Genomic DNA, 72,089 nt, shown 5'->3' with positions numbered 1-72,089 from the left:
AGAGATCCCTCCAACATTATATGTCACTGTGGAGCTTAAAACAGAAGGTAGATAGGTATAACTGATTACTTAATTGAGAGATTCCTAAGCAGTGCCTGGAAATTCTCTAGGAGGAAGCCTCAGCTTTCAAATCTAAAATTCTGTCACTCATTTTTATCCTAAGGTAAAAGACCAACCAGATGAAATGACTGTGTGGAATGGGCACAATGGTGCTGATTTAAGTAACTGCAATGTCCCAGAAAGAAGCAACTAACAGTATCTTTGAAATATTATGAGACATGAGACATTATAGCACACTTAATACTGAAAATCCTTTCATACACACTTGCTCAGAAAAGGGCATTCAAAGGTAAATGAAGGTTATCTTATCTTAGACAAGTGTATTGTTGGAGATCTAGTGTCATTAATATCCTCTAAGTAAATAAAATGAGAAATTGTTAAACCTTCAATTAAACACTGTCAGATATATTATAATTATGTGGAAGAAATACCATGCAAGATGAATTATTAAACTGCTAATAGAAACAGTGGGTAAAGAAAAATTATTTAATAGAGAGTATTATGAAATTACAGATGGTTCAGTCAATAATAATATGTAATGTATGAGAAAGCAGAGTTGGTCAGATGCTTCCTAAAAGGACAAACTGCTCTTGTCCTCCCCAATAAAGGAAAGAGATCGGGCGTAGGGCACAGATGTCTACAGGCATTCTGAATTGTTATTTTCCAAGACCTGTCTGTGTGGCATATTTAAATCATTGTACAAAAATTTTAGAAGTTCTATAAAAACAAGACTCTGATATATATCCCAAACTGTATACTCTGAAGTCAAACTGCTGTGACTTGGAGCTCTAGTGATATGATTTTGCCAATATTTCTTTCTCAGTGAGATATAGACAGATGTGCATTTAGCAAACAGTTGTGTTAGTGGCATGTAAGACTGCTCAGGATCTTTCCTCCAGCTGTTCACAACCCTTCTCCTGCTGCATCACATCTGGCAGCAGAGCTGCTCCCAGCTCATTCCACTGGATTTAACAAAGGTTTATAATTTTGTTATTTGTGCATCAGACTCTTTTGGCATATCCATGACAACAATTCTGCTGCCACATATAAGGTAGCAACAGGACAGGGATGAGTTGAGAGGCAAATGAGAGACGTCAGTAGACACAACTGCAACATAAGGAGATTAGCTGTCCAGCATGCCTTACTTGCCCTTTGTTGCCAAGCCCTGAGCTTCATCCTTGTAGAAGTGTGACAGCCCTTTGCCTGAGAGCAAGGAAAGACAATGAAATGGGTCCCTTTATTGAGAACTGAGACAAATAATCAGGGTAGTTAACAAGCCTTCTCTTCTCCATGAAAATAACCCGCTTAATAGAGACAGCCATCAGCTAGAATTTCTGTTCTGCAGAATACCCTGGGAATTTAGATGAGGCTCTTAAAGAAAAGTCACATAACTGAAATTTTTAACTATCCCCAAGAAACACACACCCTGAAATATTTAAGTTCTGTTGGTGTTTCTAATTTTTCAAAATATTTCATAGGCCCCCAGTCAACCTTCCAGGTAGCAGATGGGCAGTCCAAAGAAGACCAGAAGCAGCTTCAGCAGGGAGGGGGAAGATGGGTCCCAGTCCTTCATGTTGCCGAGGAATTGGGGCAACTAGAAGCCCTCAGGTTTCTCATCTCCATGGAGCTCAGACAGATTTGCTGCCTCCAGGCCCTGGGCATCATAAGCCGTCTTGACAAAAGCGGAGGGACATCCTCAGCAACCTCCTCAGCATAATTCAGCACGGTTCACACCCTGGGGAAAGTTCTCTGACCTAGTGCTGATGTTTAATTTGTAGATGACTGCCTCAAAAAAACTTCCTTCTTCTTAATTAGAGAGAAACAGAATTCCTGTGGTGTGATTCATCTCACTGGAGTGTATGCAGACACATTGTAAGGTGTACAGTGCCTTAAAAGTGCCTATTTCTCTCCATTGACTGAGTGGAGAACCTAGAGTGTTCAGACATGTTAATCATGTGAGATGACTCACCCTGCAATCTAGCAGGAGGTAAAATGTAGACAGGACAAATCTAATGCGGTATTAACACTTGATGAAGTAAAGATTTTTTTTTTTTTAAATGAGGCAAAAAGCCCACCTCACCTCTCTCTCCAACCACCAGGCTCCAGAACAACATCTTCTTGCTTTCTCTGTGGCCCATACAGCTGATATCCCTTTCTGGTGTGTGACACAACTTCTGGGAGGTGAATACAGAGGCTGGGAACACAGGTTTTCCTGTCACTGCTAAGAGCTCTTTCTACTTTGGCATTCCATATATGAGGAACACAGCAATGCCCATAGACCACAGGAGGCCTTTAAAATGACCACAGGTCCCTTTGCAAGGGAGTTGGTAGTGACCTCCATAGGAGAGGGTAACACATCCCATTCTAGCTAGACTCTTGTTGCTTTCTAAAGCTGCTTTAATTCATCCCTCCAGTTTGCAGAAAAAACTTCAAAATTCAGAAGGGAGAAATCCCTCAGGCTAAAGAAATACTTTGTTCCATCAAATTCCATTTAGCTTTGGTTGAGTTATATAAACTGCTAAAAAACACAAACTCCACACTAAAGCTTGAAAGCCTCAAGAAAAAATATTGCCAGCAAAGTGCCAAAACAAGTTAAAAAAGAGGGAACAGGATTTATGCATTGGTTTATTGCACTGCCAAGGAGCACCAGTGAGTTCTGGAAGATCCTAGAGAATGGGAGACTGAGCCAGGTCTGTTTGATCTGGCCATACTTCTCACACCTAAACATAGTCGCATCATATCCTGGCACATAAAGCAAAATCTGCTCAGTCCGACAGGGTCAGGCACCTTTAACCAGCCTCTAAAGATATGGCTTCAGACACCAGCCGTCCATCTCCTGTCTGGGGTGACAGTCTTCTCCGGCCAACAACGAATACAGCAACCGGAGCACTGAGCCACTGGCACAGAAAAGCTCTAAGTTCCACATAATATCCTGCTCCTGAGGAGGAGATTATTACCGTTATAGAGACAAGATTTCTTTCAAGCTTTTTCTTTAAAAGAAAAAAGTTAAATTTATAACCGCCTGAATAATCTTGGTTCTCTGATTAATTCTCCATATCCATCATGATACAGTCTACTTCTGTTCCTCTGTGCTATTTTTTCCCCCGTTGTGATCCGATTCATCCCACACAGTGTAATGATATTCCTTGCAGAGGGGAGAGAATAGTGATTGCACACGCAACCATAATATGATTTTTCCTTCATTTTTGTGGCCTTGTAATGCTGATCACATTTTTTCCCACATACAACATATGTGAAATATTGGTAAACTGATGTGGATTTGATAAATATTCCTTTTACTTTCTGACCTTTTTTTTCTAACTTCCTGTTTGTGATAGTGCCACAGAGTTATTTTGCTTAATTTAATTTTGTCAACAAACTTCATTACAGTCAGAAAACCTATTGTGTCATTTAATCAATGCCTCTATCACCACAAAAATATTATTATTATTACTACATTTTTATCTCCTCTAGCAGATGTAAATTGTTGCAGCTATCTTAAGTGATGAGCTAACAGAATTTATACTGTGAGATTACTCCCCTCTCTCAGATTTTACTGACGGAAATTTTTGCCTGAGAAAAATAGTTTCTTTAAAAAAAAAAAAATTCACCCATCACATTTCTGGTTTATAATTCCATGCCTTTGTTACTAGGTACGTCTTTTTTAAACAACTTCAGCAGCTTCACTGCTTATAATATTCAAATATTTGCAAGCAGTAAAGTTTTCAGTCAGTTAGCACATACACAAGTTAAAAACATTTAGCTCCCCTAATATTTTCTCCCAAGTATCAAGCATTCTGACAGTGATGCTGCAGGGTCTCAGACACTGCTGAGTTCTAATGACCAGTTAATCTGAGCTGTATAATTTAGCTTCAGCGCATACAAAAATCTGAATTCTTCTACAGCTGAGTACCACAGCAACCTTCTACAACTGTTAAAAACGTAAAGGCAGATAGATGATTATTACAGGTAATTGTAAGATGGCTAGTGAGCCCTCATTTTAAGAGATTTTTTTCCCCCTTTCCTTTCTTGTATGAGTGAAGGGAAGATTGAATCAATCATCAGTGATACCTGGTCAGACCAACACAGAGTCATGTAACTGTTGATTAAATATTGGTTTCAGAATCATAAAATGTAGCTTTGTAATGAAAATAACCACAGAGCCTCCAAAATGGAAATGTGTGTAGTTCTCATACTGCTCTGAAACGCATACTTGAAATTTAAAAAATCATAGATGAATCTTCATGTTTGAGAACCTTTAAAGCATTGTATGATACTTATTTATATAACATCCCTTCACTTACAGATCAGGTAGATGGCACACAAGAGAGACACTTCTAGAAAGGTCAGTGAATGCTTATATAAAGAGCAACAGTTTCCCTACACTGATTCTAGTGTATTTTATTGCAAAGATTTAGTATGTAGTGTGTGCAAGGTAGACTTTTGAACCTGGGAATAAGCCCTCTCACTTGCAGAAGCTAGAGGTCCTTGGCAGATGTCTTACCAGAAATCTCCAGATATTTTCATCCAACTTCTTCAGCTTAGGAAGAGAGAAGGACTCCAGCCCAGTTGGGCTTTGTATGCTGAGTGTCAGCCTGTTCTTGGCTGATGAAGAACCTGGAGCTAGGAAAAGAGATGGGTTCCCTTCACATTCAACTTCAAAGCAAAGCATTTCAGAGAGAACTGGAGTGGAAGATGCCATGAAGGAGAAGAGTTGGAAACTGCCTCAGAATCTTGCTGGCAAATCAAGAAACCCATCAAAGAGTTTGAAAGAGCTGAGGGAAGTATTGCACCACAGGGACTTTGTATAGCTGGAGTGGAACTATTTTTTCCTGAAGATGTCTCTCATTCCCCCAAATCACACTGGTGTCTGAGGAGAGGGCCTGTGGACAGGATCTCGGGCATCAGTTTACATCTACAGAGCACACTTAAAACCAAAGGATGTAAAATTTCCTTATAAATTGTTTACAGAAATTATTCCACCTGCCATAGCAATGTAAAAAGCAAAGAACTGCAGCTGGGATTATACTATACATGGAACATTTTCATATCTGAAGAGCACTTTATCCAAAATATTTATAAAAAGCAGAGCTAACTACTGGCTGTATCACAAAACGTGTTTATTAGCCGAACACTTCATGGGATGGAGTGAGTGATTATATCCAAGCCCATTACTGATTTAGAAGTAGTTGATGACAGTACTTCTTCATGTGGCTGATCATACAGTAGAGATCGTGATAATAGCATTTTATCAACAAATCAAGACACAGTCCTTAAGATGAAACAGAGGAAAGAGCATTCCTGGAATCAGTACAGAAATGAGTTTTCATGCTTCCGTAGAGAAAGCAATAGTTCCTATAAGACTTGCTGTACTTTACAGAGACACATTTTCTCAATTGCTTGTAAGCATGTAAATGATCATAATAAGTCCTAACATAAGACAAAGGAAAACCTTTGAAACATTTCTTCCTAAGAAAATAAAATGGTCACTACAGCACTCTACTATATATTACACACAATTTTAAAATGCAGATCACTCTAATTTGACAGAAAAATGAATAGTGTTATTACAAGATTTCCAATAGCTAAAAAGTTTTACCTTCTTAAGACAACAGCTTCAGGCATCATTGACAAAATATTACCTTGTCTTTCAATTGAGAAAGACTTTAAAGCCAATGTAGAAAATGACAAATGTTTTTCTGTGGCCACTGGTGATGCAAACCATGGAGATACAAAAATGTTTTTGATAAACTGTTTGTTACTGCGTAGTCAAAAGGGGAATAATCCATTATTTTCAAGACACTGATAAAACTGTAAGAAATGCTTGCAAGTGTAAAATACGTACTGCAGCAACCAGCTTGAATTTGGCAATGCATCATTTGTGACAACATATCACTGTAATGCTAGTGATGACTTTGGGATACACCTCTCTGCCCACAGATAAATGGAGAAGGATAATGAATAGCTGCTTCTTGCTAATTGTCTTTGTCTATGCAATACAGCAAAGCATTCAAAAGATAAGTCAACAGGTAAACACTGAGGCTGTGTACCAATAATTGTGACAATTTTTCTATATCTTCCAGGTTTCAAAACTGCTGAAGATCCTAAATTCTGTCAATCTGAAGCAGTGGGGTAGGGTAGCCTGCACCATGGCTCTTTCCATGTCTTGTGATTGAAAGAATCTTAAAACGGTTTTCTGTTATGAGAAGTTCCTACAGAATGGTTGAGAATTCCCCACCGAAACTTTAAAGTTCTTGAAAAATTATAAATTTTAGGAACATGGAGACATACTTTTGTTGACTTTTATTTCTCTCAAAAGCTGAAGACTTTTTACAACTCTTTCAAAATTTGAATACTCAGTATGTACTGAAGTTTGTGACCTCACTGAAAAGTAAAATACATAGAAACAACAACAGGTTTGTTGGTCAAGAATGTAATTCTTATTGACATGACATGACAAAGCAGGTAAAAGTGGAAGTGGGACATTATTCAGAGACATAAAATTCATATGAATTTCTGTTTGACTTGAGGAAAACCAGTATCTTATCTTGATCTAGCTCCCCTTTAAAAAAATACATCGACTTTTTTTAGGAAATCATAAGCATTACTGAATGGTTGAAACCTGACAAAAGGCTAGATCATAAAAAAAAAGTTATGAAAATCTTGTGTACTGAGCAATTCAATAAGCTATTTGTACACATTTCAGGAATTTTATATTAGGAAATAGGTAATATTCTACCTTAAAGTCTTGGTTGTTTCAGTTTATTAAGCCATATCGATTAAGAATCACCTTATTATGTCCAGTCTTAACTCACACACAACACTGGGAATAGTATTTTCTTTATGCAAAAAGACTGGGCAGATTGCACAATCCTGCTAAATATTTATAATCTTCTGACAGATCTTCAGTTAAAGTTAATTTCTATTGTTCATATGAAGACCTTAATAAGCTTATGTCAGAAAGCAAAGAAATATTGAAACATATTAAACCTGTTAATAAGCACCATTTTAATAATAAAGTAAGTATTTAACAATTTATTTGGATATTTAAAAATAGTAGAAATGTGCACCGGAGTGAAAATTACATGACTTGCTGAAGGAAAATCGTATTTCCGCAACGTTTCTTTGAATAATGTATTACCCTTGTTTTTCATGCCATTTCTCCCTATTTCCCTCAAAGATGGTAGGTGGCATACACTGGTGCCCTGCATAATTGCTACTGAAAGGACAGAGAGTAAAGAAATCGTGTTTATATCTACCTGCCCTCATATCCCCAAGGCGAGGTAGATAATAGTCAAGAGCAGTGTCGCTTGAGTTGAAACTAGACTTCAGCCTGGCCAAAGACGGTAACCAAATAAAAGTGTTCTCTCTGTGCCTGTCTGTGCCATCCTGTATAATTCGCTAACCTTCAAAAAACAGTGCTCAGGTTTGTTTGTATCTGAACTGGTTTACTGAGACCCTCAAATCCTATTTCATTTGTTCAGCCCTCTGGTAACACCTCTGCATTCATAATATCAAGCAGAATTTGACACTATTGCTTCTTTCTTCCTAAAAGGTTCAGGAACTACACACTCTCCTATTATCCAGCTGTCTCTGTATCCCTGCCAATTCTACTTATTTTTTTTCTTTCTTTTGCAAAGCTGAAGTGTAAATCTAAGCTTTGCAAGTGTGCTGGGTTGGCCCGGCTGGGCACCAGGTGCCCACCAAAGCCACACTGTCACCCCCCTCCTCAGCTGGGCAGGGGAGAGAAAATACAACGAAAGGCTCGTGGGTCGAGATAAGGGCAGGGAGATCATTCAGCGATTACCGTCACGGGCAGAACAGACTCAACTTGGGGAAATTAGTTTAATTTATTACCAATCAAATCAGAGTAGGGTAATGAGAAATAAAACCAAACACTAAAACACCTTCCCCCACCCCTCCCTTCTTCCTGGGCTCAACTTCACTCCCCATTTTCTCTCCCTCCTCCCCCTGAGCGGCGCAGGGGGACGGGGAATGGGGGTTGTGGTCAGTTCATCACACCTTGTCTCTGCCGCTCCTTCCTCCTCAGGGACAGGACTCCTCACACTCTGCCCCTGCTCCAGCGTGGGGTCCCTCCCATGGGAGACAGTCCTCCACAGACTTCTCCAACGTGAGTCCTTCCCACAGGCTGCAGTTCCTCACGAACTGCTCCAGCCTGGGTCCCCCCCATGGGTGCCGTCCTTCAGGAACAGGCTGCTCCAGCCTGGGTCCCCCACAGGGTCACAAGTCCTGCCAGCAGCCCTGCTCCAGCCTGGGCTCCTCTCTCCACAGGGCCACAGGTCCTGCCAGGAGCCTGCTCCAGCGTGGGCTGCCCACAGGGTCACAGCCTCCTTCGGGCATCCCCCTGCTCCGGCGTGGGGCCCTCCCCGGGCTGCAGGTGGAGATCTGCTCCCCCATGGAGCTCCATGGCTGCAGGGGCACAGCCGGCCTCACCATGGGCTTCCCCAGGGGCTGCTGGGGAACCTCTGCTCCGGCGCCTGGAGCCCCTCCTGCCCCTCCTTCTGCCCTGGCCTGGGGGTCTGCAGGGCTGTTCCTCCCACGTGTTCTCACTCCTCTCTCCAGCTGCTGTTGCGCAAGTTCTTTTTCCCCTTCTCAATTCTGCTCTCCCAGAGGCGCTGCCACCATCGCTGATGGGCTCGGCCTTGGCCAGTGGTGGGTCCATCTTGTAGCCGCTGCATTGGCTCTGTCGGACACAGGGGAAGCTTCTAGTAGCTTCTAGCAGAAGCCACCCCTGCAGCCCTGCCACTACCAAAATCTTACCACGCAAAGCCAATACAGCAAGCAAGAGAAATTGCCCTGTTTGATTTAAAGATTTAAGTGTATGCAGTCAAACTGAACAGTTATCTACACAAGATACATTCCTGGTAAGTACAACAGATAGTGCATGTGTGCAGGGTCCTAAATTTGTACAATTGAAGTAGACAAGGAGTGTGTATATGATATGGAGGATGAAGATGAAGGAGGAGGATCATCAAGGTCACCAAGTGGGTGAAGATACTGGCTTTTTGGAACAGACACTGAAAACATCTCAGCCACTGCAAACATCTCAGCCACTGCCTCCATGAGATGAACTATCAGTGTGAACCTCTCAATGTGCCTCTTCCCGTATGGGTTTCACAGTCCTTATCAGATGAATCAAACACATGAATCAACGGTAAAAGACAGAAAAACAGAGCAAAGACCATTGTTAGTAGAGCAGGGCAACTCACTGGTGACCGCATTCCAAAGTGATCTAGATGCAATTCAGCTAGGTGAGTGTCATCATGCAGTGCCATTATACTCCAACAGGGTAGTTCTAGATGTAGTTTCCACATCTCAAGAGCTGGTGAATTGAGCACAGAAGACTTTCCCTGCCTCAAAAGGGGTGTTGTGGTTTAGCCCCAGCCAGCAACTAAGCACCACACAGCCACTCGCTCGTTCCCCCACGGTGGGACAGGGGAGAGAATCGGAAGAGTAAAAGTGAGAAAACTCATGGTTTGAGATAAAAACAGTTTAATAAGGAAAGCAAAAGCCGCGCACGCAAGCAGGGCAAAACAAGGAATTCATTCACTACTCCCCATGGGCAGGCAGGTGTTCAGCCATGTCCAGGGAAGCAGGGCTCCATCACACTTAATGGTTTCTTGGGAAGACAGATGCCATCACTCCGAATGTCCCCCCACCCCTTCCTTCTTCTTCATCCCAATTTTGTATACTGAGTGTGACGCCATATGGTATGGAATATCCTTTTGGCCAGCCTGGGTCAGCTGTCCTGGCTGTGTCCCCTCCCAGCTTCCCGTGCACCCCCAGCCTTCTTGCCAGCAGGCCAGCACAAGAAGCCAGACTGTCCTTGACTACTTAGCAGCAGCTCAAAACATCAGCACCTTATCAACATTTCTCAACCCAAATCCAAAACACAGCCTCAAGCTAGCTGCTATGAAGAAAATTAACTCTAGCCCAGCTGAAACCAGGACAAGGGGGGAATCTGAAAATATTTATGCTAAAGTTCATGAGGCACTAAAGAAACGAGGATAACATGAAAATCTGGTATGGGCAGAAGTAAATGGCACTGAACTGCTGTTGTTGTCATTAGGACTTCAATTAATTGCCTCAACACAACCATTTATTCTCACTTAAAATGATCTGGTATATCCAAGGTAACCACACAGGACTGGCAGATATGACAGCAGATCCTCAGCTGGAGATAAGCTAAGATATCCTTACTGGCAGTTGACATACATGTGGGCTATTTCTTCAAGTCCCTGGTCACTATAGTCAATGGAGTCTACAGGGAAACTCAGCCGACCAAACGTGGGGGTGTGTTAGGGAGAGATGACTAGCTTTTCAGATCATACTGACTACAAGGATGGAACACAAAGGTAGCTTAGGACTGGGCTCATGTTAGACACCCAAATGCTATATATGTAACCACGCTGCATGCCTCACCAGGAGGTCCAGCCAAGCATCTCATTGCTAGCACAGCTGCTGTCCTATTTGTTGTGCTCTGACAGATCCTGTTCTTGAGAAACCATGAGTTTTGTACCTCCTGACCACCTACCACTCACTCATGATCACACCCACCTTAAGCTGCACCTAGACTACCTCTTCCAATTTTGAGGGGGTTGTTTCAGTGAGCTAGTTTATTTCTGGTTCTTAGATACCCATTTCATAAAGTTGTCTGTCTTACTCTGTTTTTCATTACCATCAGTAACTTTTTCACTAAGATGCCAGTTTCTCAATTAGAAATATTGTCTCTAAAGTCAACCTTTTTTTTAAGAAAACTGATTTATTTATTTAACTCTATAATGCATCCTTGTTAGCTTTTCATTGTATACAGGGAAAAAGAGGAGCTTTTATGTTGACAGATTCCATACAAGGTACTGACATTTAATGGAGTGTGAAATGCGCAGGCATAAAAGCAAACTAATGTTAATTGAAAATGGCTCCTAAACATGTGTCTTTATTTTGCCAGCACATGGCTGGGAAAAATGTACATTCATTTCAACTAGCTCTGCACAAAATCACCTGTTTCTGTGCAACAATCCTTTAATCATTGTTTACAACAACTGAGCTTCACATTTGTCAGTAACACTGTCACATTATTACTGTCGACACTGTAATGGCCACATAGCTGCAGCAAGGAGAGGAGAAAGGAGCAGCTTCTGTTGTAGGAAATAGAATAAAACCAATAAATAGGATAATTTTCATTCTCTCCCCTCCCCCTCCTCCTTCATACACATTGCACACTCCTTATATGTATACATAAAGACACATATATGTATTTCTCAGGAATAAGAATAAATAAAAGACCTGACCTTGGACTTGAAATTTTAGTTCCTCTGAAGGTGTTAGCAAACTCCTTTCATCTAACAGCAATACTCCAGCTCCGACTGCTCAGGACAAAGCCCAGTGCTGTGTGTCAGGTCCGGGGAGCATGCTCAAAATGGTGTGGGGAGGCTTTTTTGCCTGCCTCTCTGCAGATGCCACAGGATTCTGACAAAAGAGGCAAGAAAAGCGAGTAGCACCCTGTAATCATCCTTTATGGGAGGCTTAACTTGATGACAGCCTCACAGCAATGGGTTTTCTATCATGCCCTTTCCCTAGCAGAACAGCTCCCGTACTACCCCTCTTTTAGCTGAGCTTTACTTTGTGAGACCCCTGACAGCTAGCAACATTGTCCTCTGAATCCTTGACAGAGCAAGTTCCCCAAGGAGAACTCGGGTACATGCATGGAGGAAAGTCATTAAGAACTGAGATTTCAAATCTCTCTTACCTCATATAAGGAGTGAGGGATTTTCTGTTTGCAGTTGTGTGTGGTTTTTTCCCCACAGAAAAAGAAGAAAGAAAATGAGAAATACTTTCCGAAAGTAACCATAGCTTGGACTTACTCAGGTACCCAGAGAGGCAGATCACAGGTCTGTGACTTCACTTCAAGCTAAGGCCAGGTTCTGTTTAACACGCATTATCTTGTGTAGCCATGGTTTGGACAAACAATACCTCCCAGGCCTTGGGATGTATGTCGTTCTCTGCATATGTTTACTGCGATTAATTTGAATTAAAATAGTTGTTTCCTTTAAAAGATTCTAGCTAGCTGTACCCCAGACTTACTTCATGATAACCTAGGAAATGCTGCTCAGCTGAAGAGCAATCAAGAGGCAAGATGAAGGACGACAAATAGTCAAGAGAGTGATGGTGTAGGCTAACAGCTTGTAGCTGGTGTGAGAACCCAGTTATTGTCCAACAACAGATATATAACTATTCTTAACCTCGCCCTCAAAAGGACAACAAAGAGTACCTGCCACAGTGTAAGTTATCGTTCCCTAGACAAGACAGAAGAAGAGAAAAAGAGGAATATAAAAGTTGGCAGAGGAAAAGCAGCTGCTGAGGTAAGCACTGCGAGCCTCAAAGGGAAAACTGTAAAAATTATAAAAGTGATCAGAAAAAAACCCCTGTGACAGCTGGAACAGAGAGCTGAATGCACACACAGCCTGAAGCTTGGTACCCATGTACCCCTTGGCACCCCATGTACCCCAAGTACCCACTGCTCTCTGGACAAGAGTGGTCAGGTGATATTAAAAAGGACCACACTAATCACTGCTTAGTTTTGTACGATTTTGTTTGTTCCCAGTGAATTTCTCCATTAGACTTGCACCATCTTTACCTTCACTGCCAATTGTTTGATTGCTTGCTGTCTGGGTTTATCCCTTCAGCTACAGTGGTGGCAGTGAAGCAGAGAAAAAAATGTTGAGGGACCAGGAGAGGAACAGCTTTGGTGAGGGCAGAGTTTCTTTCTAAAAGGAAAAGTTGTAGGTGAGAAAATAGTAATAGTAAGGCAGTGTTCAGTCAGTGGAGTGTAGTTTTAAGTGCAAATTAAAGCTCAGAGGAAAGCGCAACTCTGAAAGTGGGCTTGATGCTAGGCTTGATGCCAATTAAATAGAAATGCAACCTGAAACTCTCTGCAGAAGAAACAACAGTTCCACAGCTCTGTCACAAAAGTCTGTTTCCTTCACTAGAAGATGCCTTTCTCATTAAAAAAGCCACATTGTCTTGTTCTCGTCTCAAAATAACTCAAAAATTTCTTCCTTTGGTTATGACTGTTCAGTTCCTTGTCATGGCAGGAAACCAAGTTAAAGTGATGAGTTGCAGTTGTAATTTTCTGGAGTACATTTGAGGCTCATGCAAGATCATCAGGGAGAAATATATAGAGCTCCATAGGGGAGATGGTGTATTAGCATTGGCTCTGTGTGTGATATCCCCTCTTCTCCACACCTACCCCAAAATAGTGCAGAAATAAGCCAAGAACACTGCCAGTACCTACTACTGTTGAACTGATGACTTGGATTTCTCAAGTAATTTACAGATGATTGAAATGTTGTTAACAGCTCCAAAATCCAGTCTCCAAAATTATTGCTGCCACTTTTGACCATATGTGGCCTAAATATAACTTGTTTTCTTCTATTAGAAGTACGATTAGGAGACTTGGTGAGCCTTATATTTTTAAAATTGACTCCAGAATTATTTCCCTCTGTTTGCTACTTTGTAGTTTTTAGAGTTTCCTGTGGCATGAATCCCCGTTCCCAGTCTAGGGACTTTGTTATAGCTTTGCCTTTTAAGATCCTGACTGGAGATTACACCAGGATATACAGCCATGTAGACTAAGGAGCAGCTTGTGAACACACCACTTGTTGGTAACTCTAGGCTGTATCTCTGATAGCGATCACTGCCTCTGGCAACAAAGGAAGGACATTACAGAAAAAGCAAAAAGAAATCTGAAGGTTATAGCAAATGAGAAGCTGCATATGAGTCAAGAACATGTTGCTGCAAGAAACTTTTAATGCAGTTGTGGGATGTACAAACAGAGGTTTCATAAGTGGCAAAGAATGCAATTTTTCTGCCCTGCACAGCACTGATGAGAACCTGTCTGGAGCACAAAAATGTAAATATAATGGGAAAATCCCAGAAGAGAGTAACACTATTTCTGAGAGCTTTAGAAAACAGACTGATGAGAAATGGTAGTCAATAATTTTGTTTCTTCAATTTAGAATAGAGAGACTTGAAGAAGGACATGTCAAGATACTCCTCATTAATGAAAATACTATTAAAAGAGAAACACAGGTCAAATGTTTTCAATGTCCACCAGGTGTCTTCCAATATAAAACAAGTTTTCATAAAGAGGACTGCAACCAATGGTTTGCTTTAGAACCAGGTATAGAACAGAAAGTTTTTTGCCACAGGAGGTAAATAATCCAAATATGAGTAAAAAACCTAAAGGTAGTGATATGTGGAAACATAGATCTTAGGAATATTTGGCACTTTTAACAAGGCTACAAGCAGTGCCAAGGACATAGGTTTATCCTTCCCCAGAGAAAAGAGATGGCTAAAAGGACTCCTTCAAGACCCTTCCAGGATTAATAATTTATGTAATTCACAAACTCATATCTGTGCATAACAGAAATCCTACACAGTCAATTTTCAGAGTCTCGCACCAAGCTGCCCCAACATGGAAACAGCATGCCAAGTGCGAAATAATGTTACTGGCATCACCAGAGGCTCCTAGAGAGATTTAATTCATCAAATATCTGTTGGTATTACCTACCAAGTAGACAGCTGTCCTAGTAAAGTCCTCCCTTTCACAGTTCCTCTCCTTTTACTGGTAAGGGTTCTTGCTAGTCTAGTACAGATTGTATATAATCACTGTACTCTATTTCTGCTTATAGCAATTTGCTCCCTTCACAGACTTCAAGCACCTTTTGTTTGTTTTATACTGTATATAATATAAATATGTGATCACTATAAACCATATGTTAAGCTGACTTTTACAATGGAACAGCTGTCTTGGATTTAGTGGGATGGTTCAAAGAGCTCTCAAGGGCACTTACTCTAAAATCACTGGAGCAGGTTTGTAATCCTCTGACAGAGTCCCCAGTGAGTGCTCAGCAGACACATGCCACCTCATGATGTGATATGATCCAGGTGTTAAGAGGAAAGCAGGGTGGACATCTGAATGGGGAGGTGCTCTTTCAGCGGCTGAGAATTTACTGAAAATAAATGCTTTATAAGCAGGAGGTGTTGATTGCTGCTTTAGTCCCAGCCTAGATTTTAACGAAAGGTGGGCCACAAAATTGTGTCACATGCACAGTAGTTTGCCTGTCTTAGCCTTCTGACTGAAAATAAGATGAAATGGAAGAATAATGTGTAATGTGCTCCTAATGATTTATCTTGTCAAACTGTGGTAGCTGAGCTTAGCTGAGATCTATAGTCATCATCTGAAACACCTTATCAGCACAGCATTTGAAGAATAGTCTGATAGAAAGTTAATAACCTACGCGTATCATGTTCAGACCTGATATCTTTAATTAAGAAAATGCCAGTTGTCACATTTGGAATTTTATAAGAAAAAATAGGACAGAAAAAACCAAAACATTTATGAGAGGAGAGTAGCCATTTAGCAATGCAGTTTTTGTGACTGCCTTTAAGATATATTCATATCATAAATGTATTTTATACTGGTGTCATTTACCATAGAGCAATTTGGGAGTTTGCATCTGAACTCTACCCTTACTCGTTTGTAACTGGAAGAGTGCTGAGGGGCTTACTTCACTGGTGGTATGAAATGGTGCTTGCAGCCTGAGGAGCCCACTTTCCCTTGGGTTATTGTTTTATCTTCCTAGATCTAATGCTTCCTTAAAAGACACAAAAGCCAGTTGCTTCTCACACTCTGCAGTTTTGCCTTTAAAGATAATGGTCTGTCATACTCTCTGCTTTCTTCCCTTCTGTTCCAGCTTGTCCTTTATATCCCCAGCCTTTATGGCATGGCTATCGATTTGCTTTTTATTTCCTGCCTGCAAACCCACACTCCTTGTTTCTTTTTTTCACATATGCAGGTTTATTCTATTCCTCAGATATGTTTTTGGAATCCTACCTTGGAAATTCAATTTGAGCTTCCCCGAGTCAACCTCACTTTCACTTCACTCGTTGCCTGTATGTTCCCAAATAGTTTTTGCAGCATTACAGTGCTCTGCCTATCTTCTTACCTCAAAGAGAGACCTATCTGGTGTCAACAAGAATAGCATCCATTTCCACTAACCTATCTTAAAGCTAGACTTCTTGCCACACCTGCACGCACTGAGGCAAACACTTCAGAATGATTTTATCTTCTTGCAGACATGTAGAGTGCCATATACGCAAATAACGATGCGTAACAAGAAGAGCTGGTTTTAAAAGTATTCTTCCCATAGGAAATGTTGACCAAAAATGCAAGAGTAAATATAGTTTCCTTACTAAAAGCAAACCCTGTAATGTTTGGATTCTTTGCCATCACCTTCGTCACTTAGTTGTTTTCCTTCCCTCCCTTCTCTTTCCTTCTGCTGGAAAGAAGTAGGGAAAATATAGGTAAATATAGGGAAAATATTCTTCCCAATAGGAAGAATGGGAAAATTCCCCAAATTTTCCTCCTTCTCATTCTCTGTTTTCTTCCTCTCCCTTCCTCTCTCTTTCACAAGCACGCTTTTTAAATAGAAAGCGAGAAAGTAAAAGAAACTCTGAAAACTCCTGAAACTTTTCCTTTTCTTTTTAATCTTCCCTCTTCCTTTGCACTGGGAAGGGGAATAAACCACCAAGATACATATATGAAATGAAGGGGTTTTTTCCACATGTTCAAGGCAGTCAACTCCAAAGTCTTCCCAAAGCAGAGCAGTTTATTCAGTTCTGATCATGGACGCCTGTAACATGACAAGGTAAAATAAAATGGTTTTCTCCTAGGTCACACTAAGCAACTGGAGATCTTCGGTTATACCTGAAGTTTTCCTTTGACTTTGCTGTTAGTTAAAGCATCTTCCACTTCCAAAGGTGACAGAGAAACAGCAGCTGTGAGCAGTTTAATTACAGCTGAGTCTGCAGTAATCTCTTTGCAGAAATCCCCCTGCCTTATATATTCATGCAGCTTTTACCCTCTGCCTGTCTCTCTTCTCAAATTCAATTTGCCCTCAGCTCTTCGCAGCATGACACATCTCCCCAAGGAGGTTGCCTTTGTATTTCAGAGGGATATTTGGCTTCCCTACGTGCACAGAAATTGCATCTGCTCCGCTGAATCAGAAGATACTCACATCTCTGTGTGAGACTGGATTTGCTGTGCATTCAGTGATTGCGCTATGAAAGCTTCCGAAGACATGGAAGAGCAAGGGTCAACAAAGAGTCCATCTTCAGGAGGCCATGGCAGAAATTTAACCCAGCTGATCTCAGGATGGGTGGCTAACACTTGTGGCCACATCACAAAGCAGGGAACGGCCTGTCCACAGGGCCACGCACGGTCCCTGCCATCCTTTACCCTACAAAACCTGCATCTTCGCCAGCTACTCACAATAGCAGACAAATGTACGATGAAGACTGGGAGCAAAAAAGCAGTGAACAATGAACTCTGGCTGTTTACATTCCCCATTGACTGTAGCATCTTTAGTGTTGGGCGATGCAGGTGTTGGGCACAACACGTAGCGGGGTGGGTGACCGCGGGAGGTTTGCACTGCCAGGCTGAAGGCAGAAGTACAGTCTGAGGTCACGTCTTCACTTTTCCCCTGGGCTTCCTGCAGGATGACATCTGCCATCTCCCTGCCGAAACACAAGCATATGTTCTGTTTGCCCGAGACAGCAAACTGCGTGGTGATGGCTACATTTCTACTTACACAAGCGGAGGACTTTGTCACAGTAAATGACTACAGTGCTAAACCTAAAAAGTGTCATGAATTGGTTCAACCCCTCTGAAGAATTAGATCTTAGTTTCTATTTGTCTCCTTACTTGGGGAAAAAAAATAGAAAACTAATGTTATTTTTTTAGCTGTGACAGAAAACAGAACTGAGAAAAACATTTTGGAACCTGAGAGTTTTTCCTTTTTTATAATATTGCACCAAACCTTCCCAACATAAAAATTTTACAGTGAAAACGTAAAGTACATGCTTCTGCTTACCATGTAATAAAGAACAATGATTCCTCTCAGGAGAAGCCAACAGCACTCCAAGAACTTCTGCTCTCCTAGATACAACAGAATTTCAGCTATCTATCTCCTGGCACCAGAGGTATATTCAGAAATATATTCCTTCCTATATTCCGAAAACTTTGCTGACAGGGAAAGAAAAGAGCAAACACCTACACCTCCCATGAGCTGCTGTTAGCACTTGTTGTGATGAGTTAATAAGAAGCGACTGGGTCCCACAGCTTTCTGTGTTCCAGTAGAGTTGGCTGTAGTTTCCAAGAGCTGGTGGGACTGCGTGTCTGGAGTATCAGTTTTTGATTTACGTTTATTTTCAACTCCATTAGTCTCTTAAGCATTTTTCCAACAACCTACCTTAGACCACTGCCAACAGAAGTATCTTCTGCCCAGTAAATACTGTCTGGTTCCAGATGCCAGGATACAAGATTACAGCCAGGATTAGGGATTTGAGGTCTAAGGCTGAGCAGGCCAGAGAGGAACAGCCACCCTCTGAACCGGACTCTAGTGTTGCATTTTTGGGGATTGGAGCAGTAGCAGCAGCAGGGAGTTCAGAGATCCTTTTGGACCTGGTAGCAGTCAGCCTGAGAACTGGCTGCAGTTAACAGCCAACTCTTCCAACCGGCCTCTAGCACACCTTTGAATCTTACCTGGACCTGTGGCCTGGTGATTCAGCCAGTGGTTTTTCTTTGATTCAGAACTGATCAACTGCCTTACAGAAGCAGGTACAGAAGCTGGTATAGTCATGTTTCAGATGAGCTCTAAAGCAAAGACTTCAATCATAGAAACAGAGATTGCATAGCATCTTCCTAAGTGTCCTGGTATCGACCGGTGTCTGCATACTGCATGTCTGGTAGTTTTCTTTTGTCTGCATGAATCCCTAAATTAAGTTTCTTGTAGAATGTATGTTGGGGTCTTATATTTTTAGGGTAGTATCTCTTAAGACAGAAGACTCCCTCAATTCCACAGAAAAAGGAAGAAATCCTTTACGAAGATAGGGTAAAAACATCCCAGAGCCACTAGTTCCAAAGTTAACCACTGAGAAATATTTTGCATATATATATATGAAGTATGCACAAATATGCTATATATAATAGATCCATAGTACTATACATAGGATGTAGTAATAATGCAAGTAGGGTACTAATTTAATATGCAACTAGGAAAAGTCAAATTTTCAATACTTCATAAAATTCAATGTTTGAAGAGATCTGACTGACTTGTGAATGAAAATCTAGTCCAGCCTTTTTGTTAGACTTCAGTTATCTTTTTTTTTCCTTGAAGAAAAATGTACATAGTGATTAGATAAGGAAGCATTTCTTTTGTTGTCACTGCAACTTCCCAGCTTTACCAAAACCCTCTGCTCTCAGATGTTATTCTCAGCCATATTCTATATGCCCATGCAGGTTATTTTGTAAAACTTATTCAACAAGGAGGGTTTTTTTGAAAAAAAAAAAAAAAGAAAGAAAAGTAAAAAACAAAAACCAAGTCAACCGAACCCGCCTATATTCTGTGATTTCACTAATAAAACATCAGTACCTTGGTTATGACCTTTGCTCTGACTCTGTGTATGATTCAGAGTATCCATAACAGCCCAATTGGTGTGTAAACAATGGTTAAAAGTTAATGTTGCAAAAAGTATGGAAGGATTAGATGCACAGTAAGTGTGCTCTTAACTTTAAGGGGCATTACAATTGCCCAGCATTATGCAAAGTGTGAATCAGCATAAAGTCGGTGAGAATTATTTTTGTTTTCACCAACACTTGAAGCTCTAAATTGTGTTGAGTGCAGCTAATTATAGAATAGTTCTTTTAAGAGGGAAAAACATATCAGTGCACAGGAGTGCCTCTATTAATTAGCAACTCTTGACAGAGCTTTCAAAAGTCTGCTTATAAAATGTTCACTGATTTCTAGTAGAAGAATATTTAAACTGTAAGAAAGTCTCTCTTTTATCCCAGCGTGAAATTCTTATAGTACCTTCCTGTTGGTTGCCTTCACAGGACACCTCATGCCTCGGAGGAAGGACTGCTATCAGCAAACCCAGAAGTCTTCATCATCATTCCTCTTCAGAAGAGGCAAAATAGGCTTTAGTGAAGGGAGATCCAGAACTGGGGTGTCCCCAAGTTTCATGAGACTGTGAAGGAGGAAGGAGATATGTTCTGTGAGTGAGGAAAATGTGATACCAACCTAACTTGGACTTTGGCCACCAAGCTGGGAAGGTGCCTAAGGAACTTTGCCCAATGTGGAATCAGGAATATTGCTAGAATAACTGCTGGACTTGCAGGTTTTCACTGAGAATTTGTACAGCGTCAGTGCCCAGGTGTTGGCAGGGGGGCTGCAGGGCAGCCTCTGTGAGGAGAGGCCAGAGCTGCCCCACACCAGACACAGGTGGCTCCAGCCATCTCCATGGACCCACCACAGAGCACAGCTGAGCCCCTCAGCCAAGATGGTGGCACCTCAGGGAACGAGTGTTTAAAAAAGGGCAGAAAATACCAGACACAGATAGGAGGAGAGGAAAAAAAAAGTTTAAACAGCAGTGGAAACACCAAGGTCAGAAGAAGGAGGGGAGGAGGTGTTCCAGGTGCTAGAGCAGGTATTTCCCTGCAGTCCATGGAAAGGACCACACCAGAGCACGTATCCACACTGCAGTTTGTGGAGGACCCCATGCCAGAGGAGATACTCACACTGCAGCCCATGGAGGACCCCATGCTGGAGCATGTTTATCCTGAAGGACTGCAGCCCCTGGGGAGTACCCATGCTGTAGCAGGGGAAAAGTGTGAGGAGGAAGGAGCAGCAAAGAAGAGCTGTTACAGACTGACTGTAACCCCCCTCAGCCCCCCATTTCCCCCGTGCCACTTAGGGAAGCAGGAGGTAGAGGAGTTGGAAATGAAGGAGTGAAGTTGAGCCTGGAAAGGAGAGGGTGCAGGGAAAGGGTTTTAGGTTTTTATCTTTGTTTCTTACCATCCTATTCCATTTTTAATTGACAAAAAATTAAATTGATTTTCCCCAACTTGTGTCTGTTTTGCCTGTGATGGTAATTGGTAAGCAATTAACTGTTTTTTACCCTGAACTATGAGCTTTTTCACACCATTTTTTCTCCCTGTCCTGTTCAGGATGGGGAGTGGGAGAGCAGCTGGGTGAGTGTTTGGCCCTTAAGCAAGGTCAACCCACCACAGCATTGCACAGCTGGACTTGGAGAACTTGACATGTGGCCAACAGAAGGTCTGCTGGAAAGGGGCTGTCTCCTCTCAAGAGTGTGCAAGGTGATTATCAATGTACAACTGCTCAGAAGCAGTTCATCCTTATAGGTGATGACGAAGGTAATCATGCAAGTACTTGCAAGTACAGGTGAATCCATCAAAGAAGTACATGGAAATAGTCAAGTTTACCATTTAATCTGATCTGAGCATTCAATTTCCAGCTTACCTCAAAGACAGAAAATCAGTTTCCGTTCAGCCTTTATTCAAGAAAAGTTATTTTGCTTTTCTGCCAAATGCAGCAAACTATTTAAGCCTCAACTTTGGTGGAAGGGCAATTTAATTAATTCACAGAGTTATTCTTTTAATCGGATTTGAGTGAATCAACTTTTCTGAAACTCAGGAAACAGGGGTTATTGGCTTGGCTTCACAGATGCTATTCCTGCCTGCATTTCAGCTAGCACCAGAAGCAAGGTTATTTCTCTCTGAGGATGTCAGTCTGAGACAGTGTCATCCACTGCAGTTTTATTATTTTAGTAACACAAAAAAGTAAAAAAATTGGAATGTTAAAATCAAACTCTCTCCTTAACACATTTTTAAATGATGGAAATGATAATTAGGTGACACCAACTTGATCATCAGGCTGTACCTTCAACTGTCAAGAAAAAAAAAAACAATGAAAGGGGAAAGATTCACATTTTGTTGAGGAAATATTCTTGTCAGCTTCATCATGCAATTGTGGCACTTGATTCACCTGAGCATAGGCTGGTAGATGAAACAGAAGTGCTAAGTAAAGCAAATTCAGTAAAACAGTGAAGAACAACCAGACTAGTCTACACTAAAATAACAGGAGGCTCGTCCTGTATTCTGTCAGGCCTAGCTAGTTGAGGAGACATTATAAAACCAGGACTGAAACAAATAAAAACTCAATAACAACCTTTTAATGTAAAACCACCATATCTTGAGATGGAATCAGCACTCTATCAACAAGATATGTCATCTTCTGGAAGGATTTTTCTTTATCTTTTTTAGTTGCAGTTTAATTCTTGGGTCATTAGGAAGTGCATAGCTATCACAATCTCAGTTCCAAACGGTAGGAGCTTCTACCTTAATGCAGAATTGCTTTAATGCAAAAAATGGTCCCACTTCCTCTCCCCTTTCGCTTCCAATGCTTGGGCAGGCAGGAGTGGGCAGTGTGTATTATTAGTGTTTGTGGTTGTGTACCATGTATAAGCCTCATCTGAGTCTGGGGCTGAGCACATGGTCCCCTGATGGTATATACCAGGGATGGTATAAAAACAGAACAGGACGCAGTTCTTGCCTCCAGAAGTTTCTAAGCCCAGTGAGACAAGAAATACTGTAAAAGGAAAGAGAACACAAAGAGGTGAAATGATGTGGCCCAGGCTACCCACTGTCAGAGCTGGAAACTGCCATCAACCCTCACGTGACTGACACCCTGTCTTTGACACTGTGCTTCTCTTAAAACCATGCAAGTTGTTTTTTGCACCTGCTTCTACAGGATCAGCAGTAAACAGTGTCAGAGAAAGTCCCTCACAAATGGAACATTCAGTGCTACCAAAGAGATTATGTATCTGAACTCAAAAAAAAAAAAATCCCTCTAACAGCAATATACACAAAATTGGAATTCAGGTAAGGCAATGAATTCACATTCTATGGCTGCACTTGTAAACACCAAGGTAGATGTTGGCATTTAATTTTCTCACATTTATATTCCAAAGAGGAATTATACATTCAATTTACACAGATTTATTGCCTTAATTGCTTAGCTGCATTTGGTATAATATTTAAAAGGTCAAAAAAATGTTTTTAATACCTATTTTAAGGTCCTGAGCCCCTGTGGATTACAATTATAAAGCCTTCCCTCTAAAACAAAAAGCATTCTAGATGTGAATGTACACAAATGAAATGGCTTCAGAGGTGGGAAAGAGGAAAAAGAAAAAAGAGATATATGATGCCTTAAGCCACATGCACAAAAGCACATTTATAGAGGTAAATACTATCTTCTCTGGTGGGTGGAAATATGTGTGCGCTGTTGCATCTGAAGTCCTCAGCTGTGATCTTCTCATTGCCTATTCCTGAGCAAAGACCCTGGAGGGAAGGGAGCTCGTTGTTCCGCTCGTACAGAAGTCTGATAAGATCATCCACTCCCAAGCACTGGGACTCATCTAGTGTTTTCCACTCATATTTTGCAGTAATGGGAAAATCAAGGGGTTTACTAAATAAAACATTTCTGCAGAAAGCTTTGCTCTCTTTCAAACACTTTCAGATTCTGAGGAAAAACCTTTCTATTTCTTAATTGAATATATATTCCTTTTTTCCAACAAAATTTAAATATTTTTTTTAATAATTCTTTTTTCCCCGAAACAGCTCTAGCAGATATCTTATGTCAATGACTAATTATGTAACTGATTATCATTCAAGGTCAAGATATGATCTTGCATAATTCAGACTAGTTCTGCTAAAGTCCGAAGAGTTATGGCCAGGCAGTGAATTTTCCAAGATGCTGTGAAGTTTGTACCACTGCACTACAGCATCCTCTCTCTGTCCATGCCAGCAAGTGAACCTGCAATGATTAATCCATTGAGGCTTATATAGCTGCTTCACCATTCAGATCAGGACTGCATACTCCACTGGCAATTCCATTATATGCTGGATGAGGCTACGGTCATCACTATACTCCTTTTTCAGTCCTAAATTCCTTTGCATGTTTCACAGAATCACAGAATCACTAGGTTGGAAAGGACCTTCAAGATCATCAAGTCCAACCATTAATCCAGCGCCACCATGTCCCCTAAACCATGTCCTGAAGCGCCACATCCACACGTTTTTTGAACACTTCCAGGGATGGCGACTCCACCACCTCCCTGGGCAGCCTGTTCCAATGCCTGACCACTCTCTCAGTGAAGAAATTTTTCCTAATATCCAATCTAAACCTCCCCTGGTGCAACTTGAGGCCATTTCCTCTCGTCCTATTGCTGGTTTCTTGGGAGAAGAGACCAACACCCTCGTCACCACAACCCCCTTTCAGGTAGCTGTAGAGAGTGATAAGGTCTCCTCTCAGCCTCCTCTTCTCCAGACTAAACAACCCCAGTTCCCTCAGCCGCTCCTCATAAGACTTGTGCTCCAGACCCCTCACCAGCTTCGTTGCCCTTCTCTGGACACGCTCCAGCACCTCAACATCCTTCTTGTAGTGAGGGGCCCAAAACTGAACACAGGATTCAAGGTGCGGCCTCACCAGTGCCGAGTACAATCACTTCCCTACTCCTGCTGGCCACACTATTCCTGATACAGGCCAGGATGCTGTTGGCCTTCTTGGCCACCTGGGCACACTGCCGGTTCATGTTCAGCCGGCTGTCAATCAGCACCCCCAGGTCCTTTTCTGCCAGGCAGCTCTCCAGCCACTCCTCCACAAGCCTGTTTCCCACGTGCAAAGCCCTGAACAGCTTATGAGCTGCCCGCTATGCCTCAATAGGAAATTGTTTTAATCAAACAATTTCCCACTCTGTGATGATGATACGTACGGTAGCGTCAGTGCACGATTCCTACTGCTAATTTAGCTTAATAGGAACGTGTAACATCACAGTATTATTTGGCAACAGCAGCGCTAGGATGCCAACCAGAACTGTTTCCATGGGATGAAGAATAGTTTAATCTTCTAAACCAGAGGATGATATTTTAGCTGGAAATACCACAAATTGTGAAGAACTTAATCTGAAAACAAGGTTACGGAGTTGTACAAAATACTCATGATTGAGGCATGTGCGTTACCAAATCAGTATGACATTACACTGACCGTACTGTAGTGTTTATAAATTATACCTTTTATTTTGAATTCAGCATTTCATCTGATTTTGATGGAAGAAGTGTCAGAAATTGGTATTCTCTCTGCTTTCTCAGACCAATATTGCTCTGAACAAGTTTCACTGTGACTGTACAAGTAAAAATTACAGCAGGATTTAGGGTTTTGTTGCCATCTTCTAGACTGTCACAGAGCTGGATGCCAGAAAAGACAAAAAAACCTCTCTGGACATTGAGTCTAATTCAATTCAAAACATTTGCTGTCATCTGTGTATTTTCTACAGTCCTCATTCACAAGGTTCCCTGAGGTAGTTTTCTCCAGAAAGGGAAGGAGGTAAGGTGGTGAAAGAAACATTGTCTCTTGGCTTCAACCTGTTTCTGTTCCACCCTTTTCCTTGCTTAGACTTTGCTACTTCCATTTCTTCTGTGTAGAATTTTACAGATACTTCCTGTCTCTATCGTCCCTTCTTGTATACCTCCACTAATAATCAACTGAATTGAATCTGTTAAGTCCCTACACTTAGGGACAACAACAAGTCCCTACTTGTTGCTTTTTTTGGAGTGCTGATATGCTCTGTTTTCATGGTTCAGTAACACCAAAGTAGTATATGTCTGCAGAGGGATACCCCATCTTCACTCTACACCACATCACCAGGTAGGAATGGAAATCAAACACAGAACCCCAGCTATTTCAATCAAACCAGGGTGAAAAAACTCTACCAGCCCTCAAATCTATATATGATTCCCACACTGATTTCACTGTCAGTCACAAGAGGCTTGGCAGGACCAGCTTTTTACATGGATGAAAATTAAAGCAGTCCTGTCTAGACCCTTCATTCCCAACCACTCTGTGCTGGATTTGCTTAGCGAAAAATGCCTCACTGTGCCTTTGCATCAAATATCCAGTAAGGATAAGCTAGTCAGCACCTCCCCTCTCACAGTAAGTCCTCCTCAGATGGCATCCACTCAACCTGTCCTGTCCCAGTGCATGTTTGGTGCTTTATGACTGCTGCTTCTCAATGCCTTGTGTTCTCCTCAATGCTTCTTCAACAGCAGCACTGTCATCCCTACGTGGCTTCCAGGGTGGGACACTGCTTGGCTAATACCACTATGGGGAGAGGATGAGGTGGTACCTCTCTTTCCAACAATGCTGCAGCCAAAACAGGTCACAGCTGAAGGTCTTGCCTCTTCCTAGCCTGGCTTCTGTCTGCTGATCTGCCATCCTTCACATCAGGCTATGCAAGAATGGAGAGACCGGGAATTTTAAATCCTTAAGCAGACACCAGTTAAAGTGATTACCTCCCAAATAAAACTTTAGGCAGAAAAATGTTCTGTGTTACTATCAGAGATCTGTAGCTTTACCAGATACCACTGCAGGCAGATTTCCTCCTCATCTTAAGGGAGAAAAGATTTTTTTTTTTCCCAAACCAAAAGGGGATTTAAAAAATTTTATTTAAGACAAAGCTTAAAGTATTAAGCTGTTCCAGTGTGGCTTGTAAAAATATAGTACCAGGTCCAATATAATATTTTGTAAAGAAACCTGGGAAGCAGAGACATGGGACCCCTTGCAACTTCAGATCAGTTTTCAGAAGGAATTTCTCAAGACCCTTCTGTGTCAGGGAGTACATGCAGAAAAAGAGCATGGCGAATGAATGAACAAAGGAGTCAAAGTTAGGGTGGCCAAATGCACATACTTCTGCAAGAAAAACATGTTCAGTAATTTATAAAACATACTGATAGTCTGAGATCAGCAGGTGCATCAAATATAGACGAGAACATGCCACTGGCCAGGCACCCCTTGGGCAAAATCTGCCCTGTAAGTCTGCCCAAGTGTAGGTTCATTTTTCTTCCCACAAGGCAAGAACAATTCAACATTTCCTGAGGTGCTGGGATATAAACAAGCTCTCAGAATTACGTTCAGGGGCAGCCCTGCTTTGTTTTGCTCATTTATTAGTATTTTTAGGACAGGGTATGCACCTACAAACATTTTCTTGCCTGGAACAGGAAGGGGGATATTTGCCGGTTCACAGCAATCACTCACAGACCCCCAACTTTGACTGCTGAATTGCTTCACATGAAGGAACTGCCCAGCCCCTTGCTCCTGTGCTCAAGCAGGCATGCAGATGACCCATATGAAAATGCCTGTCCATATACCATGGAACCTGCAGCTGGATTATGAACACAAAGCCTCTTGCAAAACGAGATTGCTTGCCCTGCCCGAAACCCTGCTCAAGCACATGCAGCTGGAACAAGGGATGGTGACACCAATATGACTAATGAATGCAGGCCATTAAGTAATCAAAAAAGGAACGTCCTACTTCAAGCTCACTTACTGTTTGGGAAATTCTATCATTATGCTTTGGGAAATTATATTCACTTTTTGCCCTGGATGCTAATGGGTGTGGCAGTGCCAAAGACTTAAAATAGGAAGGGTCAAGCTTGCTTAACACTTGAATACTTGTTTGTGGGAGCCTATTTCCAGCGTGAAAATCTGGATCGCACATTTAAAAAAGAAAAAAGCAGAAATGTGGCTAAAATCCTAAGAATAACAGGGCAGCTGAAGAAATGTGTAAAAAATGCTCAGAAACAAAACAAAACCACCATTATTTTTACATGCTAGTCTGTTCCAGTGGGTTGCTTGCAAACCCCAGTAGGTTGCTTGATGCTTCTCTGGCTGTCACCCCCCTGGGAAATTCCTGTGACCATGAAGCATCATGAAGCTAAAACCAAAACCAACTGATATACAAGGTTTCCTTATGCTAATTGCAACAACAAATATTTTTCAGAATACCTGTCATCCTGGAAGAACAGGCAGGTTCCATGAAGATCAGGTTGTTTTCACAACTTCATCTAAATATTGTAGCTCCTACTGCATTAGATGTTCACCTAGGGGCTTCTGCTCCATTGGGATGTTTCTGTAATAGCATAATATTCCCCTCCTAGGGTTATAAACTGAAAGAAGAATCCCTGACTAGAGATTCCCCTTAGAGTTTGGGTTCCTCTTGCTTGCCTGAGGGGACTTTTGTCATTAAACCTCTTCTGTCAATCTTCTTTGCCCTGCTATATCAAGCATATGATGGTAGAAGACTTTTCCATCTTCATGTCTATTCACCCTGCTCCATCTTACCATGCCACATCATCCTATATCAAGACATGCTCTCATCAGTACAGAAGGTTTTCCCAGAGCATCAGCTCTTTTTTGAAGTTACAAATCCAGCTTTCCCATATTCCCTGCTGCACCATGAAGTCTGCTTTTCTCACCCTACACATCCAGCAAGCGATAAATTTAGTTGACAGAAGTACCGCACCACTTCCCTCTCCCCCACTATCCCTCTATCCCATCTCTCTTCCTCCTGCCAACTTAGCCTCCCCCGTTCAACCTCCCAATGCAATCCTCACTATACCTTCTGCGGCTTTCCTAAAAGTGCCTTTTTCCCACTGATGCTCACCAGTCCTCTAAAGCACTTGCCTTGCTTTATCCTCTTCACCTGCCACCAGCCTCCTCCCCGCCTGCCTTCTCCCAAACCTTTTTAGCACTGACAGGGTTAGTGCTAAAAATGATGGACTGAAACAGCTGTGAAATGGGAAGGACAAAAGCTCCTAATTCATTTCCTCTTTTTTCCTTTTTTTCCCCCTCTTTTTAAGGGAAAAAAGCTGAAAACACAATTTCAAGGACTGAATGTGGCTGAAATTGCACTGGAGGGGATAATTTGTTCCAGCCCAGAAGGTGGTGGGAAGAGAGTCCAAGCAAAAGCAAATTGTCTGTCTCAAATTGTAAAATGGAAGAACAACAGGATTAATTATCTTCCACTTTGGATGCAAGGGTTTGGCAAACCTGTCCTGACTGCTGTATTGCCATCAAAGCTGAAATGTTAAGATGTGTGCGCAGTGAGAAATCGTAAAAGCAGAGTAGCGAAAAGGATGCGGGGGCTGCAGGAAGAAAGATTTAAAAGGCTAAATATGCATAGAACTGGGCTTAAACACATCTGCAAAAGAAAAGGGACACAGTGATTTTCTCATCAATGTTTGAAGGGTCTGAACACCAAGGGGAGTTACCTCGTTCAGCAGAAAGGATGCAATTAGGAATGGTGGGTGAAATCACAAGGTGAATTTAAACTGCCCACTGTGGAGGGGAAAAAACTAGAAGTCTGCACGCAGGAAGATATTCTAGGAAGTGGGTGTCCCATTGCTCGGGGCGTGGAGAACTAGACTGATTCAACAGAAGCACACCGCTTGCAGCAGTCCTGCACTGCCGGGCACAGGCAAGAGATGACCTAATGGATTTTTCCATCTGTTTACTCCATGTTCTGGATTAAATGACCACAAACTCAAGATTTGTATGTGTTTATTAAAACAGTCTAAGATTGCTTCTTTGCACTGAGTCCCACAGGCTGGCATCACTTTGCTTTCCTCTGTTGCCAGCACAAGTGCTACTTCAATTATTAATGAAGGAGTGTTTTTTTTAAAGCTTTTCTTATCCCAATATGTTAAATCTGTCTTGGAGTTGTACTACTATGTAATTAAGTTCAATGCATTTGAGTTGGAGGCACAAATAAGGTGGATGCTGTAGTAGCAGTGTAACAATGGAATTTTTCTCCAGCTGATGATACACCCCTGAGCATTTCCAGTTTTCAAATTTTGAATCTAATTGTTCATTCCCGTTCTTTACCAGGGAGCATGTGCGAGACAGAGACACGGGGTGCAAGCACTGAGCTGTTTATCTCGTAAAATTCAGCGGCTAAACAGTGTATGTGAACCGAGACCAGTAGCTCATCCCAGAATCTGGGAGGGGGACACAGAAAGCAGACTTCAGGCAGTAATTTGCTAGTTGGTTTGGACATTACAGAACTAACTGCTCTCACTTGCTGGCACACATGGATGCCAGGGACGTTAGGTGAACTTGGAACAACATATCTAAACAGCAGCAGCAGGATGGGGAAACGAGGAGCCCCATCGCAGACAGCTGCAGGGAGGAGGGATGCACCATTCTCCAGCCTCATGTTTGCATCTTCCTGGAGCTCAGGGCCTCCTGGGATGGCCTTCCTAAAGCACCAGGCTGATTTCTAGTTTCTGTGACTCTCTATAATAATTAATTTTCCGTAGTCTGGACAGTGAAGTGGGTAGCACTGATTTGTTTATATTGGAGAACCACCTACAAGTCCCAGTAAGCATTGTGTCCCCATGCCAGAACGCACTTTGCAGAGTGCAGCCCGTAAAACAGGCCTGGATCACTTCTTTTTAGTGCTTAGAGTCACCGAGATGGTTCGTGAATTTTGGTGCAAGAACTTCTGCCCCACATCCTCCAGCTTACATTTTGTGGGAGCATGATTCTCCATTAACTTCACATTAGCGGAAACAATATTGCTTTCAGAGAATTCACTGTTAGGAAAAACAACATCTTGCTTTTGTGAAGCCTTCCTTTATTTGTCTTGGATCATGCTATTTTCTTTGTTCACCTATTACCAGCACAGGATAATTCAAGCCGGATGCACCAGTTCAGTGGCCTGGTATTTAAGCACATATTTTCAGGAAAAAGACATTCACTGAGCAGCCCTTGACTCCGGACTCAGACTCTGCCAGACTGGCAGGGCCCAGAGGTTTTGGCCATTAAAAAACAATACAAGGCTCATCTCCTGTCAGGCATTTTGGGTGGATGCCCGATTTACTTTCAGAGGCAAACTTCTGGCCTGAGTCTTGCATTTTAATGCCGCATGTTACATTAAACACTACACACGGAGCACCAAAGAAGCAATTCGGAGCGATGCTTGCAGCTCTCCTGTGTGATGTGTTGATTCCATCTAGCACGTGCCAGGTATGTCTCGTAGCCTTGAAGTTTCCCAGCACCACAGAACAGTTTGATTTCTGTTCCCCTCCTGGTGTATTTCTTGGGGACAAGGTATAAGGCACAAATGGCAGAAGCGACCTCCTTATAGCAGAAGTGACCTCCTCATAGCAGAAGCGTCTCTCCAAAGTCAACATGCTGTAGGCACTTCTGTCCTTTTCACTTCCAAACCACCCTATGCACAACTCCCGACTGTAATAAAAAATACATTGCTGATAAATGAGTTGTGTTCATAATAACTCCTCCTACAAGTCAAACAGGAAAGGAGATGCACTTTTCTCACTGCCTTTTCTTTTGTGGATTGTGCCATCGAAAAGCTCCCTAGAAATAAAACTAAGCGCGTAAAAACATGCAACCTCTAACTTCTGCCAAAGCAGTCCACAGTGGGACTTCCAGCCGCACCAGGAGCCTGCCTCTGCAAGCAAAAGATCACGAATCCCTATTCTAAATTTTCTCCCCATTATAACCTGTGCAACTAATTATGACTTCTTGCCTACACATCATTTCCACTGAAAGGTCACCTGTCCGTTCCAAGCCTTCCTTTACAAAGGCAGGTTCTCCGCTGTTTTCTCTCAGACTGTCCCTGCATTTCCAGTGTTAGAGGTACTAAAAGTCAGTCTCAGATGGGAAAGCATACTGGCACAGCACCTTGGGAAATGACAGTAAGAAGATCCCTATGGACCCGATTCTGCCCCACTGCAGAACCTGGCTCAGATAAGCTGTTTCCCTCCCACACCTGGAAACATGCTGGACTGAAAACAGGAAATTTTCCATTTACATTGATTTACCAGTGGTTTGAAAGATACTGCACTGCCCTGCCCTGCCAACTTTTCTTAGTCCAAACAGGCACACGGGTCTAAGTTACTTGGAGAAATTTTTATTTCTGCATGTGCCTGACAAACACATGGAGATAAAGTAGTCTAAGAAATACCGTAGGATAAAAAGGGCATTAAAATAAGGACTTGACAGTGTATGAAAGCCAAGAAAGGATTAAAACTTTAAAGAGAGCCCTCCAGGACTCTAAAGACTCCTTTGGACTGAGATATAGTCTTGCTGCCAAAGCTACATAATATGTTAGCCACCACCCTCGTGAGGGATATGTACGCTGTGGGAAGTACTCTGATCTGCCCTAGTCCTAGTCCTATGCCTAGACACATGCATCTTCCTTGCAGTGGGTCATGCCAGCATATCTCTCAGGACTTTCTCACAGATGACCAGAGCAGAGCAGCAGCTAACTGGGATTTATTGGTGTGCAAGAGGGTGATCAATGCATTAGTTCAGTGACTCTGCATGTACCACAGAAAGCTGCAGTGCCCTATATTGTATTAATAGACATTATAAAAACTTGTGGTTGGAAGAAAGGCAATAACTTTTATAATTCAACAGTTTAATACTCTTAATAACTGTTTAATACTCCTAATGGTAATGACCGTTCCTGCATTCCTGCCTCTCATCAACAGCTTTCAAGGAAGCGTATTCCAGCACAAGAGAGACATCAGGTTCAGTTCATTTAAGAGTTATTTCAATAAAGCTAATTTTACATTCAGATCAGAGGTGCCCTCAGGGATTCCCATGCCTGCCCCGCATGGCTCTGATGCTCAGCCGTAGTCTATGCTTGCATGATACTGGTGTGTAAGACACGGAGATGCCCAGTGAGTGTGGATTTCCTAAAAGACTGTAACGTAAGTCAGTCTTCATTAGACTCCACGATACAGAATCACAGAATCGCAGAATCACAGAATCATTCAGGTTGGAAAAGACCTTTAAGATCATCAAGTCAAACCATCAACCCAACACCACCATGCGCACTAAACCATGTCCCGAAGTGCCACGTCCACCTCCAGTGATGGTGACTCCATCACCTCCCTGGGCAGCCCGTTCCAATGCTTGACCACTTGTACAGTGGTGTTCAGCCACATGTTAGAGTGTGGGAGGGTATAAATTGCACTACATAAAGCAATGAAGTTCTCCACTTGTACTCTAACTTACAGTACTTGCATCCCTGGTGGAAATTGACAGAAGACTTGATATTTGGATCCTTAGAGGACTCAAAAATGAGTAGGAAGAAAATTAAAGCCAAAATGTTTACAGAGAAATCAAACACCACTGGAAAAAATATTTCAGCTTTCAGTAGTATTCCACTTGTTTCCTTAAGTGATTCAGTGCTTTAAATAAATAGTTTTGATTGCCTTAAGTGTTCTAAAGAAAAATATTTAGATTCCAGTGATATTCAGGAACTAGAGCACAGATAAAGCGGTATCTATTAAACTAGGTAAACAATAACAGGTTCTTTTACAAATCAAATTGTAAGTTTTTGTGATCTCCCCATGTTCACAGCAGAATTTTACAGGGTCTGTAGAGAGTACCTGTTCACAAACTGCATCTAAAAAAGAAGGTGGGAATTAGTTGCACCACTAAGCCAAAAGGATGGACAAGGGGTAATGTTTTTAAACTAAAAGAGGGTAGATTTAAACTAGACATAAGGAAGAAATGTTTCGCAAGGAGGGTGGTGAAACACAGGCAGAGGTTGCCCAGAGAGGTGGTAGATGCCCCATCCCTGGAAACATTCCAGGGTCAGGCTGGACGGGGCTCTGAGCAACCTGATCTGGTTGAAGATGTCCCTGCTCACTTGCAGGGGGGTTGGACTAGATGGCCTTTAAAGGTCCCTTCCAACCCAAACTATTCTATGATTTTATGATTCTACATTTCCTCTGGAACATCTCAAACTACAGTAAAATTATTCTGCAAAATATACAGCATTTAAAACATTGGAAGTAACAGCAAAGTCTCAGCACAGTCAGTTGGGCTGAGTCGAATAGTTCAGACAGTGCTGCATCTAGATGTAAAAAACTATTTACATACCTGGAGGTAACACAATTCTTTTAATATATTTTGCAGATCTTTCTTGGCTTTCACTGTTTTAGGAACCAGATGCTATGAGGATACAATTTGTAGCTTGAAATGTGAATCGCCGTCTTACAAAGAATGGGTGGGGTCCAGCACAGCAGTCCAGTGAATGAGTGCCCCTAAGTTTACTGCCACAGAATGAATGGAAGCTTTTCCATTGACTCTCAATGGAGAGACTCAATTGCATTTTCATTAAGGCAACTGTTTTCCTATGCACCTACAATTTAGGTGGATATCTATCTTAAACAGGCGGGCTGGATCCCAGCCTATAATACTAACTCAGGCTGTTGACAAGCCACAGTCACAATATCATGACTAATATTTAAGGACTCTATCAACCAATGTGTCTTGTGTTACAAGTGGGCACCTTCTTGCCAGTCAACATTGCCCAAACAAACCTTGATCTAATACTGCACTGTGTTTGCATAAAGACAACAACTTTGCCTAATTTCACACAAAATTAGAGCTATTGGAGGCTGTCCTTTACAGAATTCTCATATGCATCCATTGAAACTGTTCTAATCAGTTAAACATAATTGAACAAAACCCGATAGCAAAAATCTTAAGTTTGCCAAGGAGGAATAACTGCATATTTCTAGAAATATAACATACATTCAATAACAGACATTCATACAAATGCTAATTCATGTGCTGCATAATGTTTTCCACTTAGATGGTTATAAATTACATACTGTAACTTAACAAGTTGGAAAATGTGTTATCCCAGGAATAAGAGAGGGAAAACATAACAGCAGTCACCTGCCAGTTTTAATAGAGCTGTAACAAATAGCAGCTATATATATTTTTTTGTCTTTAAGATCATCACTTCAGGGCTGCAGCTGTTTGGTTCTGCCATATTTAAAGAGCAAGAAAGGTATGCAGAGAAAAAATATTTGTAATCTTAACTCCTGCTGGTGTGCCAGTTCTCCACCTATTTCACAGACCTCTGGTACTGTCTGCCATATGTTGGTGAACCTATGAGCGTCTGTGGAGATGGGAAGCACAAACATATTTGGGTTACTCCCTGCCACCACGTAATGCTGCTAAACCAGCAGAGGTGACGCACCTCTGCGGATTCAGTATTGATTTTTTTTTTTTTTCTTTTAAATGCTTCTCCATCCATCAATGTCCAAGTAGGAATGTATCAAGGTCCTCATGGATTCAGCTTACTCTTGCTTTTCTGCTTATGTGCTACTAGAGCAACAAGAAAAAGAAAAAAAAAAAGCCCAGAGAAATATGGACAAATCAGTGCCTGGAACACAAAACACGGAAACAGCTTTTGTTTTCCTTTTGTAGTATTGCACTGACATTGAGAGGGGAAAAAGTCTAATCTGAATACTGCAGGATTTAAAATTACAAGTAAGCAACAGCAGTGAATACAGGAAAAAAATAAAAACTCTGTCATCTTTTACAAAGCGGGGGAAGTTATTGGAGGAGGGGAAAGGAAGGAAGGATGAAGTGCACCCACTTTCTTCTGCAGTGTCTGTTGCCTGATGAAAGGATAGAACAGTTTTTAACAGACATGTAGGACTCCCTACAGATGATAGTGGCTTGGCAGAAAGTTTCCTCAATGCCACCTTTGCAATAAGGTGTGTGGTTTTGATCACCCCATTAAAAAGATGTTATTTCACTGGATAACAGCTGAGGTGAAAGAGGATTTGGATGATAACCAGTGTTAATTGTGGGCAGCAAGTGCATCTTTAAGCAGCAAATCAAGTGGAAAATGCTCACTGCTGCTTGGCAGTTTAAACTGAGGAAAAAATTAGTGGAAGAGATTCTGGTACTAATGCTGGAATACAGCTTTATGTCATGGGATTTGCACTGATGTGTGTCTGGATGAAATAAAATTTTACCTACAGAGGAACTGGCCAATTTGCAACTCAGATGATCAGAACACAGCATAATATTGTCTCAGAACAAGCCAACCTGCCAGCTTCTTCCTAGCAGAGCTGAAATGAAAGTATCTAAAGCCAAATCTGTTTAAGTAAATCAAATGTCTGCAGAGGCCTCTGATAATATAAAAGCTATTGTAAGATATATTAATAGTTAATATTTACAGCTGGGAGAAAGACATGAAGAAGAACCCTTCAGGTTTCACTAAAATAAAGCATAGATTTTTAGAGAGGTTTCTTTAAATAAGGCTGCAGAGTTCCTTCTTAAAGCATCAGAGGCCACTCATAGCTTCAGCACAAAAGCTTATCAGACACTCCTCAGTAACGTGGCCTCTAGTGGGAAATTAAGTTTCCACAGAATCAACCTTTTATGCAAGAAAAAATTAATTTTGCCCAAAGCATTCAGGTTTCCTTTGGGAAAATCAAAACAGACTATTTCCTTCACTACATGGGCTTGACCCAAATCAAACATTTCAGTTTATTTTTTAACTGAACAAGAATATTTTATTTCAACTCAGTTCAACTCGAAACTGCCTCTGGGCTTGCTGTTATGGTGGATAGAAATTGTCCAGGAGAATAAGGGAATAAGACAATTTGCATCTCAGACAGTTAGCTGGCTCATAAGAAAACATTTCTAATTCAACAATATTAAAATGTTACATTTTGATCAACAAGACTGAAGCAAAATGTTTGGAAGTTCTTCAGAACTTTTCGTCTCATAAAAAAATTTTGATGTAGGAAAAGAAATGTTTAAGTAGTCAAAATTGCACAGGAGAAAAAAAATTTCTGACTCTAATTTCCAGCCAGCTCATCATTACATCAGTTTTATGCCACAGCAATTCCATTGAGCTCCAATGGAATCACTGGAATCATATCGATGTAAAAAGGTGTCGCAGGGGCAATGTTACTATCTCAGTGCACAGGTTAATGCAGATAAAAGATGTGCCTTAAGGTGCTCCAGATTCTCTCTCACATTTACCTTCTTGTTGGGACTGTAAGTATGTGGAGGAACCTGCAGAGGCTGAAAGAATAACGTGTGGTTAGAAAGGAGGACACCCTAGAAATCACTTTGCAAAACTCGTGAATGAATGAGACAATCAGGCTTTTAAAACCAAACGATAGCTTCACCTGGGATTGAACAGAGACTGAAATTAGCATCTGCTTGTGGGATAGACATGACCGTTTTAAGAGTTTCAGTTATTTATATATATATATATGATATGTATTTGCTTATTACAGATTGCTTAGTATATTACACTTAGAGACTATAGTTCAGCTGGGTTATTCCACCTTCCCCTGCAGCCTCAACTTCTAACATTCAGTTTTCATTCAAAAGAAGTCCAGACCAAAGCAATACAGACAGCCAGTTTCACAGCAGAGACCCCCACAAGAACACACCAGTTACTCACCACAGGTTTTCAGTTATCCCGACCTGTGGCCCACGGGAGGACACAGGGTGCTGGTGCCGCAACACCCAGCTTGCTCAGGATCATCACCTGTGGACAGCAAGGTTGAGGGACGCTGGTCCTGCGTGGATTTTGGAAAGGTCGTGTCAACCTGTTCTCACCTCACTGCAATGGCATGGGTCAAGAGGGTCAAGAGATCCAGAATGAGCTTGACTATGGAGCATGCATCAAAACGAGAGCAGCGTTGTTTAGTTGTTAGTTCTGGTTTGTAATAGCTAGGCTCTGATTCATGTCTTGAGGCACCACAGTATTAACTGCTCCAACAGCCCCTGGTAAATGTAAACAGACATACCAAACAGTAGTAGTCTCGACCACAATACAAATTATTCACATTCCACTTGCCCCACTCTTAGATGTCAGAGTGAACGATTAACCTCTACAGTTTATACATTTACTGATTACACAAGCCACTCAAAACATCAAGGAGGGCAATGGTGAACTCTGAAACCTGGGATTTTTATACCTGAAATAATCCTGAAAACACCAAATTTGAGCTATGTAAACTATGTTTTTTACTTCTCCTCTTTCAGATGAAATTGTTGAAAAGCAGCATTTCTAGGGAGCAGTTATGTGCATCATGTCAAGCATAAAAGCCCTGTCCAAAAGGACAGATTAATGTCCTACAACATTTCCAAGCAGAGCTAGGGAACAGAGGAGGGACTCTCATGAATCTGATATGTTGGTGCCTTCCAGAAATTAAAAAGTAATATGTAGACTGTTCCAGTTCCAGCTATCCTTCTAAAGAATGTTTTATGTCTAATGCAGACCACATTATCACCATTTTAGGCTAAGATTTCACTTAATTTACACAGACTGGGACAGACTGCAGCTGTCCCTTTTTAGAGCAGACACACTGCCTGGGATTGCAGGTCACAGCACGTGAGGCTCTGCTGCTACTGGAGTGCAAGCTTGCTTAAAAATGAAAGATCATGGGACCTACAGTTTTCCAGAGCTACTCACCTTTAGGAAAAGCAATGGTCAGGGCTGGCTTTAGACATGACTAACCATCTAGGAGTTGTACCTCACTGTTCTCTCAAGGCAGAGCACACACTCAGTTCTGCAAGAAGACGAGAGCACCTGTGGAAGCCCTGGTACCCTCCTTTCACTGGGTTCAGCACAGGAAGGCTGGACACTGTTTTGTTGTTTGACCCCTGTAATGATACTATATGGAAAGCAAGCCATTTTCAGGTGCTTGCCGGGAGGCGGGAGGGATGGGTTTTGCAGTCAAAAAAAATCCTGAGATAAATAATACAATATACTTGTGCTCAGTAGCGTATCCAACATACTTTGCCAAAAGACATCGTAAGATCACAGATTTGACATACTGGGCTAGACAAAAGTGGTTTCTGACTCATCCACATTTCATGTACAAATCTAAAAAAGACATTTTACCTGCCTGTGCCTCACTTTCACGTATGTCAAATAGTTTTCGGGGGGGACAGAGTAGAGTTCAGAAAGCACTCAGACCTCGTAGTGATACGTCTACAGCTAAGACCAAAGGAAATGGTGCAGTGCCTATCCGAAGAGCTTATGACTGTACCTGCAAAGGTCTTGGGCAACGTTCAGCCTGTTTGCATTTACCTTTCATGTTCCTCATGTCCAGAGTAGAGCTGCAGTCATTGGAGCAGAGGAAGGATAAAGTACCTGAGTGAAAGTCATGTCACTGCAGTGAAGGGGAGATGAAGCTACTCTGTAAGGAACAGGAAGATCCTTTAGACATCTGCTTCAGATCTACAGGGAGCGGTAGACATGAAATCAGAATTCACAAGCCTTTTACACACAGCCTATTTCTTAGCGTATTCACTTGGGAAAGTAGAAAACCAGGTCTTAAACCTCCATCCCATCCTTGGAGTGGGACAAAGGTGCACAGCTCTGCTTGATCAAACTGGGCTTTGCTGGCAGCTACAGCCTCTGACCCCACATTTTGGGTATTCACCTGCAAAAAGGTACCTCCCGCCCATGACTGTTACATTAGAGTCATTAGAGCCCAGAAGGAGCTATCTAAGAAAATAAGCGGACACCTGGGTTCCTCACAAAGGATTATATGTTGCTCCAGCCAAGGGGTTTTGTGCCCTGTTTTGCACAGTAGCCGTGTTCAGCTGAAGTGGAACCCTAGCTCTGCAGCAGATCTGCACTCCCGTGTCAAGGGTGTCTTCAAGGGGACGGCTGTTGAACCCTCTGGAGCAATGGATGCCAAATTCACTTGGTGAACACAGTAACCCATTTGGTTATCATATTAAAGGAGCGAGGGAGAGGGCCTCTTCTGGCTCCCCGACAGGACTGCCAGGACTGAAACATTTCTTGTTAAACTCAGCATTATCAGCCTTTTTTAGCAACTTGTGTTGCCTGATAGTCTTCTGGCCTCGCCTATAGGATTGGGAAATTTAAGTACTGGAATGACTCATTTCTAACTCCCATGTGGGCATCAGTAGAAGCTACTGCCTGGCTGCTCCATCCTGCCGTGACGGCTGTTGGTCTGGGCTCCAAAGGAACTTTGCCATGAAAGGCTTTCTGTAACAGTGCCTCAGTGATCTGGATGGGCTTTGGCAGGTGCTCTGAGACTTGCTTTGATAAGGTTTTGACCCCTGAAGAGATCAGCACATCACCTGAGCTGTAGCAACTCTCCATGTGTTTGCAGCCCCCCCCTCCATTTCATAGTATTTCAGGACAGGCAGGGGAGAAGCTCAGCTGAAATATTTGACAACCGTAAGTCTCCGAAAATCTGGGAGTAGGTTTTACCTTAGGTGGCAAATTGAAGAGCTGGCTACTTCTTCATGCGTGTCCGGGCAGCAGAAGTACGAGGCAGAAACGGTGGAAGGCTGTATTGTTTCCCCCTCTGCTGTACACCCTTTTGCTTTCCTGAACTGCTTCATGTGGGACACTTGCTTGGGACAGGCTGCTGAGTTTTATTGTTACAGCCACCTCCTGACAAATAAGCATGACGTCAGAGTGACTTCAATTTTTTATAAATATCTATTGCCAATTTGATTAACGTGTCAGCACAGACCTGGAGTTAAAACTGAAGGGGACTGAATATTACTGCTTCCTTTTAAGGCTGGCATAATTTCCCCTCTACATGGGAAAAGCTTCACACTTACATTTTTCACTAGTATCTACCATCGTGAGCCTTAGAGATTTTGTCTCTTTTAAAGCCTCCATCCTCTAAAATGCTGTAATTGCATGCAGCTGTGTTTGCAAGCCATCCTCTGCAAATGGAGAGCGTGGATTGAAAAAGCACCTAAGCAGAGGACCTCTGAAATACACACTGCAAAAGCTGCCAGCTTACCAAGAAGACCCTCTTTGGTTTGCCCTCCCCTGCCGTTGCTACCTTGCAGTTTATGACATCCAGATAGTGGGAGGTCTGACAAACCGAACAAGGCAGCGAGCAAGAAATTCCATCCCTGTTGAAATCAGTAATTCCTCCGTGAAGGCAGCTTTTTCATGTGTGTGCTTTCTTTTGTGTCACTTTGCAAAGGGCTCTGATATTATTATTACTTTAAATATAGCTTGCCCTGGGGCGGGGAAATGCACAAGGAAAGAGTCAGCAAGCAGCCTATCTCTCAGAAGAAAAGAGCAAGCCTTGCAGCACAGGAACTGGCTTCACTCAAGTATGCAGTTTAGAAGTCAAAAAACTATTCCAAATACCACCATTTTGGAGGAGGCTGAAGAAAAAGGACGCGAAACTGGCTAAACACAGTGAAGAATATGGTAAATCAGGGTACAAAGTGCACCTAACTGCCGTTGGAGAGGGGGCTCCGAAGTGCAATGTAAGTCTTCCTTAAATTGTGGGTTTTTTTATCATACTACCTAGTTGCTTAATTTCCATTCTGAAGCCAGGCTGGGCCAAAAGGTACAATTAGCTAGAAAATCAGCATGGGGCAGAATGTGTAGTCTTTGTTATGAGGCTGAAAATGATGCTGAAATACAACAGAAGTCAGAGACTATCAGCCATATTATGGAAGATGAACTATAAATAAGTGCATATCTAATTATTTCAAGAGAAAGATGCTAGATGGAATCTTTAATCAACTTTCTTAATAAGGAAGCAAGAGCTCTGCTGGTTTGTATGGCAAGCTATTTTAATACTGCTGTGTTTAAAATTGTATGATTACAGTTACCAACAGCAATAAGATGTAGCTCCAGAGGGGAGTCCTAGTGGTTGCAAAAGTTTTTTTCTCTTTTATTTCTCCAACATTTTTGCTCTCTGAAGCCTCAAGTCCACATTCTCTATCCTACAGCTTGGTTTTGCTTTTCAGCTGGATTTTCAATGTATGCCAACACTGGACTTCCTATGGAATTGAAAACAAAACATTTCAGCTTTCGGAGTAATTCTGGTATGTTTTTTTACATCACGGTAGTGGCAAAAATACAGTCGACAAAAGATTGTTCTCCCTCAACTTCTGGCATGGACAGCTGAGGAATATAAAGCCTGATGGTGACAAAGGGTGATAATTTCCTATTTTTCACTACTTATCTCACCAGTTTCGGACTTAGCAATGGATATTCTTTGTGATGAGGAGAGTTCTGTGAACCCAACTGCAAACTCCTTAATACAAATAAATCATGAGAGAAGACTCTACAGAAATGTTTATGGAGCTGGAGAGATTAATCTATCGCATCTCTTTAACTTGACTGTGGATTCTGAAAACCTAACCAATCTTTCGTGTGAAAGTAACATGAGCACACCGTGCTACCCTTCCCTGTTGCAGCATTCACAGAAAAACTGGCCAGCTTTGCTGACAGTGATAGTGATTGTTTTAACTATTGCTGGGAATATTCTTGTCATCATGGCTGTGTCGCTGGAGAAAAAACTACAGAATGCCACTAACTATTTTCTAATGTCACTTGCAATAGCAGATATGCTGCTGGGTTTCCTTGTCATGCCTGTGTCAATGTTAACCATACTGTACGGTGAGTATAAGCTGTGGAACCTATTGCATGTATTGGGAAGCTTTAAACATTGCATGCATATGTTGTTGTTATTATTATTTCATTCTCTTACAACAAAAACTGTAATCACTCCACACAAGTTGAAATATATGTAATTGGTTAATGGATGTAAGAATAAGTGAAGTACTTAATTCTCTTCCTACTTTATATTTCTATTTACAGGCATTTTAAACACAGTTCAGAACATTAGTTTATTACTCAGTTGCTGGATGAATTGTCTCAAAGTGTACATGAAAATGCTTTGTTCTGTCTATTCTTTCAGTTTTTTCCCCTGGTTCATAATTTTCGATATTCCTAATGAGAATTCCTGCCAGTTACTTTGCTCTGCAAATATGCACAGAGGCACTAATGACTATCTTGAGATGCAAGTAGACAACCCCTTCAATATTTTTAATGAAGTAATAAAAATATAAATAATTTTCTTAATACAAATACCCTGTTTAGACATCTACTTACCAGCAAATGCTGGAATAAATATTATAAGAGTTAAAAAAAGGATGGAAAATAATTCTGCCTAATTTTTAGTAACATTTACACATGCAAAGCTATGATTTCTTAAGAGAAGTTATTTAAGAGTTAAGTTAATGGCTCACAGTTCATACCCTTGTAGGTGATTAATAGCAGATCTTTCTTCTCATTTTCACCAAAATCACTTGCAGCACAGCTCACGTAGAAAAAAGCAGCAGCCTATGTGTTCAGTACCAATATTGTCAGCCTGTTGTATCCCTAAACTTCGAGAAATGAGTTTTCCAGTGCCACAACTGAATACAGTTCAAGGAGAAGCCAGACAACGTCAGGAGGAAAGTGAGGTTGTTTGCAAAGATTAAGATTTCTGTTGCTTCACTATTTTGGGACTAAAGGTCCAAGCATGAGCCTGTGACTTAAGAGGGTTTTCATCCAGAAAACTGGAAGTTTATTTCCCAGTTGCAGTATTTCTACACAGATTGCCCTCAGTAGCATTTGCAAACTGTATGGGGCATCAGTGATGGCATAACGTTGTGATTTATTGCGTTTGTGGTGTTTCTCCCACACATGGAGAAAACGGCGTAGAACAGAGCCGCGGGAGCAGAAACTGTCCGATGCGCGAGATTAGCAAAACCCTTTAAAATCCTGCGTGATTCCCTGAGACATGCAACAGGGACTCCTGCTGGCCGGGCTCCGCTGCGAGGAAAGAGGCGCCCGAAATCCGCGGCTCGGAAGTGATTCGGAGGTTGGGATGCGGGATTTCCTGCACGCCGCAGAGCCGCGACCTTCCCCGCGGATGGGCGGCTGCGCCGGCCTCCTTGGCCATCGCTGGCGCGGAGGAGCAGCAGGGCACCTAAAGCCACGGGGGAGGGAGTGTGCAGGCTTTGCCTCCCCTCTCCCCGCTTTTTCCCTTGCAAGGTCAAGAAGGGGAAGTCTTTGCAGGGTAACTTGGGGTGAAAAATCATCTGGTGGTGCACGCAGGTGCCGGAAGAGCTGTCCTGGCATGGTGCACCATCAACCTCCAGGATGACCAGTGCAGAGGGAAACCTGCCCTTATGCAGGAGCATTTGCTCAGCCTCAGCCACCCAGAGGAAGGCCAGGATGCAGCCAGCATCAGCCACATCACCTGTGTAGACTGTCCTGAGCCCAAACTGGGGGTCTTTGCATCTGCCTCGCTCTGCCAGGGTTTCTCCAAGGCTGCAGAACAAGGGTGCTCCACCACCCGCCCCGCAGCCCTTTAAAGGGGAATTGTGACTGTTTTGCTCCAGAGAGAGATGATTTCCTTCTTGAGAGCTTTATGGCTACTGTGGACAATCCCTGTTCAAATGCCCTGGCCACACCAGCCACATATTTGCCCAGACTGCACCCTTTGGGCCAGGCAGGCTTCTCCATCTACTCAACAGCATGAGCCTCCACTGGAAAAAAAAAAGACATCCACCAAGGTGGACATGCCCACAGAACAGAAAATTCACAGAGTTGAACAACAACACTGGTTCCCACCCAAACATGCATTGCGTGCCAGATGCCTATTGCTCCTGCCTCAGAGACTTGCCCCATGCCCACATGGAGAAGCTGTTGGGATTATTGGCAGATGCTGGGTGACTCCTTGCTGCAGTGGAAGGACCAGGCATTTTAGAGGGCTCCTGACCAGCCGAATGTTGACCTTAGACATGGCCTCGGCTTATGTGCTTCTGACAGGGCAGGATGGTGCACAGGGCCTTCTCAGCAACTGCCTGTGCCTATGGACTCTCCCCCTCCCTCTCCCCTCCCCTCCCTTCACAGCATTTCCTTAGGCCTTCACTCAGAACATTTTCCCTGTACCTCCTGTTACCAACAAGCAGCAGCCCAGCCATCCTGGCCAGCTTCACTTGTTTGCCTCCTCGCCTGAAAGGCCTTGTGAGAAAGCATTTCTCATCTCCTGGATACTATTAACTGGCTACATCAGGAAGGAAATCTTATCTCCTCTGCCTGACCTCCCTCTCAGCCTCTCAACCTGAAAATGCACAGGTGCACAAGCAACACTTGCCTGTCCCTTGGATGGGACTCCCCAATATGAGCTCCTGGACCTCATGAGCTCACATGGACAACATGAAATACCCTGTAAAACTTTCCCTGCCTACCCAGTCTTTAAATTGCAGCCATGTTTTGTTTTGTTTTGTTTCCTCTTGGACGTGTGGAGGGGTGAATCGGACAGTGGCCAGAGCACAGCCCAAGGCAAAGCTGCCTTGCGTCATGTGCCACATAAAATGTCCGAAGGCCTGCCTGGAGGATGTTATCTACACCCTTCCTAACTCTTATGGCACCTACAGTTGGCTCTGTACTTTCCCTGTAGTCTCCAAGGTAGCTTATCTGATGGATGCTGTTTTATCCCTGCCCCATCCGGGTTTAGAGCAAGGACAAGAGGCCTAGAGGGATATGACAAATGTGTTCCCAAAGGTCACCAAAGCAAGAGAACAGATGCATGTTGTCAAGTGTAAAAATACTTTATCGCTTTTCTCTGTGTAAACTGTCCTGGCCTGACAGGGATATGCTGCTGGGAAGACATTGCCCCTGAAAGCCAGCCCTCATGTAACACACACCTCAGAGACTGGACCCCCCCATTGGAAGACCAGAAAACAAGATAAAACATATCCATAAATGCTGTATGACTTGTCAGGGTCAGCTCATATTACAGGTCCTTCCAAGAGGACCAAGAAATAGTCTCCCCAGTGCTTACTGAGACTAAGTTTAATTAGGCACAGACCTAGCTCCTCTGCCTCTCCTTCTGCTCCTGCTGTTGCAAATCTTGTTGTGTGTAGAGTATGAGCTTACACACCTTTCCGAAAACACCAAGCTGGGAGAGGCTACAAGCATTCAGAGGGACAGGATCAGAATCATCAACAATCATCTGGACCCCTGAAGAGAAAGTCTGAAATGAACAAATAACATTCCGTGGTGATAAAGATAGCAAACCAACTACTGCTGGGGAAATTTGCCCAGGCTTCAGGAATGCTGAACAAGATCTGTCTGTCAAAATTATCATAAGCTAAGCATGTGTCATTAGTATGATATTTTTATACAAAAGGCACTCATCATTCCAGGTTGTGCAAGTAAGGACTTTCTCTGCAAGACGGATGAAGCAATCGTGTATTTCACTTAGCAGTCGGGAGGCCTTTACAAGAGTACTGAGTCTTATTTTGGTCACCGAAAGATAAGCAAGATGTGGATAAATTAAATAGATTCCAGGGCAGAGAAACAAGAAGCGCAAAAGTTTTAAAAGTATCATCTGTAAGTAAAAGATAAAGTAATTGGCTTTGTTTAGTCTGTAAGAGAAAAAGAAAAAACTAGGCAAGACATGATAGCCATCTTCCAATAGCTTCCAGAAAGGACAGCAATCAGTTATTCTTCATGGCTAGTGGAAAGAACAAGGGAAAAGGGGAGGCTTAATTTGCAGCAAAGAAGAGGTAGATTGGATATTGCTAAACACTAATGCATTTGCTTTGGATTGCTCTCTCTGGAGGAACCTATCAATATTCATCGATACAGGGAATATCCTTATTTAACTATGTGGTAGGTGCCTAAGGAGGTGAGATATATATCACCGCTATGCAACAAAATACCTTTCTTTCTTCAGCTGCCACAAAATCTAAAGTTTCAGTTTCAGAATTTAGGTAGCTTTGCATATCAGCAGGTGTTAATAATGCAGTAATTACGTAGATAAAAAGTCCTAAAACAAAACTGAGAACTTGCAGGTTTACAATGACAAAATTGCTTCTTTCCATAGATTTGCTGCCAGAAACGGTTAATTATAACATCAAGTATTAGCATTATGCAAATATAATTAAAAAGAAAAAAATATACACTGCTTGTAGCCTGGGGAAGAAGCAGAGTTATTCTTAAAAGTTACAGTTAGAAGGTTGCAAGCAAATAAAAAAGGTTTCTTAAAACAGTGTCAAGCAGCTTCTGTTGAAGGCATCACTTACTACCAGCCTCTACTAGAAGGATACATGCACTAAGACATATGTGTCACAACAAAAGATGTGAGTATGTCACATTCTTAGCTGATGACAACTTTCTCTTGTGCAGGATACACATGGCCTCTACCTACAAAGCTCTGTGCCATTTGGATCTACTTGGATGTGCTCTTCTCCACTGCCTCCATCATGCACCTCTGTGCCATCTCACTGGATCGCTATATTGCCATTCGAAATCCCATCCATCATAGCCAGTTTAACTCAAGAACTAAGGCTTTTGCAAAAATAATTGCTGTTTGGACCATATCAGTTGGTAAGTGAGTCCATATTTCAGCATGTAATTGCAGATTTCTAGCTTTTGAGCGGATTTGACATACATATTGCAGTCTAAAACTGTATTCTCTGCCTGCAATATTTTGTTTGACACAGTCTAAGAAGTGCCATAATGTAGTAATTATGCAATGGAAATCGACAATGACAATGGGAAATTGAGAAGAACTGAGCAGCACTGTCACTGAAAGGACACACATCAGTGATAGGACTACTGGGTTCAAGTTTGTTTTAAAGATGTGTTTATTTCCCATATTGATTATCCACCACTACCTAAACATTTGAAAAGAAAAAATGATCTCAAATGAAAGAAACATTTCCCTGTTTTATGTTTGGTCAGTCAGTTGTTCTCAACTTATTAGGGTAAGAGATGTTTCTTATGGGCAGATCTTTTCTGCCTTTCTCGGTGCGTAGGGTAGGGTATTTATGCATCCTATTTAGGAGGCATTAGATACTCTGTGTACACCATAAATGAGAGAAGTTTCTCTACAGTAGAGTTCAGAGTTGCAGCCTAAAATAGGTGACCTGAATGACTCCCTAGATGAATCGTTTCACTGGAAAAACCCACAGGCTCAAAACTAGGCATGGGAGTGTCACTCTTCCATTCCCATGGTGGTAGCGCCCTCAGTCTAGAGCAGTTTCATGGCAAGGGAGGTAGAAAGAGCTTGGTCTCTGATGCCATCAGGGATTTCCTCACACACCTGGGTCAGTGGTTTTCAAACATGTTGAAAGCACAGCTCCCTTTCAGCTCACCTGGTTTTGTAGACCCCCTGAGCATTGGCAGCTCACTTACTCAGAAGCAGAAAAAATTCACTGTCTTGCCCTGGAAGAAATGAGTGTTGCCAGCAATCAAAGGTAATTAGCCACTTCCCTGACTAACACAAATTATTGCAAGGGGTAACTGTAATCCATTACCATTCTTCCAAGGGGAAGGAAAGGAGATGATGCCTAATGCTGCTGCTTGCTGCCCTGAATTGTCTCCTGGCCTCCCTCTTGATCCTGGCCCAGAGTCTGAGAAAAAGTAGTCTAGGATTTTCATGATTTAAAATAGCTGTTTCTTCTGCTGTGCAGCAAGAAACAGTGGGAGCCCTCTCTCAGCAGGACGACAGTTCCACATCCTCCAAGACCTGGTGAGGTTCAAGAGCATCCCGTATGGCTCTGGGGTGCATTCAGCCGATCAGATGTAGATGTCTAGCACAGGCCAGGTGAAGTTCATCCTAAAAATACCTAGCTCTCAACTATAAAGGAAGCCTAGGGAAACTCAGATGTAGAAATCTTCATTTGGATTAGATGAATCATACCCCATATCTCTACAATCACTTTTTTTATCAATCCAGTAGAAAACATATGACTTGGTCCAGTTTTTCCAGTCTTGGGCACTAAGTGCAAGCGTTTTCATTGCATTCTCCATATAACATAAAAAAGTCAAGCATGCCTTAAATTTGTATGTACTGTGTTTGTCTGCATTTGTGTGGTGCCTGTGCTTAGTGTGTGTGAAATTACTGTTCTTTTTAAACACAAATAAATTTACAGAATGATCAGAATGACCATTTCAGGGGCAAACTAGTGCATCTTTCAGCACCTTTCCTTAGACAGTGGCTCACTGCCAGATTATCTGAATTAGCTCCCTATTAAAATTAATCCAGAAAAAATTACTATTTAAGCCCTATTAGTTAGAACATGGTTTATGGCCTGTAGCAGGAGGGTTTTGTTCTTTGATATCTTGATATTTAATTTCAAAAATTAGGACTATTCTTTGCTGTAATAACTGATAACAACTTACCCATCGTAAAAAAACACCTTCTCTGCTCTCTAGAGAATTTTCTTTTAACTGTGATCAGATAAGGCACAGATGTTCTTTGTTATTACTATGGCAAGTGATAGCAACATGGTCCCTATTTTTATAACTCTGAAAAATACAACTCCTTATTTTATTGGAAAACATTCAAGTGTGGCATGAGTGAAGAGGACAGAGTCCTGCTTTACTGCAGCTGGATTAAGGACACGTGTAAAGGAACAGTAGATGTTGGGAAAATAAGGTGGGTTGGTAGAGTAAACATCTCATTCACACATCCCATGTCATCAAAACAGCAAGTAGGTTAAATAGATATAAATTAGTTCAGGCAAGCACACTGAGGCGTGCAGTAATGAAGTGGTGCTGAGCTGGTTTGCTAGTCCTGTGGAAGCAAGGGGCATGGGGAGTCAAGCTGAAGGAAAACAGGTCCGTTCCCAGCCTGGCAACCGTGTCATGAATGAGCTCTGGCAAATGTGATGTGCTCTTGAGGACGGACAGGGAAGCAAACACACAGCAAGCTATAAAGAAGTTGCTGAGCTACTCACTGCTGGGCTGGACTGAACTTGCACCATGGCATATTGCTATACTAATAGAATGACAAAAAACGCCAGTATTATAAGGAACCTTGATAGATCCCAGACCACCCACGCAACTTGCTGTCAGTCAGTTGTTCACCCTGTCCTCCTGATCTACCACGATCCAACTCACAATAGATAAGAAATGGTTTCTGAAGAACAAGGTGCTTTCTATATTGTTTACTAATAGGGAATGGTTTCTGAACAAAGAGGTGCTCTATGTATCATTTACCAGTGGCCAGGCTCTCAGTGCTACTTAGATTGGCAGGGCTAGAAATTATTTAAATCTTTGCATTTTCACACAGCTACAGCTAGCACAGACGGAGATGGTGTTGGGCAGAGCATGCTCTCCACGGTGCACGGTGTGGCTGCCATCTCGCTGACTACTTTGGAGAGGTGGGAGTTTCTCAAGGTTTTGCCCTCCAGCCTCAGCCAGATATCCTTTGGCTTCCCCTTGCTCCTGCAGTTTGCAGCTGAGCTGGTGCCCTGTGAACTTTTATGATGTACGAGACAGAGGGGAAAAAGCAAGAGAAAGAAATGAAAGACATTGTGTTCCTCTGTGTAGAGGCTTGTTTTACTAGGGGAAAGGGGGGAACCTGCTGATCAGAGACCCTCAATAGCTCCCTCACTGTCAAAATCCTTAGTTCACCCTCTCACACAGACCTCCCTCAATGATTGCTTTACTAGGCTGAGTCTCAATCTATAGAGTCTCTGTTTGTGTGGCAGTATCCCATGCCCAGGTCATCTTTGTACCCTTCTCTGAATCTTTTGTAGTGCTTCTCTTGGAGACATAGGTGGCCAGACCACAATATTCAAGACATGGACACGCCATGAATTCACGTGGTGTAGTAATGTTTTCTGCCTTGTTCTCAATTCCCACCTTAATAAGCCCTACCATTCTTTCAGTCTTTATGAACATGTCTGCACACTGAGCAGGAAGGGACCTTTAAAGATCATCTAGTCCAACCTCCCTGCCATGAGTACAGACATCTATCACTAGATCAGGCTGCTCAAAGCCCCGCCCAACCTGACCTGGAACACTTCCAATGATGGGGCATCCACAACTTCTCTGGGCAACCTGTGCCTGTGTCTCACCACCCTCATTGTAAAAAATTTTCTTCTTTATGTCCAACCAAAATCTACCCTCTTTCAGTTTAAAGCCCTTGCCCCTTGTCCTGTCACTACAGGCTCTGCTAAGAAGTCTGTCCCCATCTTTGTTATAAGCCCCCCTGAAGTACTGGAAGGCTGTGATCAGGTCTCCCTGGAGCCTTCGCCAGGCTAAACGCCAACTCTTTCAGTGTTTCTTTATAGGAGAGGTGTTCCAGCCCTCTGACCATTTTCATGGCCTTCCTCTCTTTCCTGAGTGATGACAAATAGTCATAGATAGGGTTCCCCCTCAACTACTGTACAACTTAGCACTAAATTTTGTCTGCTATTTTGCTGTCCATTAGATGAGATTTATGAGGACCTTCTGCAATTATCTACAGCCAACAGCTGTGTGTCACTAGCACATTTACTCAGTTCCAGTGTCCACGCAGACAGGTCATGGATGAGCTGAACAGCACTGATGAACACAGAGGTCTGTTGGATGCTACCTTCTACCGCCTTCACTGTGGAATAAACCATTTATTCCTACCCTTTGTTTTCTGTCTTTCAGCCCATCTTTTTTTCTACAAGAGAACCTTTCTTCTTCTGCCATTAGAGTTTAATTTCTTTACCAGTCTTTTGACAAAACAGTGTTGTCAGAGCTTTCTGGCAATCCGGGAACATTATATCAGCTGGATCACGCTTATCCACCTGTTCGCTGACTCCTGCAAATACTTCTAGCTGATTTGTGGGGCATGAAGAAGTCCTCCTAGTGCTTTCCCATCTACCCACGTCTCTTTCATTATGACTTCTAATTTACCTAAGTAATAACACTTTCATTCACTAAATTTGTAATTTTCCTTTTATTCACTAAATTCACAAATTTAATCAGTGAATTTGATCCAAAGACCAGTCAATCAGTGGTCTTCCTTCCGTTGGCTTCAGTGATACATGAAGTACTTAAAAACAGATGAAAAAAGCACAGATAATTTGATTTACTTGGCTTCTGAAATCTTTACTTTCTACTTAAAAAAAAAATTGTACTAACATTTGTTTTTGCATTTAGTGGAAGAAGAGGATTTAGCCAGCAACCTTTCTTTTACTAGACCATGTAATGCCACAGGCAATTGGTTTAAAATGGATTCTAATTACTGTAACAGATTCTAATCGTGTCTTTAATTCTTAAATCATCCAGTACCCAGAGTGGCTAGATAATTAGATTATTTGTAGCTGTTGAAAGCAAAAGCTCATTAAACCCTGAAAATTACTCCATTTGTTTTAAAGCACAGAGGTCATTACTGAGAACAGGTGTAAAAAGCCCGAGCATTTCCCCTTCCTAGGAAAATTAGAGTTGAATTTTGAATAGCATTTAACTGGAACCTATAGAATTGGAAATAGAGCTTATGCTGAACAATACAGCTAAAGCACCTTGGAGGCCTAACTGGGCCTAAGAAACATACTGCTCTGCAAGAGGCCAACAACGCATCATTCTCTCCTTTAAAAATACTTGAAAGGGCCACATAAAAGAATTACAGTCATGAATGTTAAGCCCTTATATATATCATTCCTCAGTCCTTATTTCTGTCTATTCCTCTGTTAATGGTCTAAGTAATGTGAAGTTTGATGAAGACCAAATCCTCTTAGCTGAGTTTTTTCTTATCATTTCTCACACAGCCTACACATCTGTTCACTGCCTTCAGGCAGTCTCTTCTCTTCCCAGTCACTAACAACTTAGATTTATTCAGTACTTTTCATGCAGAAAAAAAAGTCCAAAGTGGGGCTGGATGAAGCTGGTGAAATATTTCCCATCACATAACTCTCTTGAAATTTTGCCATTGCTTTCGAAGCTTCAAAAATACAGAAATATGGTAGTATGTGAAGCAATATTCTCCAAAGTGCAGGGTGCAAAAAGTTACCTCCAGGTGTATGAAACATGCCCAGTGCAACTGAGCCCTCTGATAATTTGGCAGTGTGAAGCTCTGTGCTGACATAGAGGCTTACACCTCCTTCCCGGTCAGCCTGTAATTTCTCTGCGTGACGTCTCGTCATCCTACAGAGTACGAAGGGCCAGGGAAGCAGTTGGGACGAGGAGACTACAACCACCAGCATCTCTGGGTTGTGGTTTGTTGACAGCTTTGGCCTCTTTCAGCTCACTCCTCCTTCCGCCAAGGACAGCTTTCAGTTGAAAGTCCCCTTTACTGTTTTCAAATAGCCAAGGGGCTGCAGGTTGGGCATCCCTGTTCTGGATCCACCACATCCTCTGTTTCTTCCAGATGATGTACTTATAATTTTGCCAGTTTATTCCAGTCTAATTTAGGAATGGCTTGGCATAGGAAAAGACCACTTGTTATAACATGGAATACACTGCCAAAATACATAAAATTGCAAATAATTACACAGAGCACTGTACTCTGACAATATAGATTTAAAGTTGAGCACCTAAGTTTGGAGGTGCTAGAGCTAAACCTGAAATATCTGATACACTAATTTCTTTACCATGTAGTCATTCACTTCGCTTCCATTTCTTTTGAAAACTTGGCTTTGCATTCTTAGCAGCATTTATAATAATTTCCTTAGTTAACATTTCTTTGGGTTTTTTTATCATGCTCATGAAATCATCTCCCAGAGAGTGAACATACTGTTTGCTCTTTCCAGATGGAGGATCTCAAGGGCAAACATTGTAGGTTTTGTGTTTGGGCAATCCCCTGGGACCTTTTCAATTTGTGGATATAGATGTCACCATAAAAATAAAATGCCATAAAGATGATGTCACAATTTGTGACACAATATTTTGAGGAATTTGCATTAACTATAATGAAGATCCATGGCACAAAATTTCATAAACAAAGTATTAGTGCTTCATCACCATCTCACAGAAATAGGATCTTCATTGTACTATTTTATAGAGACACAAGGTATGAGGCTCAGTAGTCAGCGACAATCATGCCAGTAGAAAGTTCATTGCCATACTAACGGCTCCATCAGCAGTGACAACTAATGACTAAACAAGCACTTCATGCGTAGGTTTGTCCAAAGGAAGTTAACATTCAATGTTGTGATGCACATTTCTGACTTGGCTAGCACATGTATTCTGGTTATGAGATGTTCCTTAAGATGTATCTGAGAAAGACATAAATATCGTATTTACTTTCCTCATTGATGTAAGTTATTCCCGTATTTCCCAGGTAACAGAGTCCTTTGCTTGATTTGTTCTTCCTAGAAGAGTGAACACATCTCATCCACCAGACCAACAGCTTACCACACATATCTTCCTCTCATAACTGTGAAGGTTAAAAAAGCTTGCATTTTGAACTTTTCTTTATGCAAAAATGCTCAAAGGAATGGTAATGATTGAACTGCTTTCTAAATTCTCCAAATTTGGAAATACAAGGATAAAGAAACAACATAAAAATCCATAGGTCCACATTTCCAAACCAGAGACATTGAGCAACCTGGCATACACCTGGAGGGGGAAGAAAACATTATACCAGTACAGATGTATTGTCAAATGAAGAATAATTATTATATGTACATTTACCATTTTCCTTGTGTTTACCATTTACCACTTTCCTTCCTATGCAAAAGGCACACACCCATTTTGTGAGCACTTCTTTTGCAAGAAACATTTGACTTTACAGGAGAAAAAAAGAATGAAGAGTGATCACAACATTAACGTGTGGCTTTTCTCTCTGCTTTGGTTTTATTTTTAAGGGCAAGTTTTAAATGATAAAGCTGTATTTTTAATAGTGGAGCTATGTGGAAAGAACCTGGTTATTCAGGGTACTGATGATACAATTTGTTCATTGTTTGTTTTTTTTTTTTTTAAACTTGCTTTTGCTTTGAAGACCATAAGGACCATGCTCTTCTTCCCCTTGAAGCAAACCATCAAAAAAGCATTAAGTTCAATTGGACCAGGCTGGTCCTATTATCAGGTTTCTTTGAATGAGTAAGTAACTGTTCGTGGTTGGCAATACGACCTATAATCAGCCAGTCTCTCTTTGTAGGATACGTCAGAGTAAATGGAATGTTTGAAGAAAAAAGGCAGTAACAGTACAGTGCCTATTGTAAGTTATTCCTCCTTCTCTGAAAGGCCATATTTTTTAGCCAGTCGTGTACCCAGCACAGCGTGCAGTACATACAAGAATCCAGAATGGATTCCCCATTCAGGGATGAGCCTAGGTCCTACCGCAGGATACCCTTTTCTGCAGAAAGTGCTACACGAGGTGTTGCAAAATGCAGCACAAGCTTGCTCTGATCTTTTTCCAGTAGGTCTCTACAACAGTACATGCTCAAAAGGAGATCCTATATTGACCAACAAATTACTTAAGCATCTCTAATCAGAGGAACCAGGATTTCTGCGTAGCAGAAGCCACATGCAATATAAATGGGCAGAAAAGAAGTGCACAGGGAATCACGCTGGGATTTATAAACTCTGTTATCTGTACATCACTGGTTGAGAGAGTCCCTTGGGAGACAGTCCTGAAGGAAAAGGGGTCCAGGAAGGCTGGACAGCCTTCAAGAAGGAAATCTCAAAGGCACAGGAGCAGGCGGTCCCCATGTGCCGTAAGACGAGCTGGCGGGGAGGGCGACCGGCCTGGCTGAACAGGGAGATTTTGCTGGGACTCAGGGAAAAGAGGAGAGTTTATCATCTCTGGAAGAAGGGGCAGGCAAATCACGAAGAGTACAAGGATCTCGTTAGGTCAAGCAGGGACAAAATTAGAAAGGCAAAAGCCCAGCTAGAGCTCAGTCTGGCTACAGTCGTAAAGGATAATAAAAAATGTTTTTACAAATATATTAACAACAAAAAGAGAGGCAAGGAGAATCTCCATCCCCTACTGGATATGGCGGGGAACATTGTCTCCAAGGACGAGGACAAGGCTGAGGTACTTAATGCCTTCTTTGCCTCAGTCTTTAATAGCCAGTCCAGGTATCCACAGGGTATTCAGCCACCTGAGCTGGAAGATGGGGATGGAGAGCACAATATACTCTTCATAATTGAGGAGGAAGCAGTCAAGGACATGTTAAACCACCTGGACACCCACAAGTCTACGGGGCCTGATGGCATCCACCCGACAGTACTGAGAGAGCTGGCAAAGGAGCTTGCCAAGTCACTCTCCATCATTTATCAGCAGTCCTGGTTAACAGGGGAGGTCCCAGAAGACTGGAGGCTTGCCAATGTGATGCCCGTCTACAAGAAAGGCCGGAAGGAGGATCCTGGGAACTACAGGCCTGTCAGCCTGACCTCTGTACCAGGGAAGATTATGGAGCGGTTGGTCTTGAGAGAGCTCACAGGGCATCTGAAGGACAACCAAGGGCTCAGGCCCAGCCAGCATGGGTTCATGAAAGGCAGGTCCTGCTTGACCAACCTGATCTCCTTCTATGACCAGGTGACCCGCCTAGTGGATGAGGGAAAGGCTGTGGATGTTGTCTACCTGGACTTTAGTAAAGCCTTTGACAGTGTCTCCCACAGCATTCTCCTGGAGAAACTGGCGGCTCGTGGCTTAGACAGGTTTACTCTTCACTGGGTGAGGAACTGGCTGGATGGCCAAGCCCAGAGAGTTGTGGTGAATGGCGTTAAATCCGGCTGGCGGCCGGTCACAAACGGTGTTCCCCAGGGCTCGGTTCTGGGGCCAGTCTTGTTCAATACCTTTATAGATGATCTAGATGAGGGAATCGAGTGCTTCCTCAGTAAGTTTGCAGATGACACCAAGTTGGGTGGGAGTGTTGATCTGCTGGAGGGTAGGAGGGCTCTGCAGAGGGATCTGGACAGGCTGGATCGATGGGCAGAGGCCAACTGTATGAGGTTTAATAAGGCCAAGTGCAGGGTCCTGCACTTTGGCCACAACAACCCCATGTAACGCTACAGGCTTGGGGAGGAGTGGCTGGAGAGCTGCCTGGCAGAAAGGGACCTGGGGGTGCTGGTTGACAGCCGGATGAACATGAGCCGGCAGTGTGCCCAGGTGGCCAAGAAGGCCAACAGCGTCCTGGCCTGTATCAGGAATAGTGTGGCCAGCAGGAGTAGGGAAGTGATCGTGCCCCTGTACTCGGCACTGGTGAGGCCACACCTCGAATCCTGTGTTCAGTTTTGGGCCCCTCACTACAAGAAGGATGTTGAGGTGCTGGAGCGTGTCCAGAGAAGGGCAATGAAGCTGGTGAGGGGTCTGGAGCACAAGTCTTATGGGGAGCGGCTGAGGGAACTGGGGTTGTTTAGTCTGGAGAAGAGGAGGCTGAGGGGAGACCTTATCGCTCTCTACATCTACCTGAAAGGGGGTTGTGGCGACGAGGGTGTTGGATAGGACAAGATAGGAAATGGCCTCAAGTTGCGCCAGGGGAGGTTTAGATCAGATATTAGGAAAAATTTCTTCACTGAGAGAGTGGTCAGGCATTGGAACAGGCTGCCCAGGGAGGTGGTGGAGTCGCCATCTCTGGAAGTGTTCAAAAAGCATGTGGATGTGGCACTGCAGGACATGGTTTAGGGAACATGGTGGCGCTGGATTAATGGTTGGACTTGATGATCTTGAAGGTCCTTTCCAACCTAGTGATTCTATGATTCTGTGATTCTGTGATTGTAATTGCATTTAATTGCCTACTAAATTAAAAAGTGTTGTTAAAGTAGCACTGTATTGCATAAAAGAAAATGTCAATAACAGAGAAATTTTCATTCATTTTAAAATATACAGAGCAATTTCACAGCTGCTTTTATGTATTTTAAAGAATTAAGTTTTATTTAAGCCAGATTTTGCATTTTATAATGTTAAGAGAAACGTATCACAGAATTATGCTTTAAAATTAAATCCTTACATTTACCCCAATTAGCATGAAAATTGCAAACTGTTGCACTCTCAGGCTGCAATTAACTTTCCCCACGCATTTCCTGGCCCATGCCACTGGCATCATTTCTAAGCAGAAGCCCAGCTAATAAGAGTCAGGGGTTTTGCCAGAGCTGAAACAACATACTCCTAATTACCTACAACAAATTTAGAAATACCTGTCAGCTGATTTTTCCTATGATGTCCTCCAGAGTCATTGATGGAAAACAACCTGTCAAACTCCTGAAAAGCAGGCTGAGGCATCGCGATAAAAGTTCTCTTTCCTGGCTGATCAAAATCGGAGCTGTGTGTTTCACAGCATTCAGCCCTGCATTTATGTCGCATGTAAAACACACCCACTGGGAAGATTTGTTTCCTTTTGGCAGAACATAACCCTCATTATGATTTTGTATTTGATCTGAGTTTTGAAACGTCAAATTGACCACTATTGCTAGGATCCTAGACTGAGACGAACTGTGAGTATCCCGAGATAAATGCTGTGTGGTTTTAGGTCTCAGGTGCACTGAGTGAGTAGCGTAACTTTCTCCTTAAAGCACAAACGTGCCCAAAAGTTTTAGGTTGAATGTTCCCAGAGTAAAAGCAGCCCTGCTTTGCACACCACTGCAGAATGTGAGGAGGTCCCTCCAAGCGTCCAGAGTAGCCATTTTTTGTTGCAAGGGCAGTTCATGTATGTATTTTTCATTTTCAAGGTGGTTCGTGACCTTTAGCAGAAAGACAAGCCTAGGGATTAAGCTATAGCACGTACATAGACACCTGTAGATGGGAAATACGGGCAGATATGATCTATCACTTTTTCATCTCTTCTTCAATCCTGCCATCTTCAAAATGTGACCAGGGCAGTGACTGATTTAACAAAAGAGCAGTTCAGTCAGGGTGAAGGGCATTATCCACTGGGTGGGCAGCGAAGCATAAAGCACAGGATCCTGAACCATGGTGTTCAATCCAGTGCAGGTCCCTAAGCTGCTTCTCACCCTGTTTTTCCTTCCAAATTATCCATCTCATCAGGTCATCTACCCCAATAACTATCCAGCTATTGGCGCAGTCTCCTTGTATAACTAGTAAGAAGCTGATCATTTGCTTAATCAGCAGCCTCTGCAAGCAACCACAAAAGGAGGCACAGAGAGACAAGACAAAGATGTGGATTAAAGTGGGATGTGGTCTGGGGTCTAGAAAATCCGGAAGAGTTACAGTTTTTGTTCTCTGTGCCCTTCAGTCTCAGTGCAAAATTGTTGCTAAAAAATAATAATAATTAAACAACTTATGTGATAGTTACATTCAGTCTCCTTTTAAACTACACAACAAGGTCAAGCAGCACTGCTGGAGAAATCTCAGAGAGATACCAACAGAAATCTCTATTCCGTTCAATGGAGGATTAAGGCAGAGTTAAGTAAATTATCAGCATTCAACAAATCATTCAAAGTAATAATTAAAAGCCTGAAAGTATAAAAACTGGGACAGTAGAGGATTTTGTCACTTAGACTGCTCCGGGAGTCACCAAGTTAGCTGCTTATGATAGTGGAATATCTAAGATCTTTCCATAATTTCTAGTTTATTACTACTATGTATATTTTTTTAAGCATTACTGTGTATGAGCATGTATAGCATATAATTAGTTAGCCCTGAGGAGCCTTCAGGAGCTTAATAGCTAAAAAGGCAAACTGATAACATGTGATCTGGGAAGATCATTACAAACGTATGGTATTTCGTTCTTTCTCAAAGCACAATTACCCCCAAATCTATTCTCCTAGGGGCCGGAAGAGCAAACATCGCGCAGCCATCTGACATGGTATACAAAAAGTTGCTGTGCTAAACAGGAGGGATATCATGAGTGGCTGGAGTTGACGCCACTTAGAGGCCCCTTTCCTTTGCAAATTAACTTATTTTCCTAAGCCAGTGACAACTGTATATTTGTAACTTCTTTTGAGCAGAAATTAAACCATTGCTACAGGGAACTTAAAAACATCAATGCTATTTAAACAACATTATCTGAGTACACAGAAAGGAAAAAGGGTGTTTGATCTGCTCTACTGCATTTTGCTGAGACACAGAAGTAGCAAGTTTGTCCATCCAGGAGCTTTAAATAAGAATGAGTAGCACCTTGTCCCTCTGCGCAGATCTAGGCTGGAGACCTGTGGCACCTCTTGTAATTTTTCGAACTAAACACTCAGCTCTTTATCATAAGGTCATTCACTTCTAATCACTTCTAATCACCATGGACGAAGTAGTTACACAGCCGTCATCAGCCTACGTTCCCTGGAGGAGAACACTAAGCCAGCTCCCTCCAGCTGGCAGCAAGATTGTAGTTGCCGTCTGGCTACCTTGGACTTGGCTCTGCTCAGCCAGTGTCCCCCAGGCAAGCCGCTTCCTCAGCCTCCTGTCCACGCTCAGCCAGGCACCGCCGTACTCCCTCCTCTTTCCAGACTCAGGGGTATTGATAAGTGTCAATCTCACCAAAGATCAGATTGCAAATAAACTGGCATTGTAAATAATAATGCAATGAAATTACAGGGTGGGAGGTCTTAAAAGCCTTTTGTTGTTGCATTAGAAACCTCCCCTCGCCCCTAGATTTTTTGCAGCTGAGGTTTGATTTCCTCTCGGCACCATACATATAAGACAGCATCCTCTCTCCCTCCTGGCAGGCCTTCCTTGGTGGGAGGCAGGGATTAAGTCCAGGCAGATGCACAGAGCAAGCTGGAGTCCATGTGGAAGGGCTGGCACATGGGGCCACGTGCCCCATCCACCTCACCTGAAAGACAACGCCACTGTCCCAGTTGGAAGTGCTGGGATAGAGAGCAGGGCGATGCGCAGGCAGAGGAATCCTCCCAGGAGACTTCACCAGAAAATATAAATGCTATCAACAAACTACAGGGCTACAAAACTTGCAGAAATCTCCACTGCTACCCTGTACCCTTTCTGCCATATGCACTTGAGAGCTGGCAGGACATCTCCTTTGAGCTAACAGATACAGCAGCACCGATTCATTGCCAAACCGCAGGCTAAAGGTTTCATGGCACTGCCCTTGTTGGTCTTCAGGGTATGGCCAATGTTTGCAATGACCTACAGACACTGTTATCAAAACAAGACTGATGTAAATGGTGATGACTTCAGATGATGAAAACACAGCTTGTGACTCAGTTATTTATAAAAGCTGGCAATCTTAGTTGAGCAGGTATGTGGGCACGTGCAGATGGGTGTGTGTCCATGTGAAATTAGTGCTTATTTTCAGCCCCCCTTCTTTTAAAATGACATGTTGTAGTATCAGCATGCCTCTGAGCCAAGTAGGATGTAGACTACCTGTGCCTTTCTACTCCTTGTCATAGTTCATACTCTCAGATTTTCAAATGCACCCAAGGTTGCAGGCAGGTCTCCCTGACCCTCCCTTCTTTGGGCACTTCCCCATGAGAACATAGAAGGAACAGCTGGCCAGAGGGAGGGCTAATGAGAAAGAGAAGCTTCTTGCCAGACACAAATCCAACCTAGCCCAGCTCGCAGCAGAAGAAAGCTAAGACATCCACACAGATCACCAGTATGGAGTGGGGTTTGCCCTTCTCTCAGCACGCCTTCAGCATTGCCACTCGGACGCTCGTTGTCCACGCACTCTGAGCACCATCTGGGAACCATGGGACTGAGCAGGGCAAAAGAAGAGCAATTTCATCTTGGAAGTGAAGTGGCAATGCGGTGCCAAAACACTGCTGAACCACTCCCATAAACATTTCTTTGTCCCATCTCTAAGGACGGGCTAAGTTTTCACATGAGGAACACGAGGGTGATGCTTTCTCAGGTAGACACGTTTGCTCTACGTGGCAGGATGGCATGCTCCTTACTGGAGATCAGATTGAGTGGGTTCCTCTGGATCAGTAAAGAGGAAAAGGATTTTTAGGCTTTCTCTATTATTGGCTTTTAACCTCCTGGACATCCTGGAGCTAAACAGCTCTGTCTGGCCTTCTGCTGCAAAAGCAAGCCCAGATGCCTTCTTGCCTCGCTCTTGTTCCCTGCAGATGCATTTATAATGACTTATATTTTGCAGAGTAAGCTACACAAGGCAAAGAGATTTACTTTTTATCTAAAAGTTGACACACTTACTGAGTGTAGGTTTGGGGTATTTTGACATCTTCGCCCAGGCTTAACATCACTAAAATACTCAGAATCAGACCATGAGGCCTAAGCAAGCACATTAAAAGGGAGATTCATTGAATCCATGGGAGACCTGTGGAAGAATCTGGCATGTGGTACACATTACTTTGTTCTTTAGCCTTACTGTGCAAAAATTTATTTACTGGGTAGTTTGGTATTTCTTACTTTTTTAGGAAGAGCTCTGTGCCTCAGTAGATACAAATGCTATAATAAACAAGCAGATGGAATGCAAGTATGTGTCATGTATAAATTTATAAAGTCTGTCAATTTTCTGAGGTTTCCACTGAACAAGAACATACTCTTTAGATGTGCTGGCCCTAGAGGTGCAGGTTTTACCTGCAGGGTGTCCCATACAGCAAGTCACCAGTGTGCTAACTCCAAGCAGAAAGACTTTTACTCTACGAAGACTAAAGCACTGCAGAGCTTCAGTTAAAATGAGGCAACGTGCAGTGAAGGAGTCATTACCTGGGAATAACCACAAGCACATTAGGAAATAACTAAAAAAATCTAATATTCAAATGAGATACCAAGACTAGCTTTGCGAATTGTCATGGCCTCCCTGCTTATAAAAAAACAGGCCAGGCAGCACAGCTTTGTCCAGCAATTTCTTACCCCTTGGAGTCCTCCCCTCTGCCCACTGCAGTCAGCAGAAGGTGAAGGCAGCCTGTGCAAACCTGTGCTGGCACTAAACTAAGAGGTTTTGGTTGCAATAGCAAGACCCCCTGTCTCAGCTTGCCCAGTCGAAACCACCAGGGTCTGCTCACCATTGCTCCTTGCTGCATACATGAATGGCATAATCTGAAATCCCCAGTCCCTAAATCCTTTTTCAGAATAAATTTATTCAGGACATTTATAAATCAATCTTTCTTTCTTCCTTTCTAGCTAGTTGGTAAGTGTAGACTTCTACATGCCTCTGTTAGTCCCTTTAGTGACTATTTGAGATAGCTGTGAGAAGCCAATAAGCACCTTGGCAGAAGCCTATGCCCAAACCAAAGATAATGTCACTAGCTGAAAAGCAAAGACTGTATTGGTGGAGAGGCTCCGTTGGAAATTGCTCTGCTAAAGGTTATGTCTTCCTCAAATACTCAGAAGGACTGGAAAAAGCGACAAGGAAATAAGAAGGACCAGACACGAAGGACACAGAACTGCTGTAAACAAGTCCTGCAGCACAGCTAAGAAAGAGGATTTGAGGTGTGTATAGGCAGGAATAGCACTTAAAAACGAGAGCAAAGAAACTGCTTCCTGCTGTTGGATTCTTGCTGCCTTTAGGAAATAGGGATGCATGCACATTTTGTAAGTGAACAGGATTATACCAAAGCAGTAAGCGACTCCATCAGTGGTTTCCTCTCTCATAACTCAGCCCACTCTGGAGCCTTGTGTTTCTAACCAGTTGGGTCAAAAAGGGGCACCTGTCCTTCATTTCTTGCTCTGTCCTCCCTGTAATGCTGTTTCTATTTAATTTATTATCACAGTCCTAAAAATTAATTTGGAGATACATATCTCTGTTCTTGTAAGAAACAGGCTTCAGGACTGAGGACATAAATGACAAACATTTCAGGAAGACACTGAGACTTCTCTGATTTTGTTTTCCTAAAATGAAATAGATGATTTATGGCATTATATTATTTTAAAGGACCATTTACAATAATTTTATCACATAAAAAGAATTGAATATATCTCCTACTAGGCTAAATAATGTTTCCTTAGAGATTTTCTGAGCTGCCAAGAACAAAGCCATTTCAAAATTTATAGAACAATCCAAGTATTAACAGGCACCCCCTATGTGAAGTTAAATATAATGTTGTTTTCCTTTCAGTTGTATTAAATAGAACATGTGTGACCAAATACAGTGTTCCAAGGGAAATATACAGAAAACCAGCTCTGTGTGTGCCCTCAAATAAAAAACTAAATTTGGCCTATAGACAGTGATAAGGAAAATGCCTGGATCTGCTCTGACTCCAGTCCTGTGAGGATGGCCTCTTGGGATACAGAAAGGAAACAATGCTCCACCAGCACTGTGACTCACTTAGCTCTTGAGGAAATCCATCTGAAAGCAAATATTATGTGGGGATTTGTGAGAGAAATTTGTCACCCATTCCTTCCCCCACCAACACGTGTGCCTGCTACTAGGAAAGAGGTCTGTGCTTGTCTCACACGCGAGGAGAAATTATAGCCCAGCACTGCCATGCTGACTAGGAAAGGCAGAAGATTTTCAACATTCATGCTAACTAGATGCAGCCTCAGATGGTGGTTCCCAATCGACCCAGAGCTTTTCAACATCCTCTCTCCCCAGGTGGAAATTTTTGCTTCTGCACTGCCACCCATCAGCAAACTGCACAGCTTGGCTGTTGGCAATGTGGCTGTCACTATTTGGGCAGCAACCAAATTATAACAGTGAAAGGTTTGTCATGACTGGAAATGAGTCAGTTGGGAAATAACATTTCCAAGTGCATGCAGAAATCAGCTAAGTGTTTGCAGGTCTGGGGAAACGATGACTCCCATAATGGTGAGTGCCACACGCAAGCAGAGACATGGAGCCAGACTGAGTGGCTCTTCTGCAGATGTTTAAGTGAAAGCACATAAGTAGCTGTCGCTAAACTCCGGCTCCTGATATAAAGTCCAGACACATTTGCATCCTTGATACTCACAGCAGGACATGGTCCACGGCCTCCCACAAGTGGCTCACTGTGGTTTGCATTCCACAATGCAAGCAAACATCCGCACAGGGCACTGCGGTAGCCCAAAAGAATAAATATTATTTTGTGTGGTTATTTCAGTCCAAAATATTGAAAATAATCTGCTGGCCATGTTGCAACCAAGGCAATTTTTATACAACATGAAACTGAGGGTATGCATTGTATGCCTTGGGATGTAGCACATGAGTATACATGGATGGCTGTTTCTTGTTTGAACATGTAGATATACCAAAGGAGGAAATTCTCTGAGTACAGAAAGGCACCAGATACCAGGCATGGGCTTTTTTAAAGAAATTAGACAATATTACACATTGAGCTGCTTGAAGGAGAGACTGACCTTCTCGAAGCAGCAGTCCTTTCAGAGGTCCCCAGGTCACAGCACATCTCTGTGCAGTGGCCCGTGATCTGGTCCATAACCAGAGTATGTCTGAATCAATGTGACTGCTACAACTTGAGCTGGGGAGGTTTTATTCTTCTTCATGCGAAGGTGAACAAAGGTGATGAATTTTGTTGAGAAACTGTAATGACATTTCTAAAAGGTTATTTCCTACCCCTTAGACATTTATTAAGGCACATAGTAATGCTCATTTGTATTCAAATCAATTGAAACGGACATATGTGAGGTGAAAGCCTGTGACTGACAGCTTCTGCTTGAAGGAGACTCCACAGAAGGAACCTCAGTTCACTCCCCCCTCCTTCTCTTTATCCTAAGTAGCCCAAATGCCACCCTATGCCACCCTGCAGGGCATATTGTAAATTCTGGCTTTGATTCGTTGATAGTCTCAGCAGCTCAAGGCAGCTGCAAACCCAGTTTACCTGTCCGGTTAAAGTGGTTTTATGGCAGCTGTATGCCCCTGAAGATTTGCAAGTCAGCAATGCCTGCCACTAAATCAACCTTTGTCAGTTTTACCAGGCTTTTTGAGAGAACAACAAGAAGGATGCTATCACTTTACTTCTTAACCTTTGGTGTTTTCAAGAGCCTTTTATCATTCTGAAGTTGTGGCCAAATGCTTGAGGTTTAATGCAGGATTTATTACTCATCTTTATTGTTTGGGTTCTGTTTTGTGATTTACTAAAGTCCATAGACTTTGAAACAACCATCTATGTATAAATCAAGCTATATACATAAACCACCTTCTACCAGAGGAACATAATATTTAGGGTTTGTCCAGAAGGGAAAATGTTCTGATATAAGTGGGAATGTCAACTGGAAACGCAGTGGTTAATGTGCCTCCAGTACTTGAAGGGATGCTCCCATGCTGTGCTGAGTGCTTCCTTGTGCCTCAGCTTAGTTTGATTTGGAAGCAGAGTAAGATAAACCATAAAAAAGCACTTAGAGGATATCAAGCCTTTTTCCAGACTGACCTTGAGCTAGTGGGAGCCAGGGATGTGGAATTGTCAGGGTGTGGAATAGCTCTTCTGTTACAGCCCTGACAGATTTTTTCCTCCAGATCTACTGTTTGCACATAGTCCTTTTCCCAAATATGTGTTCGTCACTACCTGGTAGCTCTGCGTGATCCTCTCTTGGGAAGCTGATTTTCTTCTCTTGATGTTTGAATACACAGGCACAGCCTGTGTCTTCTTAAACATCCACAGTCACCAAGAGCAGGGAGCTGGAAAGCAAGGACAATAAAACCAGCAAGAAATTATACATCTGAATCGTCAAGGAGAAATAGATCTGTCATCTTCGATCTTTAAAGAACTATTTCAGTCAGCTGCAATAATGCTAATACAGCTTAGACCAGGACTTTTTGTTATGGGTCTACAGGAACAGCCTGATCTTGACCAAATGGGAGTAACGCGTGGGTGACATTCTTGGCTATGTGTGATGCTTCCTAAAAATCCCATCCAAATTGTGGATGTGGGTTGCACATGGAAGCTCTTTTATTTACGGTTTAAACACGACTGCCTTTGAATTTGGTCCCTGTGTCCTCACTGGGATTTGCTATCCTCATGCTGCAGAAGCCAGAAGCTATCTTTTGAAGAGGGACAAACTCTGTTCCTTTGGGGAGGAGAACAATAAGTTTAGTTCCTGTAGAGATATGAAAAGAGAGAATTGGGCTGGAAGTTAATTTTTTGCATGCAGGAATGCCACAATATCATTTGTAGGATTCCCTGCATCAGCTGAATTGGGGTGTATGCAAAAAGGAGGTTACAGTTGTCAATGGTCTCCGCTACCAAACCGTGGTACCTCTGGTATTTTCAAATTGTATATAGGCCAGTTATACATGGCTGTAAGGGAAAGATGCCTTGAACGGTCATTCAGAAAAACTTACATGACTAGCAGTGCCTGCTACAGCTCTGCTGTGAGCAGCGCTTTTGCACTTGTTAAAGGAACGACAAGGAAATGTGGAAACTCCAGCTACAAGCTGAAGCTCATTTCCATTTTTTAAAGCCAGAAATCTGGATTTAGATGCCAGTCTCCAGAAGCTGCTAACAACAAAACAAAGCAGGTGGGGAATTGGTGCCCTTTATTTTGGGTGAGGAGTTGTAACTGACTTTGGTCTTTTACTTGAAAAAACTTGCAATTATGCTAAAATTTTCCTCTTTCTAGTGCTGCTGCCTCTCCTCCCATACCTTCTGATGCAGCTGAACCATAAGGTCTGTAGCAATGAAAGGCATCTTTTTACTCTCTCAATACCATTGTTTATTTTATCTCTGCAGCTCACACTAGGTCTTCAAATTAAATTAAAACAACAACCCTGCTGTTATCAGTACAGGGCAGAAGTGGACGGGAAGCTTGTGGTATGGCTCTGACTAGCGCTGTGTCTTCATGCAGCTGAAATGTAATGCTGGGAGGTGTTGGGTGCCTTCAGTATCCCTACGACATATCCAAAAAAGAAAAGGAACTTCAAAGCATTCCCTGTTTCCCTGGAGGTGTTTGCCACCCTGTGGCTGGGTAATGTGGCTCTTGCAGGTGACCTGTCCCTCTGTGCCATCACTCAGACTGACTCGGACCTTTTTAGGGAACAGCTTTCCCGGAGTCATTGGAGGTTTCCATCAGCTCAACGAGGCAGCTGCCACGCACTGCATGAGTTTGCACCTCACCCACTGGTTTCTCATAGCCCAAGTTCAAGCATTTAGGGTTTGTGCAGCAGAAGGAGAAAGGGCAATACCACAGGCTCTCCACCAGCTTCTGCCCTGGGCAGATAAGAAAAGCATTTTTGTAAACTGGCCCAAGGCATTGCCATGACTCAGTTCAAAGCTGTGTAGATAAAATAAGCTACAGTGTTGTTCAAAAAATAAAGAGCAGTGGTGTTAGAAAAAGAGCGAGCTCTGTGGAAGCTCCAGAAGCAGCAAAAGAATGGAACATTTGAAGTGAATGATAGTCTAATATTATAATTACTGTTATTATTATTGTTTTGTACTGTGCCTGGACTCTACAGCCTCTCTCTAGGACTGGAGCTGTTATGCTGGGCACTGGGAATGTGTGAAATAAAAGAGACAGCCTGTGCTTTTAAAGGGCTCCCAGTCTAAGCACCAGACTGGGAAGAAGGGAAAGGAAGGGAGACAGAGGGAGGTACCATTGAAATGCTGGTGTCGAGAGGATGAGTTTCAGTAAGGACATTCTTGGGTGCACATGGGACAACGTAGGGCACAGCTTCATCCTCACATCATAAGAAAATCTTCTCTAATTAATTTTTTCTTCCTTGGGAGCCAAATACAGCACCTGGGATTTGTGTTCAAAGATGCAAAGGGTACTGAAGCTCCCAGATTATGCTGTTTCCACAGGAGTCAGACTTCTAGCTACTTTTATCCAAACAGGGCTGCATTATTGCTCCCTGCTTCACAACTCCACTTTTGCTGTCTTCACAGCACATCACCCCTTTTATTGTCTGAACATTGTCTCTCTTGGAGAGGCAGCATCCATTGGGGGGGAGACATATATTGAAAAAATCCCAAAATCAACAATCAAAGAAACAGCAGCTGTTTGATTTTGCTCCGGGGGAAGACAACGTTTGCACGGTTGACATTGCCTTCAGGGCTGAGTGTTGAAAGGGCAGCCTGTAGCAGTTGGCAATACCATGAAGGGACCTTTGCAGTCCTGCAGAATGAACCACATCTCAGGCTGCCTCATATTAGTATCTCTCAGTGTTTAATTTGTCCCCATCATTCTTCTGGTCGTTGCCATGGCAAGTTTTTTTAGCATTTAGACTATGTCGACTGTATGGAGATTATTGGAAGAAAAGAAAAAGACCCAGTGAAGATTACTCTCAGACTGATGATAAAAATTTATCTTTCCTCCTAAAAGCAGTATTTCATAGCCTAGTCAGAAACCCATAGGCAGAACACTTAATCCTCTTATGAAAAACAGCCCAAGACCACTCTTAAGCCACCCCAGAAAAGAAAGAAATGGTATCTTGATCATATTTGATAAAAGCCTTTACCAAGGTGGCAGGAACCAAGGAGCAAGTCTGGAGATCATTAGAGGGGGCCCAAGATCCAAGAATATATAAAGTTATGCTTTTGTTGCTACCAGGTGTCATGGGACAGTTGGATGGAAGGAAATGTGTTCTACATCTACATCTCTTGAAGGAGAGAGGGAATTCAGGTTAGAGCAACTGCAAAATCCCGTGTAACACCAGAGCTGCTCTTCCCCTGCCCTTCTTTGCTGGGACCCTATAAAGGGTCCTATAACCATCTATGCTTTGAGAAATTATCTGTGTATAGCTAAGAGTGTTTTGTTTATTTTTTCTTGAAGATTGGAAATGTCGGGTTTTATTATTGTGTTTAACTTCTTCTTTCTCTAATCCACCTTCAGGTATCTCCATGCCTGTACCTGTCTTTGGATTACAAGATGACTCCAAAGTGTTTAAGAAAGGCAGCTGCTTACTTGTGGATGATAATTTTGTCCTAGTAGGCTCTTTTGTGGCATTCTTCATCCCTCTAACCATCATGGTGGTCACCTACTTTTTAACCATCAAGTCACTGCAGAAGGAAGCTACATTATGCGTGAATGACATTGGCCCAAAGACCAAGTTTGCTTCATTTAGCTTCCTTCCTCAGAGTTCCCTGTCCTCGGAGAAACTCTTTCAGCGCTCTTTGAACAGAGATGTGGGGACTTCTGGGAGGAGAACCATGCAATCCATCAGCAATGAGCAGAAGGCTTCCAAGGTTCTTGGCATTGTCTTCTTTCTGTTTGTTGTGATGTGGTGCCCGTTTTTCATCACCAATGTGATGGCTGTAATTTGCAAGGAGTCATGCAATCAAGAAGTCATTGGAGGACTACTTAACGTATTTGTTTGGATTGGCTACCTTTCGTCAGCTGTCAACCCACTCGTATATACGTTGTTCAATAAAACCTACCGCTCAGCTTTCTCTCGTTACATTCAGTGTCGCTACAAGGAGGAGAAGAAACCTTTCCAGCTGATTTTAGTGAACACTATCCCAGCACTTGCGTATAATTCCAGCCAGCTCCAGCTAGCACAAATGAAGAGTCTGAAAAAAGAAGCAAAAATGATGGCTAAGGATTATTCAATGGTCACGATAGGAATACATCATTTGGATGGTACCTCCAAGGGAAGTATCAGCCCAGCGAACGAAAAGGTTAGCGGTGTGTGATGGTCGGCAGCTGCCATGACGACGACCGTGTGTATGCTAAAAATTTCACCTGGCTGTGAGAAGCTCTGATAGCTTAGGAAAATCAGCCCTGTTCAAGAGACCCTCCAATAACATCTCATACTCCTCATATTATCCTGTGGATGAAAAGCAGGGTTGAAATGGTATCAAATGTGCAATTTTTTTTCATACAGTACTTTGGCTGTTTTAAGCACAGGCTTTATTAGACTCATTTTTTTAATATTCTAAAAGATATATTTCTTAAAGAAAAAAATGCAATTTCTGGTATTATAACATGGGCTGTGAAGAAACCTACGCATCTCTTTTTTCTTTGCAAATGAAAGCTAAGCTGTCCTTTGATGTCCTTGCAGAGTAGGCTCCAGCTAGTTCTTCTTGCTACAATGGAATTTTGTTATCATTAACTGAATGAGCACTTTACGGAATTTTAAATAAAATTATAGTTAATTTGGTAATAGATATTTAAAATAAATTTTAAAGTATTAAAGAAAAATCTATTAAAATCTGTATAGATTAATTATATGGACATTTTGGTAACAGTGGTTTTATGGCTATTTTTTTCTTCTGAGTGACCATTCTGAAATGTTACTGGGCTTTTCTGCCATTCATTCTATAGTTCAAATTAGCGATCTTCAAAGGTAAGTTATACTTGAATGATCCTTTGTTTCTACCACCATTCATAATCTTTATTTCATGTCTTGTACTTCATTTCCATTCAAAAAGTTTCATCTGTTCAGCTTAAAACTTGAAAGTAATTTTTTCAAAAGTAATTATTGGGCTTGATTCCCTGCTCCTTCCCACTGGTGTTGACAGGGAAGTGAAGTGAGAGAAGAGTGTAAAATCAGACACAACATTGCTAAATAATTTCAGGAACGATTCCACATCCATACCTCCATTCGATTCCAAGAGAGTCTGATTTAAGTATTGTCAGTGGAAGTTTTGTGTGAGTAAAGTCTTCAGTAAAAGGTTGCAGCAGATCTCCTCTCATCATTTCTTTTTGGTTAAAAAGGCCACTATGAAGATGTCCTTCTGGTTTTGTTTTAGGGCTTGTAAAGCCAGAACTATTAGAAAACTGTTAGTTGCTCAAAATTGTTTTCCCTGGTTTTGCTGTTTTGTTGTTATAGTAGATTGCTCAGGAACGGTAGGTAGCTTGCACTATTAGGACTCAGCCTTAATGAAATAAATATATATGGGCAAATGGGGCCCACTTGAAAAATAACAGGACTTATAATCGGCACTGCATTTCACCTGCATAGCTCCAAGGGCAGAATACATTACATAAAGAACATCAAATACATTGCTTGACAGAAATCCCTAGTCATGAAACTGTTCCCTTTTGGGCACCATAGACAATTTCACTGAAGCCAGTAGGACTCCACTGGAGAGCAGAAATATAACTGTTGCATCCACCTGCAAAACCTATAAACAAGCATTTGATTTGTTCCATGAATTTTGCAGCCATAATCATAAGAAGCAGGATGTATTCCAGTTTCAGATCCTGTCCACTCTGAAAAAAACACTGCCTACCCAGAAGCCAAACTCCAATGCCTTCATCAGTCTTTCTCTGGAAGTTGCTCAGTTTTTACAGACCAATTCAATTTCCACTAAGGCAAAGAAAGAGAAAGGGAAAAACTGAATCTGATTCTAGCCTACCAGCTGGGGGTCTTTGGAAGAGGAAGACTTTTAACTTAAAATACTGATCTGTGGTAGAAGAGGACTTAAAACTTGGCCGGGTATTTGGCTGATTTCCAAAAAACTGCTTTTATTGTTCTCTTCCCAGTATGATAAGTAAATCTGCCAGTTTTATGAGCCGTTTCCTCCAATGTGGGATAGGTCAGAGCCACCGTGCACAGGTCACACAGAAGCTCTGCACGCACATGGTGACACTGACTCATTCCACAACCCTTAGCCTCCGCGCCTGGGTCGAAGTCTCGTGCTGTAGCCCCGTTGCGGCAATGCCATTCATGTCATCCATCGGCCGGTAGCCATTAATGGTTTTCCCTCCAAAACTGGGAGTTTAGGATCACCTGATAAATAAAGCAGTATAAATGCTGTGCTCACTGAGGTGGTTTATATGGTCTCTGTCTCTGGGTACACTTGATCACCACAAGACACCTGAGCAGCTTCAGCAGAAGGAAAAATGAACTCAGTGCTCCTGGCTCCCTGTGCACACCCTGCTCCCATGCAGCGCCGTGTGAGGGGTGCCACACAGGCACAGAAGGGATTTCAGGACACATCTGCTAAGCACAGCTGAGCATGACGACCACCCTAGTAGTAGGTGGGAGCAGTGACTTTTCACTGTTTCCTGATGAGTTTGATATAGACCCTAAATCAGGGGGGTTGAGCTAAGGACAACTGCCAGCTCACATCATACAGACCAGCCAGGCAAGGGATGGAGCACTGATGGAGCACAAGTGGTCCAGGGCATCCCACAAAACAGAGTATTCGGGTACCTCCTGGTGTCCAGATGTCTCCACAACTGGAGTGATGGTTTTGAGGATTCACCCGTGGGAACTGCTGCCCCAGGGAAGAAGCAG

The 72,089-nt window shown here is 42.4% G+C and overlaps 1 protein-coding gene across 1 annotated transcript; it reads left to right on the top strand.

Annotated features, from left to right (window-relative positions):
* Positions 1-41,642: 41,642 nt before the first annotated feature.
* HTR2A (5-hydroxytryptamine receptor 2A) lies at positions 41,643-69,537 on the top strand (the record flags this gene model as incomplete). The annotated part of the gene is made up of 3 exons (XM_082005667.1): positions 41,643-42,072; positions 46,642-46,842; positions 68,738-69,537. The coding sequence occupies exons 1-3, from the start codon at positions 41,658-41,660 to the stop codon at positions 69,535-69,537; spliced, it is 1,416 nt and encodes a 471-aa protein (XP_081861793.1). The 5' UTR covers positions 41,643-41,657.
* Between the last annotated feature and the right edge of the window lie 2,552 nt (positions 69,538-72,089).

This window comes from Phaethon aethereus (assembly GCF_964289735.1).
Source record: "Phaethon aethereus genome assembly, chromosome: 1".
NCBI lineage: Eukaryota > Metazoa > Chordata > Aves > Phaethontiformes > Phaethontidae > Phaethon > Phaethon aethereus.
The sequence above is the reverse complement of the archived record's forward strand: the minus strand, read 5'-3'. Positions and strand labels throughout refer to the sequence as shown.